Genomic DNA, 60,948 nt, shown 5'->3' with positions numbered 1-60,948 from the left:
TCATTTAGGTCTTTTCTTCCCTCAGTGTTTTGTAGTTCTTAGCAAACAAATGACACTCATCGCTAGATTTATTCCTAAGTTTTGTGAGCATGTTTGTTACTGAAACACCTGGTAAGTTCTGGGAAGTGATGAGACTTTGTAGACCAACATCTTTTCTTTCCAAATGAAATGTGGATGCTGTACAGTGTCTAACTGGGCTGGATGAAGGCATCAGATTTTATTCAACGGGCTCCACACTGCCTCAGCTCAACAGGAATCACTGTAGCGCACAGCCTCCTGCTGAAGAACGCACCACACAGACAGCTGGAGTTCCAGTGGGCTTTATTGAGATACATTAACAAAAGCCAAGATTTTATCAACCATCTTTTCTGAACTTTATAACCTCAGCAGACTCTGGTCCACATGTGCACCTACAACATAACACCCCCCAACAAAAAGGAAGCCCCACTGGAACATTTGCCAATTAACAGAAGCCAATTGTCCCTTCCCCCAAATGTTTGCAAAATTTTGAGTCCCCACTGTTCATTTCTCAGTGGGACTGGCCCCTTGTGGCTAGGGACCATGAAATTAGACCCCATTTTCACTGAACAAAAATTTTCAGGTTTTAGTTTTGTTTCAAAAGGGAACAGTGACTTGGTTTCCTCCAGGCACCCCTGCCCCACAACCACTGGTTAAAACCCAGTAGCCTGTATCTTCATAACCCACCCTCCCCTCCCCTGCCCAGCATTGTCTACAGAGAATTTAAATACACTTCCGGTTGGAATCTGTCAGCTGTGGAGGGGCAGAGTCCATGCCAGGCTGGCTCCCTCTGACCTCATGAACTGCTATAGCCTTTGGACCCTTAACTCTTTACCCCAAGATGAGTTTTTAGGTCAGGAGTAGACTTTCTTTGGGAGCTTTAAAAACTATCTTTAAGGATATACAGTAGAACCACAAGCTCAATCAAGTTCACCAAAAAGTTGACTAACATCAACTCCCACTAGGCCTATAATTTTGTTTGACAAAGATATTTTGCCAGAAAATGATTTCACAATAACATTTTTTAAGATACATACAACGCTGAACAAAGTGACAAATTAAAATAACATGGCTTAATTCCCAAGAATTTACTTCATCTTTGTGTTACTCATCCATAAGGTCAGAGAGTGGCTAAAGGCAACTTCTGACGAGGCTAAGAGCTTCAAAGTGTTTCTAAATCCTCAGTGCAGACACCCTCCCTTTGGGGCAGTCACCTCCCTCCCACCCCTATAAAAAAAAAGAAAAAAAAATTAAGCCAAGTAATCAGAATGAGATGTTTGATTCCAACAGTTTACACTCCAGGCTTTGTGCCGAGTCGTCTGGTTCTAACCCAACCCAAGCATGATGGTATCAAACACAAAGCACACGGCAGAGGAAAGATGCTCCCATCTCATTCTGAAAACAAATACTGATAACCGCCCGCCCCCACCCCCCACCTTTGGGGCCCCCCGTATTATGGTGCGGGGCAAACTGGACAATTTAGAGACATATTTAGATTTCTCTCTCCTTTACTTCTTCCCATGGAAGATAATTTTGGAATTTAGTCCAATCCTAAAGGAAAAACAGGCCCAGAGGCAGCAAGGTGTGCAACGGTCCAGAACCATCACACAACCACATAACCACAGGCTAAACAATGGGCTGACGTTATTTAAGTATTAAAAAGAGGGAATAGTTTTCATCCAAATGAACCACTGGAAAAAATATCACCATGACTTAAAATAAACACCCTATACCGGAAGAACACGAAAACAACTTCCAATAGTAACAAATGCTCCTTATTGCGAAGGGGATTTAAAAAGAAAAAGAGACTAGGATTTGACCTAGTCTTAGAGCAGCGGTCGCCAACCTTTCGGACCTCACGGACCACTGGTTGGTGACCGCTGCCTTAGAGCATCTTTCCGTTTTACAATTCCTATTCAAGAGTCAAGCACCAAAACTGGACAGCTGCCCGCACAAGGCTGTGTCCAATCCTGGTGTCCCAGACAGTTTAAGTGCCACTCCTCATCCGAGGCTGTACTTCAGGAATACTTTCAATTAAACGTCTGTGCTTTAAGAGGGACCCACAGGCATGTGGCACCAAGCAGACAGTCTGAGGATGGCGGAGAGGACTGTGCTGTTTATAGTCACCCGCACTCTAGCGAGATATAAAACTGCATTTATAAGCTTTCTTGCTTTTCTTCTAGAATGATCCCTCTTATCTTGCCAGAGATGGGGAGGAAAGAGGGCTGCATCAGTACACAGAGACTATATATATATATATATATATATATATATATTTTTTGGTCAAAAGTTGATGCCTTTTAAACTCCCTCCCTCCACCCCTCCCTGGAAAAAAAGTTACTCCCTTAACTAGGGCTTGTACTTAGTTGCCAACAATGGCTGGTAGAAGAACCTATGTGGCGTGGATACCAAATAAATGAGCTTATTTTGGGGGGTTTGTACTGTGCAGCTCTTGCTAGTTTCTAAGGAGTTAGGGCTATGTCTGATCAGGAGGCATCTGCAGGATTTTGATCTTCAAGGAATTCTGGGTGAGTCACAAATCATTTTTGTTTAGAACTAGACAGAGTCAAAAAAGAAACTTTGAGTAACTGATTTCTTTATCCAGATGAGTTAAGCATGAAAACATAGGCAGGACTTGTACTATTTTAGGGCTCTGAAAAACAATGGAATATGGAAATCAAATAAAAAAATTTTTATTTTGCCTTTTTTTTTTTTAAACCCTAGATGCCTCCTGATTGACCTAGTACACTGGGTTAAAAGGGAATTAAAAACGTTTTTTAAAAAAAGTTCACTGGTTTTGATTCATCTCACTCCTTTTGCCTGGAGATCAGGCCAAACATCAAGCATGTTGGGAGGGGCACAATTTAATGCAACACTATTGACTGTAAAGCATTTGCCAGCAATTTACAATGCAAACATGACAATTCTCGTCACAAAGCTAAAGCATGGCAAGCAGCAGCTCTCAGGGTTGCCCGTTCCTGCAAGTTTACGTATCAAAGTGGGCAGAGGGCACACACTTACACAGTATAGGAAGTGACCCACAAAAATGAAGCCCCAGAACTGCTAGCCTCACCGAAGCTGGTACTGGCTAATATTGTGAAACGCAAAGTCACGCTTATACACATACTGCTCAATGCTGCCACTCAAGGGAGGTTCCACACTGCATGTAATTAATCTTTGTCCCCTTTTGCAGAGCTTAAAAAGTTTCTCAAACTTTAAAAAAGGGGAAAAAAGCACAGTAAGAGAGAGCCTTTCAAAAATAACCCCAGGAATGCCAGGTTTTTGAAGTTTCCTTGCTCCCTCTGGCAGGCCTCCCTCCTCTACAGATACTAGAGACAGTGTGGCAGCAAACAGTGAAGACTTCTGGGGCCCTTTCCCAGCACAGGGTCCCCACAGGAGTCCGCTTGCTACAGTAAGAGGTTAAAGTACTTTCTAGAATTTAGTGTTGCGGAAAACTGAGCCCCTCTCATCTTAGCTGCTCCCATAATCACTCTAATCCCCTTAATCCCAGCAACCTTCATCAAAAACAAACAAAATATATATATATATATGTATGTGTGTGTGTGTGTGTGTATATATATATATATATATATATATATATATATATATATATGAACGCAGAAAAAAACATATTTACAAAGTTTATACAAGTGTACACACCCAGTTTTCTATGGGACGCGCTTTGCCAGAGGAAAGAGGGTCAAGGCTGACAGGCTACACCTCGAGTGCCATAGCTGCGAATGGAGACGCACATGAACCAGTCTCTAGTGTTCCGTACAGAGCACAAAGGCTTGTCGTATGGCTCCTGCAATGACAGAGACGCTCTTTCCTTTGGGAGCAATGATGTTGCATTGACTCAGCCCAGAAGAAATTTTTACTTGGGATTGTGTGGTTGTTTCTTAAATACATGTATTTACAGTGCGGATGAACTGCAGTTGCATATCAACTCCTCCACTTAAAGAAAAAAAATGGTGTTTAACATTACTAATAGGTTTCATCTTTCAGCCCTGGGCTTGAGTACTGGGTAGAAAGGGAAGAGAGAGACTTCAACGTGAAACCAAAATGAAATAAAAAGTTTTAAAAAGAAATAAAAGGAAAGAATTACTATTGTTGATTCCTTGGGCTGTGTCTAGAAGATGATATTCTGAATGGTCTCATAGCATAAGGCACTTCGCACAAATAAGTAATAAGCTCTTCAGGCTTAAAAAACGGATGAGTCATCAGGGAGAAGTTGAAATGCACAAGAGTCAGCTGTTGGAGAATTCGGAAATAATAGACAAGCTTGTGTGTTCATCAAAATTCTTCTCTTTTTAGGGTTTCTCCCTTCTCTTCTTTCTCCTCCTTCCTTGTCCCCCCTTTTCCCCAGAAAACATTTTTAAAAATCCAGCAGTTAGTGCAACTAATGTTCAGTCAGCACACAGTGCAAACAAGTGGAACAAAAAAGGTAAATTCCTTCTTTTCAGCTTTTTTCTTTTCACCAGTTAAAAAAGAAAAAAATGTCTGAGTTCTTTTAAATCTTCATAGTTCCAAAATAAAAGATGAAAAACCCACAAGAGAAGAGCATCCCCCCCAAAATGATGTGTCACAGATCCAAGCAAGCCTTCTTTAGTTTGTCAAAGCCTAAAGAAAGAAGAAACCTAAAATTAACCTTTGTGAGAGCAGTATGAACTAGGGTATACAGGTTTTTACATCCCCATCCCAAATACTCTCTCTGTAACAGCGTCTACCCAACTCCTGCCTACTGTAGAGTCCATGCAGGATTAAGGAATGTCTGCCAGGCATTCTAGAGGCAGAATGAGAGTCTGATAATTTTGGCCTCAGCCAGCAGTCATTCATAATACTTAAAGGAACTACCTTACACAAACGTAATAAATAGCTTGCCAATATACTAACAAACATTGGCTAGTTTTATGTTTAAGAATTATTTGACATTTAAAATTTTTAAAAAATGAAAGTAATTTGAAAAATTTAAAAACAACAGGTAAAATGTTCACTGCTAATGTGGAACTCATCATCTCTCAAGTTAAATCATATTCTCCTCAGAAAAATTCCACAAGTCTGCTTTCCTTCATGTTGAGCCTTGCTTTGGGCATTTCTACCGGAGCCCAATAGTCACCACAAGATTAAATGAGAGGGTGCAGAAAACCAGAGTGGGCATTTAAAATGAGATAATTGCCCGTGGGTGTGACTCAGTGGTTGAATGTCAAACTAGGAACCAAGAGGTCATGGTTAAATTCCTGGTCAGGGCACATGCCCAGGTTGCGGGCTCGATCCCCAGTGGGGGTGCGTGTAGGAGGCAGCCAATCGATGATGTTTCTCTCTAGTTGAAGTTTCTCTCTCTCTACCCCCTCCTCTCCCTTCCTCTCTTTCCAAAATCAGTAAAACAGATTTTAAAATATATAAAATTTTAAAAAGACATAGTTATCCTCATTACACATTTGGCAATAAGGTATTGTAGGTAATGTAACCTGACTTACTGAGGCACCCATTTGAAATGAAGAGTGAATTCCAACAGAGATGACTGAACGATAAAGGAAAAGAGAACAGAAAATATTTTCACACCCGAAATTGCTGAAAAATATTCTCTTTGCTTTCATTATTTTTGAAGTCTGAATCTGTCTTGATACTGCTCATGGTATCACACTACTTAAAAAGACTGCATTCAAGAACAACACTTAAGGATTTTCTAATGAGACAGAACACAATTTCACCCAAGAGACAGCTGTTTTACTGTCATTTATGCTAAGTGTTTCACCGCCCTACATTGCTGTTACGTATGCTAGGGCATCTAATTGCCCCCACGAAAGAGGATCTTGATTGCTTTCCTTCCTTTAAATATTATGCTCACTTAGCTATTCTGTAGGTACACACATGCTTGTTATGGTTTATCATCTTCTACAGGCTCGCTGTGGTATTCCGCCACATATAGGCTCTTGTCAATGTTGCTTGGGATAGGTTTAATTTCTGTTCCCAGCTGCTCCTCAATACTTTTCAGGTTGAAGCGATCATCATATGTGATCAAGTTGATAGCTAAGCCAAGATGACCAAAGCGACCTAACAAAAAAAAAATTATTTTAATTAATTAAGAAATGAGTTAAATATTAGAATGCATGTGTAAGACTGTAAGCATCAAAATCATAAAGAGTTAATGTTTTTGTCAAGTGCCACTCTGGGTATAGGAAACTACTTTTCTACTCTCCTCATATTCACATTACTTCCCAAAGGTAGTACTCTATTTTACCTTTTTCAAAGGACAAACTAGATATTTGTGTCAAAAGTTGCCAAAATACCCATACTAAACAGTGGTTACAGATTGTACCAGAAAAGAAAAGTGAAGTTCTCCTTTGTTAATTTTACCTTAAATTATGCATATAGTAGTTAACTTTTTAAACTTTTCTTAATAAGTGTTCTAGAAGAACTAGAAATTAGTCTTAAACACTGAACAACTATATTAGTTTTAGTTCCCATTGCTACATCACTATTTCACACAAAACCCCACACAATTTAGTGACTAAACTTCTCAAAAAACAAAACAAAAAAACAACAAAAACGTCCACAAAGAGCATCTCCTGTCTTTCCTCACCTGATCTTCCAATGCGATGGAGATAGGTCTCTGCCAGCTTTGGGAAGTCAAAGTTTATTACCACATTCACAGCTTGTATATCAATACCTCGGGTAAACAAATCTTAAAAAACAATAACAAAAAAACCTCCATTATAACTTTCAATATTTAAGCAATTTTAAGCATTTAAACATGTGTCTTGGTACTGTAATACTATTTAACAAATATTTCTAGTATATCTTAAATGTATTCATTTCACTTAGTAATTCAAATGCATTTTCAAATTACTAGCATTACCTTTCATGCACATTATCACAAATAACTTTCTGGTCACAAGTTATCTTTGCCCAGTTCTACAAGAAAATTTTAGAAAATGGTCTAAGGTAATTGCAAATACAGGAAGAGACCAAGATAATCGGTAAACTCATAAAACAAATCTCAGGAATAACCAGTATTTTTATTTTCTTTAGCCTGTTTTTTGCTGAATTATTTATAATGTCTGAGGTAAGCTAATCCCAGTGACTATGCTAATTTAGGCTTTGAAAACTATAAAGAGAAACAACAACAGGCTAATAACTAGGTTTGCCTTCTTCTACCAGCTCCGCACTCCAACATAATAATCCATGATGGTCATAATAATATTTCAAAAATATTACTTTGAATCTGTAACTCCTTGCTTTAAATGACATTCGAGGTCCTCCTCTCTATGTTTTGGTCTTAACACATTGCGTACCGCATAGAAGTCTCTAAGACATACGCCAGGGACCGCACGTTTTTGGGCAAACTGCATGTTATTTAAATCATCATAATGCACTTTAGGTGTTGTTTTTCAATAATTGTAACATTTTTATTTACAAAAACAACTAAACAATTAAACAATTAAAGTTCCTAGTCCTTTTTTAACGTATGGTACTGTGTAAAACATTTTCCTCTATGAAGAGGGACCAAACAAAATTTACGTAAGTATCTAGATTCGCTCCTTTTCCATGGGCGGGAAACACGAGAACACTCGTGAGCGGTCCCTAACAGATGGCGCGCGAAACACGAGAAAGCTCCTGAGCGGTACGGAATGTGTTAACATACTTTTCTAACACATCTCAAAACTTCCTCTCTACCAAACTCATCCACTTACCCTTCCTTGAACATATCTCTCAGCCCTCTATACTTTTGACACCAGTCCCCTAACTTAAACTTATCTAGCTTATAAAGCCCATTAAAATTCCATCTATTCCATCTATTCTGACATAACCTCAGCTAGTTACTTCCCTCCCCTATGAAAATTTAGGATTACTTGCTACAGTTGACCCTTGAACAACATGAGGGTCAGGGGCACCTACCCCCGCAGTCGAAAATGTGTAACGACTCCCCCTAAATTTAACTATTAACATAAGCCTTCTATACAGGAAGCCTTACCAATAACATAGTCGACTAACACATATTTTATGCTATACTAGAGCCCTGGCTGCCATGGCCCTCATGGCCCAGGCTGCCTCGTGGCGCACCCCACCCACTGGTTGTTCCAGAAGGTTGGTCCACCATCTGGTCTAATTAGCATATTAGCTCTTTATTATATAGAATCTTTTATATATCGTGTTCTTGCAATAAAGAATTTTTCTTATCTTAAGAACACTTTCTTTAGCTTTAAAGAAAATTTCAATAACACATTTACTATACTTACTGAAAAATAACCCATGTATAAGTGGATCCATGCAGTTCAAATCCGTGCTGTTTGACCACTTTCTAAAATTCACATTTGCAAATTACCTTTAGTTCCTTACAGATCTAGTCCAAGGCCTATCTTTGTAAATAAAGGTGCTTTTTTGTTTTGTTAATCCTCACCCAAGGGTATTTTTCCATTGACTTTTTTAGATAGAGTAGAAGAGAGGGGGAGACGGCCGGGGGGGGGGGGGGGGGGCGGGGGAGAAACATTGATGTGTATGAGAAAGAGAAAGAAAAGAAGGACAAACATTGATGTGAGAGAGACATATTGATTGATTGCCTCTTGATGGGCTGGGGGTTGAACCTACAACCCAGGCACACACCCGACTGGGAATCAAACCTGTGACCCTTTGGTGCACAAGCCAAGCCTCTAACCACTGAACCCACCGGCCAGGGCTCTAAGTCTTACTGCCATGTAGCCATGCCCATTTGTTTATATACTAAGGGTGCTTCAGAGTTAGAATGGCAGAGCTGAATATCTTGTAACAAGACAACAAGGTGTGCAAAGTCTAAAATATTTACTAGCCACCACTTTACAGATAAAGTGTGCAGGCCCTGCTTTAGACTTTTGTTGTTGTTAATCCTTACGCAAGGATATTTTTTCAAAAAAATATTTTTATTGATTTCAGAGAGAAAGGGAGAGGGATAGAAACATCAATGATGAGAGAGAATCACTGATTAGCTGCCTCCTGCACAGCTCCTACTGGGGTTGAGCCCGCAACCTGGGCAATGTGCCCTTGACCAGAATCGAACCCGGGACCCTCCAGTCCATAGGCCGAAACTCTCTCCACTGAGCCAAACCAGCTAGGGCTCCATTAATTTTTCTTAGAGAGAGTGAAAGGGAGGAGGAAAGACAGAGAGCTAGAAACATCAACGTGAGAGACACATTGATTGGCTGCCTCCTGCACACACCCCAACAAGAACTGAATCTGCGACCCTTCGGTCCTCAGGCTGGAGCTCTAACCACTGAGCAACTGGCTAGGGCTAGACTCTTAATGTTATTCACCTTTTAATCACTCATTAAACCATTGCTCCTTGAAGAAAGGGGTGGTACTTTGCAGGTATTTGTATGTTTATACATGTTATTCAGTATTAATGACATCACTGTTCTGAAAAATCAGAAAGAAGGCACTGGTACTTCAAAAACCTGAGGGCAACTTGGCAAGTAATGATTAAATATAAAATCCATTGCCCTGGCTGACTTTGGTCAGTGGTTAGAGCATCATCAAAGGATCTCGGGTTTGATGCCCAGTCAAGGGGCACATGTGGGAGGCAGTCAATCGATGTGCCCCCTTCTCTTCCCCTCCTTCCCTCCTTCTATAGAAATCAATGACAAAAATATTCTCGGTATTTTTTAAAAAAGCATTAATCACAATAATTTATATCAGTGTATAAGTACAAAGAACATTTGGGGGGGGGGGGGCTTCTCCCCCTGGCTGGGTAGCTCAGTTGGCTAGAGTGATGTCCCAATACACATGCAAGAAGCAACCAATGAATGCATAAGTGGAGCAACAAATCAATGCCCCCCTAAAATCAATAAGTAAAATTAAGAAAAAAATATTCTCATTCAAACAGGGAAATGCTTAATAGCAAATGACAAATGTGAATGTAAATGTATAATTCACAGCTATATTAAACTGTTCTTCAGATGTAAGGCAGAGAAACAAGATAAACTGGAAGGTATGCAAGGTATTTGATAGTCCTTTTTATTCATGTAAATTAAATACTCTGCTAAAAAATTTCAAAGTTTATTTCTACAGTAGCATTTTTAAAAACACAAATCTTGAAATATTCTAAATCTTGATTTGAATGCACATGTAAATACTCAAATAATATACATATTATTTGTCTATGTGTTTACCTCAATAATTTTTAAAAATTCTAGGCTTTCTCTCTACCCAGAAGATATTAATCTTATACCAATATTAAGATTATATTCCTAACGTAAAGATGGGAGGAGCTTTAGCCAGTTTGGCTCAGTGGATAAAGTGTCAGCCTGCGAACAGAAGGTCCTGGGTTTGATTCCTGTCAAGGGCACATGCCTGGGTTGCAGGCTCCATCCCCAGTGGGGGGCGTTCAGGAGGCAGCTGATCCATGATTCTCTCTTATCATTGATGTTTCTATCTCTCCCTCCCTCTTTGAAATCAATAAAAATATATTTAAAAAATGAACGAACAAAAAGAACGGGAGGATACTGAATCCATCTGCTTTATCTAGTTGACTGTCTGCCTGCCTCCCCAGTGGTTTTCTTCATGCAGTGAAAATATAACAAAATTCAGAATAGTCTGCTTCTGACAAAAAATCAAAAGGCCACAATAAGCAATTTCTAAAACACAGATGGTTTCACAATATAATTCATTTTGTGTATGCTAAAACTATTCAGAAAACACACAAATTCTAAAATTAGTTTAGAAGGTAGGTAAGACATGAGTGCCAAAATCAGTCTTCCACAGCTTCAGATATGGAACCTGATTTCAGGAGTTAACCACAGCCCATTCTCTACTTCAGGAGTTCTAGAAGTGGTACTAGGGTGAGCTAGGCTATGTCACAGGCTCCTGTTGCGTAACATAGAACAAAACAGCAGAACAGAAATAGGAAAAAAGCAATGGATAAAGAGAATAAAAAGTACTTACCAGTGCAAACAAGATTGCGGCATAAGCCATTTCGGAAATCATGAAAGACACGATTTCGATGTTCCTAGGAACAGAGCAATGCATTTGATTTGACCAAAACTCATGCACACAGCCCCAAATCCCCACTATTTCTCCTGCACAAAATTTGTTTACACAAATGAGAGGTGAACCAATTCAATATACATATATTTATAATGTTAAAAAAACACCATAAATTGGTTTCCCATAGGAATTAATAAGCAACTAATACATCTCTATATGTTGTATTTATTTTAAGTCAAAGGTATTTATATTTTTTGCTGAAGTGGATTTCAAGTAACAATTTTCACCTTGTTTTTGTATATATATACCCTTTAAAAATGTTTCCAACAGACAATGCCAAGTTTGGCTTGACCAAACATCTGTTTTACCCTTTTAGTAATTATATACAAAAGCTAAAATAACTACTTTCCAATTAAAAAACAAAAATGGAATATACACAATGATTCTAGGAAGTGATAAATCTAGCATCTGGCAAACTGGCTTATTTTTTGAGCACAAAATTCTCCCATTTTAAAATATTCTCATCAGTTTAATATATTCATTTCTTGTGATAATTTCTAACTGCGAGGCGCCTACATGGTGGTGGTATCTGATCCATGACATTAAGCTTCTTTGAAAACCAAATGTGAGTTAAGTAATTTAAGTTCTTAACCTTGACAAGTCTACAGAAACTGCTTTTCATGAAATTTCATTAGGCACACACACACAAAAATGTCATTATAGCTTTTAATTTATTATGTGCTAAATAAAAAGTTCAGAAATGTAGAGATTCCATCCTTTTCTTAAGCAAATAGTAAAAAAAAAAAAAGTACTTGGGTTGAGGAGGTTCATAGATACATTAAACATGTAAAATCCTCAGCAATAATGGAAATTGTTGTGTCTGTACTGTCCAAAACCATAGGTGATTGTGACATTTAATGAGGCACTTGAATGTGGTTAGTGTGACTGAAACATTTAAATTTGATTTGATTTTAACTCATTTAAATTGCCACATGTGGCTAGAGGCTATTATATTAAATAGTGTAAAACTAGAGATAACCTGGGAAAGAAAGGAATAAAGTCTGACATCTGTATCACGCTTGACTGTTGACAGGTATTCGTACATTATCTCAATCCTCCTTATGAGATAAGAGTATGTATTATTACCCCTATTTCATAGTAGAAAACTGGGCCTTCAGGAGGATAAAATGAAGAGTCCTTCATCTACTAAGGAATCATTTCTTCTTAAACTCAGGACATTTGGAGGAGCATTAAAACAAAATCCAAGAAATACTTAGAAAAAGATGTTTTAAAAATCTGTGCAACTTCTAGTTTGACACTCACCTGCCTCATTTTAGCATGGATATAGAAGCAAGAATAACCCAGTTGAGAAATCTTCTTGGCTAGCAATTCAACTCGCTGAGAGGAGTTACAGAAAATGATCGACTGGTTTATCTGAAGCTGAGCACAGGGGATGAGGGAGAGACATGAGTGGGAAAACACCTTTACTTACTTTGCATACCTTGAAAATATTGACTGGCAAACAAATGTTAAAACCATGGTCTATGACAGAGAGTCTTATGACACAAAAGATGCAAAACTTTAAAAATTGTAAATACTATTCATTTACTTAATATTTGCAGATACTTTATAAGTTTATTGTAGTACGGTATATTTCATAAGGGCACACAATTGCCAGCAAGAATAAAACAAAACAGTTGCTGCAAATACTGAATTAGTGGATGAAGAACCATTGCTCCTAGGATAAATACAGGGTAGTTCCTGTGAACATCTGGTCACAAGTTTTTCTGTGTGTTTTTTAAAACTGGTATTAGATAGAGGAAGGGGGAGAGAGAAACATCAACTGGCTGCCTCCTGCACATGCCCCAACAAGAGATTGAACCTGAAACCTGGGTACGTGCCCTGACCTGGAATCGAACCTGCCACCTTCTGGTGTACAGCACGACACTCCACTGAGCCACACTGGCCAGGGTTGGCCATGAGTTTTTCATCAATGAATCAATAGACAGTCTTGTTTTTGTGTTACTGTTTAAAGCAGGGGTCCTCAAACTACGGCCCACATGCAAATACAAATATTGTATTTGTTCCCGTTTTGTTTTTTTACTTCAAAATAAGATATGTGCAGTGTGCATAGGAATTTGTTCATAGTTTTTTTTAAAAAAAATATTTTATTGATTTTTTACAGAGAGAAAGGGAGAGGGATAGAGAGTTAGAAACATCGAGGAGAGAGAAACATCGATGAGCTGCCTCCTGCACACCCCCTACTGGGTATATGCCCGCAACCAAGGTACATGCCCTTGACCGGAATCGAACCTGGGACCCTTCAGTCTGCAGGCCAACGCTCTATCCGCTGAGCCAAACCGGTTAGGGCTCATAGTTATTTTTTTTAACTATAGTGCAGCCCTCCAAAGGTCTGAGGGACAGTGAATTGGCCCCGTTTAAAAAGTTTGAGGACCCCCGGTTTAAAGACACTTTATTTATTCATGGTCAACAGCACCATAACTAATGCCTGTGCAAGCAAAGTTTATCTAATACACATTTCCTCTGAGAGGCACTTCAGTCTTCTTGTACTTTGGTGCACCAGACAGCACTTTAACACTATACTTTTAAACAATGAAATCAACAGAAAAGTCGCAAAAAATGCAAAAAAGATGTGGCATTAAATAGGCCATGAATATGACCTTAGTTGGGAATATGCACAATGACTCAAAATTTTCCTCGCGTTATGCATGTCCATAAATGACCTCAAATGCATGCAAGTACTGATTGTGGTTATAAATTTTGGCAAGTAAAAATTTGAGAATACAGTATCCGCAAACAAGGACTGACTATAATTACTGCAAACATGAGAATCAACTTTAATTAAGGTCAAACTATTTTAGAATTAAAAGTACCTAAGACTTGTCAATTATACCCTATCAACTTCAGACCAGCTGAAACTATTTTTCAGGAAAAGCTAAGAACTTTTTTTTTTTTTTTAAACATTTAAAGTGATGGGGAAACTGATACAACTGTGTTTCATTGGAATTGAGTAATGGACAATGTTCAGGAGCCTATTCCTCACCCTGGAGAAAAGTGTGTTGAGGCAGTGCACTTTTTGGCGCTCGGTTACATATGCGTAGTACTGGGTTACTCCCTTCAAAGTTAACTCCTCCATCAGGTTAATCTCATAGGGTTTCTGCAAATGGGAATTCTGAAAACAAACAAACAAACAATAAATAAATAAAACAGAAGAAGTCTTATTCTTAAGTGAAAGCAGAGTGTATCTCTTAAGCTCAAAATATATCCTATACATCTGTCTGAAAAAACTTTTGCTTTAAGGGTGTAGCTCTCTTGAAAACAAAAATATACAATCTTTCCTGGAAGAAATAAATTACAATTAAAATGTGAGATTTAACAGTCAGATATGTAACTAAGTTACTATTTTGTACTTTGTGTACAGGATTATGCTGTAATAAATTTATATAGCATCAATGGCTGTGTCAGCAGCCTGACACCAAAAAGTGAACAATGAAGGATTTAATCAAATTACTATTTAAAAATTCAGTTAATTTATGCACAACAAACCTTAATCAGCTGAAAAAAAAAAAGCCAAAAACTTAAAAATAATCAGCCTAAATTGTAGCCTGATAATAAGATATAATTATGAATAAAGATATGCGCCTGAGAAACAGGATGGCATTGCTTCCAAGCACATCTGTCTCACACTCACCATGAACTTCTGTACACTAAGAGGGAAAGTAGCGGAATACAATAAAATCTGTCTGTTTTTAGGTAGCGTGAGAATAATATCCTCCATTATTTGCACAAAATCCTGTGACAGCAACTTATCTGCCTGCAGTACAAGAGAAGACAATTTTAAAAACAATTAAATAACGTCAAGGTCTTTGGTAACTATGGCATCATCCACCAAGAGCATTCATGGAATGTTCCTGGTGGTAAACATGAAGTTCTCTACACCACAACATAACCCGACAGCACCAAGATATGCCCAGTGACTCAGAAGGGGGAAAAGTCTATAATACCCATCTACAGGGTGAAATGGTGGCAGGAATCCTAGCAGATTCCATAACAGAATTTTAATATGATTTCCTTTGAAGAGGCAATATGGTATACTGGTTAAAAGTACAAGCTGCAGAGTCAAATTACTTGGATTGAAATCTTGTTTTCTTCAATTTACTACACGGGGAGGTTGCTTAACCAATCAGTTCTTCACATTCTACAATTTTTAAATTAGGATGTGTACTCACTACAGTAACTTCACAGAATACCTATCTTACAAGGTTGTTGCAAAAATTAAATTAAAAACAAAAAAACATGTAAAGCACCTAGTGTTAATACAGAGTGAAAAATAAATGTTCCCTCTCATTCCTCAAAAAAAACAAAAAAAGCTGATCTGAATTAGACCACAATCGACCTGATCTATCTATCTAGCTAAAACGCAGACCAAATAGGAAAGTAATTTTATTTCAAAATATTAACAGTGATATACTGTATGTATAAAACACTACTGGAACCCAAGGACACAGAACCGAGTAAGTTCTTAAAGCAGCCGTGGGCAAACTACGGCCCGTTTGAAATGAATAAAACTAAAAAAAAAAGACCGTACCCTTTTATGTAATGATGTTTACTTTGAATTTATATTAGTTCACACAAACACTCCATCCATGCTTTTGTTCCGGCCCTCCGGTCCAGTTTAAGAACCCATTGTGGCCCTAGAGTCAAAAAGTTTGCCCACCCCTGTCTTAAAGGCACTTACTACCTAGTGAGATAACACATGTAACAGAGACTAAAAAACCAAATACCAAATATTATACGCTAAATGAGGGGGTTAAAGCCATTACATGCCTTTTAAGATGTATCACTAAATGGAAAGAGACTTAGCATGAACTTGGTTTGAGGTAACTCAGCAACTTCTCACCTTGAAAAATAAAAATAAAATCCAAACTATCTGGCATCCCTAAGAAAGGCACAAGGCTGAACTATTCCTATAAATAACTATCATCTACTGCCTTTAAAGGGCAAAACATGTTTTATAAGCATATTAGTTTCAACTGACAAACGTCATGTGTTTATTAGAAGATCATAAGGAAAACACAAAGAACCTTTGCTTCATTCACTGACAATTCTAAATAAAGCTCAGAATAATACAGAATAGCATCTTTGCAAATGAAGAGACATTACCTCATCCAATACTATCATCTGGACATGATCAACTTTTGCTACTCCTTTCTTGATAAGATCCAGGATTCTCCCAGGAGTAGCTATTACCACGTGCACTACACAAGATTAGAAAACATATTCTCATTAATTTTAGCTTGGGCAAAAAGGATGTAGTAAAGGCTTGCATACATATATAAACCTTTAAAAATATATATCTATTAGAGGCCTGATGCATGAAATTTGTGCATGGGTAGGGTCCCACGGCCTGGCTGGCAATCAGGGCTGATCTGTGGGGCAACCAAGCAGAGCAATAGGGAGTGTGGGGGGGATGGTGGGGGGTGCCCCCCTGGCACCAGCCTTGGCTGGCCTGGGGCCTACAGGCTGGGGGCAGCTCCTGCATTGAGCGTCTGCCCCCTGGTGGTCAGTGTGCGTCATAGTGACCAGTTGTTCTGCGTTTGGTCAATTTGCATTGTTGGAGAGTTAGGAATTCAGTAGTCCCTCCTTATCCAGTTTCACTTTCCATAGTCAAATGCAGTCTGGAAATATTAAATGGAAATTCCCAAAATAAACAATTCATAGGCTTTACATTTCAAGCCATTCTGAAAAATGTGACGAAAACTTGCACCTTTCCACTCAGACCTGCCCAGGATGTAAAGCATCCTTTTGTCTAGTACAGCGGTTCTCAAACTGTGGGTCGAGACCCCTTTGGCGGTCGAACGGCCCTTTCACAGGGGTTGCCTAAGAACATCCTGCATATCAGATATTTACATTACGATTCATAACAGTAGCAACATTACAGTTATGAAATAGCAACAAAAATAATTTTATGGTTGGGTCACAACATGAGGAACTGTATTTAAAGGGCCAGAAGGTTGAGAACCACTGGTCTAATATATCTGCTAACCACCTATGAAGTCACTTAGGAGCTATCTAGGTTGTCAGATAGTTGTACCTCAGTGCTTGTGTTCAAGTAACATTTATTTTACTTAATTAAATGGCCTCAAGTGAAGAGCGGTGATGCTAGCAATTTGGGGGTGTCAAAGAGAAGTCAGAACATGCTTCCTTTAAGTGAAAATGTGGAAGTTCTCTACATAAGAAAAAAACTGTATGCTGAGTTTGTTAAGGTGTATGATGAGAATCAATCTTCTACCCATGAAACTGTGAAGAAAAAGAAATTTGTGCTAGCTAGTTTTGCTGTCATACCTCAAACTGGGAAACTTAGGACCACTGTACATATAAGTGCTTAGTTAAGATGGAAAAGGCATTAAGTTTATGAGTAGTAGATGTGAACAGAGAAGGGCCAAATTCACATAACTTTTATTACAGTATATTGCTGTAATTGTTCCATTTTATTATGTTACTGTTGTTAATATCTTACCTAATTTATAATGTGTACGTATGTATGTATGTGTGTGTGTGTGTGTGTGTGTGTGTGTGTAGGGTTTGGCACTATCCTAAGTATCAGGCATTCATAGGGGGAGGGGAGGTGTTACAACATATCCCTTGCAGGTAAGGGGGGACTACTGTAGTACAAAGAAACAAAGATTTGTATTTTAGGACATGGATTTCTATTTCATCTTAGGTTGACTAAGATATACTTATTTGTTTCACCTCTACATGGGATAGGCTAACGCAGTGGTCGGCAAACCGCGGCTCGCGAGCCACACGCGGCTCTTTGGCCCCTTGAGTGTGGCTCTTCCACAAAATACCATGTGCGGGCCGCGCACGTACAGTGCGCTTGACACTTCATGGCCCATGCGCAGAAGTCAGTTTTCAGCCTGGGCAAGTCTATTTTGAAGAAGTGGTTGTAACTATAGGTTTAACTAAGACTTAAAACTTTAAGTAAAGTTTATTAAGTTAATTTTAGGGAATGTTGTGGGGTGAAAGAAGATGTAGTGTTGAGGACTGAGAAAGGTATGTTGAGATGGTTGGGACATATAGAGAGGATGAACGAAAGGAGATAGATGAAACAAGTATACAAGATGAGTGTGGATGGGAGAGTTGGAAGGGGTCGAACTCAGCGAATGTACCTCAATCAGATTGAGGACGTTTTTAGCAAAGGCCAGCTTAGGAGTACCCTAATTAAGTTAATAACAATGTACCTACCTATATAGTTAATAAAGGGCATATTTCCTTCTTAGGAAATCCCTAATGAATAATAAAAGGCATAGCAGGCTTCTAATATAGGGGACTGCCTTTCAACTAGAACAATGGTCTTGAGGAAATTGTTACAAGGATCAAATGATATAATCACATAAAATAACTGTGTAGTATGAAGACTATAGTAATTGATCTAATGAAAACCATATTAAAATCTAATATTCTCTGTATAATTTTATAAGATTTCATTCTTGTTTTATCTTTTTTTTCACACAGTAATGTATCATGGAGAACCTTCATAAAAATTAATACCGATCAGCTTCATTCTTTAATGGCTGTGTGGATTCCATTCAGACTATCCTCTAATGTTCAGGCTGTTCCAATTTTTCAGTACTACAAAACCACAATGTAGTGAGCAGCCTTGCATTTGCCCAATTCTTTCTTTAAAGATTCTTGGCCCTAACTGGTTTGGCTCAGTGGACAGAGCGTCGACCTGCGGACTGAAGGGTCCCAGGTTCGATTCTGGTCAGGGGCATGTACCTTGGTTGTGGGCACAACCCCAGTGGGGAGTGTGCAGGAGGCAGCTGATCGATGTATCTCTCTCATCGATGCTTCTAAGTCTCTATCCCTCTCCCTTCCTCTCTGTAAAAAAAAAGATTCTTGAAAATATACATAATTTTGAAATATACCAACTTGCCCACCATAGAGATTGCATTAATTTATACTCCTATATTGTAAGGCAGACTATTTAGCCACAAACTCATGTTATTGGTTACTAATGTGTTTTTGGTCTTGCCAATCAGAAAGGCACAATATCAATTTGCTGTTTTTATTTACATTTTTCATTTTAATTACTGTCAACCTGTCTTTTTTCTTGGATGAAGCTGTCATTTCCTTTATTCATTTTTCTACCGCAATGTTTTCATTCCTTATTAATTCTTGCTTAAATTGATTTTTAAGACACAGAAGAGGGGAGGGAGGGAGGGAAGGAGGAGAGAAGCGCGCGTGCACACATCGATTTCCTGCATTCAGGGATCAAACCCACAACCTAGGTATGTGCCCTAACCGGGAATCAAACCCGCAATCCTTTGGTGCACGATACAACACTCCAACCAACTGAACCACCTGGCCAGGGCCCTTATTAATTTTTAAAAACAATTTTTCATAAGTTATTGAAAGGAAATGCCTGTGTATGAAATTACACTTAGAGAGCTAGGCGACTTTGTATGAGTTATTTCCTACCTGTATCATCAAGCCTCATTATGTCATCACGTAAATTGGTTCCTCCTGTGGTTGCCATCACTTTGGCCCCTCCCATGTGTTTGCTGACCTGGATGCAAATTTGACTGACCTGTAGAGCAAGTTCTCTTGTAGGAACAATCACCATTGCTGAAAAATAACAAGCAACAGAGGAAATAGGAAAAAATAACATATTTTAAGAGTTTAAGAAGCTACAGAAATACTGCTCCTTGCAATCTAGATACTCAGACATATTAAAAAATTAAATCATAATAGGCCTAACCAATTCTAAAAAGTCAAATGAACAAATCTTTAAAAAAACTAAAACAAAAAACCCCTTAGTGATCCAGATATAGACGTTTCCTAAACAATGTTGCTATAAGTCTTGTTCTATTCTCGATTACAAACTTTTAAAGGGTTCTCTATAAATTGGCACCTGCTTAAAGTTTACTAATTTAATATTTCAGTAAGAGACTCACTAGTCTAAACACCCAAATAGGAAACTCTTGCCCCAGGTTCATTTATATCACATGAAAGTAGGTAAATGAAAGATGGGAGAAATTATAATTATAGGTCACAACAGCTGAAAATTAAAACAAAACTGCTTTAAAAGTGAAAACTTAACTCTCTTAGCTTACTCTGTTACAAGCACGGAAGTGTTTCTTCCCTACTGCCTCAGCTTTTAAAATTCCAAAAACGCATGGCTTTAAAGAGAAGGGATTCATGTTTCTATAGGAACCTTGCAGACACACAGCTGCCACAGAAACAATTCAGTTCCGTAGGTTTTTTTCTATTTGTTTATTTTTGTTCATTAGATTCCACATATAAGTAAAATCACAGTTTCATAGTTTTTAAGTAATAACATCCAACAATTTAACTTCTCATGATCTTAGTGTTCCTATCTAGAAGGCAATAGCTTACTTTGCCTATATCAATGGAATATTGTTGAAACTGCATAATATAAAAAAATATTTTGAAAACTATTTAAAGAGTTGTGGGGGGGGGGAAAAGGATAAATACTAATTCCAGATTATGTAAATTCTAACTTAAAAAAATTACCTTCTACATAGCTCCAAGATTTAAACTGTCATTTTTAGTTTAAACAAACAACTAACCTTGTATATTGTCCTTCTTCAGGTCTAGCCGTTCAAGTAAGGGAATGAGGTAGGCACCACTCTTGCCCGTTCCATTTTTTGCTCTAGCTAAGATATCCCTACCAGATAAAGCGATGGGAATGCTCTCCTCCTAAAAGAGACAAGACAATACAAATTACTTGTGAATAAAAACAGCACAGCCTGGCCGGCATGGCTCAGTGTTTGAGTGTCAACCTATGAACCAGGTGGTCACAGTTCGATTCCCAGTCAGGGCACATGCCTGGGTTGCAGGCTTGATTCCCAATGGGGGGTGTGCAGGAGGCAGCCAGTCAATGAAATGATTCTCTCATCATTGATGTTTCTCTCTCTCTCTCCCTCTCCCTTCCTCTCTGAAATCAATAAAAATATATATTTAAAAACAAACCCAAAACAGCACATAAGCAAATTCTTCTCTAAAATACATTGAAGGTATATCTCTTTGGTATTGCTTTAAAGTGTCCTTTATGTTTGCATTTTACAAGAATAAGTAAGTAGAGACCACGTAAATGAGCAAGACCAGTCAGCATCACCATCATTATCAACCAATACTTATTTACTAAAACTGCTCATAGAATATATATTAAATTGCATTCCAATGTAATAAAAACTGTACATGTAAATGTGTATGGCCAAGGAAGCTGAGCATCAACAACAAAGAGAACAAAGAAAGGAGGAACTTGAGCTGACACACACAGAGAGAGAAAAAGCAGAAGACAGTTCACAATTAAAAAACTGGAGAAAAAAATGACCAAAAAATACAAAGCAAACACTATATATGATATTTTAAGACTAATAAGCCAATTTTACAATGAAAACTTGTATCTTGGACAACTTACCCTTGCAAAAAGCAGGAATAGGCTAGAAAAGTCTAACCTCAGGTCCTATTTCATATTTAATAATTAGATCCATAAACCTCCAATATCTGTCTTACAGCTACTCCTCTGTCCTGAAATGTGCTCAAATGGAGAGTCAATTCCAATCCAGTTACCTCAATCCATGGTCACTTGACTGAGAGGGACTCTTATTTTCATATTTAAATTACTGTTATGTGTGTTTTGCAGAAGACAACATTTCCTATTAAATCAGGACAAATTTCCCAGACAATAGCAAAGGAGTCTCAACATTACTAAAAATTAAATACACATATATCTACAGGGAAACTAAAAAGGCAGAACAAGTATAAACAGGGAGGAAGCTGAACATTCCTATTTCTCAAATTAAAGAAATTAGTTTTAATTTTTAAAACTAAAAAGTTAGGTCCAGCCAGTGTGGCTCAGTGGTTGAGTGTCGATCCATGGACTAGGAGGACATGGTTCGATTCCCTGAGGGGGCACATGCCTGGGTTTCGGCAGCTCAGTCCCAAGTGTGGGGCATGCGGGAGGCAGCCAATCAATGATTCTCTCATCATTGATGTTTCTCTCTCTCTCTCTCTCTCTCTCTCTCTCTCTCTCTCTCTCTCTCTCTCTCTCCCCCTTCTCCCTTCCTCTCTGAAATCAATAAAAAATAGACTTAAAAAAGATAAAAACCCAACTAAAAAGTTAGGAAAATAAATTAGGAGAATCATAATCATTATAATAATTAGTTCTTTCTATGCCTAAGCTTATGACCAAAAGAAATCTCTCCAGCACTTTAAAAAAATGTTTAAATATATTTTTATTATAGAAATATCTAAGTCATAAGCATAATGACTTCTATTTCCCACCATGACACTTATTCTACCCAGAACCCAATCACAGGGGTCAGATGGGTTCCGTATGGTCAGAATAACTAGCACAGACACCAGAACTGTGAAAATGGTCTGGTGACAATACTGTTAAATTGTTCCTATAACTAGCAGTAAATAGTCTGCTTATTGTGGTAAAGCAGGTCAAGGAAGAAAATGACTGGAGATCAAACCCGCAACCTTGGTGTATCAGGACAACACTTTAACCCACTGAGCAACTAGGCCAGGGCCTCTTCTATGGTTTTTAAACAGGCCACCTGCACACCATACCCCCCCCCCCCCCAAAAAAAGGGAGGGGGAATGGATAGGGCTAAATGGTCTCCAAGGGTCTTCCAATGATTTTCTGAGCCAGGTCCTTTAAAACTATAAACATTTTTAATGAAGTCAAGCAGGGTAGAATTAATTGGGGGTATCCTAATTCACATTTTGGGTATATCATTTGATTTAGATTGAGGCCACTAACTTCTAAATTCCTCTATTTTCTTTGACAGGGCTCATGCTCTACAGGAACTGTTTAAGGGTAAGACTTTGTAACAAAGTCAGCAAGCTAGTCTGTAGTTAGGATGCACTGGTATTTTGCCTGTATGATGGCCATGATGATTAGTCTGGTAATTCAGCACATCCACACTGTCTCTTACCACTGTTTCCTAGGAAGACCAGGTAATATGAAGCAAGAAAACTCAGATTCAGGCAGCTCTGAAACCAAGAGGAAATAATGTGAAGCTGCCAGAAGAGAAGGAGAAAAGGAAGCTAAAAATTCTTGAAACACTGTGTGCTAGGCACTCTGCTAGGTAGATACCTTACAATATTTATGTCCTTTTAAGTTTGGTACTTTTTGTTTTACAATTTATAAAATGGATCCTCAGAGATTAATTGTTTTGCCCAAGGTCATGAAGCAAGAAATGCTAGAACCAGGACTTGAACTTAAGTCTACAAATAACAACATGTAAGTGAGGATGTGGAGAATTCAAAACCCTCACACACTGCTAGTGGGAATGTATAGCCACTTTGGAAGTCTGACAACTTCTCAACAGGTTATACAGCATTAGCATATGAACCCACAATTCCACTCCCAGAAATATAACCCCCAAAGTGAAAACATCTCCACACAAAACTTGTACATTCATGTTCATAGCAGCACCTATATAATAAAAGCCCAGCAACTATTACGGCAGAACGACTAAAACGACCGGTCGCTATGATGCACCATCTGCAAGGGCCACCACCAGTGCTGCAGCCGAGCCCGAGGGCCCCGGGGCTGGTTGCACAGCCGCCGCCAAGGCGCCGGTAAAGAAGAACGCGAAGGTGGCCAGTGTGAGCGTGCAGCTTAAGATGAAGGCTCTGTGGGACAAATTCAATCAGCTGGGCACCAAGATGATCGTCACCAAGGCTGGCAGGTCAGGGCACCCCTCTCCCCGCTGCAACCCTCCCCATGTGGCACCAGTCTTGGGTAGTAGTGGGCTTTGGCCCGATTCACACGAGCAAGACAGAGAAGTGGGGTGGGGGGTGCAGCCGGGCAACCTGTGAGTCCAGCTCCTTCGCTCTCCGAGTCCCGGCTCTAGCGAAAGCCGCCTGGCGTGGGCCGGAAGGTATTGCTCAGGAGGCCAGGAAGGTGGGTGAGAGAAGCCTGTGGACCTGCCGCCTGACCAGCAGCCCAGGACCGGGCACTGCCAGAAATGGGCCGGCTCAGGGCACACCAAGCTTGGGGGGAAGGCAGCTGCCTGTAAGGGACCTTGCCACCAGCCGGCTCCCCATGAATCCCACCTCAAAGGAAGCTTGGTCTGTGGTTCCTTAGTTCAGTCTATCCTGGCTAAAGAGGAGCAGTTGGGCACATTTTAGGGGAGAATTAAGACTCTAAAACAGTATCTTCTGTTCCGTGGAGATGGCTACCCAGTTGTGTTAGGCCTAAACTCCGGGTGATTGTGGGGCCTGGCTCTGCCACTGGGGCCTGCATTTTCCAAATGGCCTGTATTTGTTGTAAGGGCCCCAAAAGAAGAAGGAGAACAAGTTTTTCGAAGCAATGGATTTGACCAACAGACGAAGGCGAGTGCCAGGCTGTGTCTAATGTACACACAGAGACACTAGCTGAGTCTGCCTGGCCAGAGGGAGCTCAGGGCCTGTTTGCAGAGCCTTCTGGTGGTTTCTGTTTCCTTGCTGAGGCTGTCCTCCCTGGGAAGCCTGGGGTCCATGCTCAGCTCCAGCTCAGTGGGTCTTCTCCAGGCCCCTCCCCCTGGCCGCCCTGCCCCCAATCGGCCCCCCACCCCAATGGGGGGCAGTGCCAGCCAGCCTGGCCCAATTGGGGCGGGCCAGCAGGACCCCACCTGTGTAGGAATTCACGTACCAGGCCTCTAGTTATTCATAATAGCTAACAGTGCAAACAACCCTACCAACTGATGAGTGGATAAACCAAATGTGGTATAGCCATACAATGGAACATTACTCAACAGAAAGGAATAAAGTTTTGATATATGTCACAACGTGAATGACCCATAAGGAAGTATGATATGCCAAAAGAGCTAGCCACAGGAGACCATATATTGTATAATTCTATTTATAGGAAATGTCTAGAATTTGTAAATCATGCTATTGAGACAGAAAGTAGATTAGTGGCTGCTTAGAGCTAAGAGAAAATGAGGAGAGACTGTTAAAGGACTTTCTGAGTGGTTCTCAACCTTCCTAATGCTGCGACCCTTTAATACGGTTCCTCATGTTGTGGTGACCCCCAACCATAAAATTACTTTCATTGCTACTTCATAACTGTAATTTTGCTACTGTTATGAATCGTAATGTAAATATCTGATATGCAGGATGTATCTTCATTGTTCGCGACCCACAGGTTGAGAACCGCTGGTTAGGGTGATGAAAATGTTCTAAAACTGATTGTAGTATTGCTTGCACAACTGTGAATACACTAAAAACCATTGAATTGTATGATATTTGAGTTATATTTAATTTAGCCCAACAATCCCACAACCTTAGGTCTGATGATGGCAGAATCATGCCACCTTAGTTCGCCAAGTCCATGATCCTCTGTAAGGTCTAGGAACTGATCCAATCTCTCTCTCTCTCTATAAAAGCCTAAGCGACCATTACGACCTAACGACCAGTCAACCAGTCACTATGATGCACACTGACCACCAAGAGGCAGACACTCAACGCAGGAACTGCCTGCCCCCTGGTGGTCAGTGTGCTCCCACAGCCAACCTCCCATTGGTCCCTCCCCACAGCCCCCCGGCCGTACACCAAGCCGAGTGAGAGAGAGACATATATAGACATATGTATCTATATATAAATATATATAGATATGTAGATATATAGAGATATAAAGATATAGATATTGGATGTATTTTTGTTACGTTAGTATCCATTTCCCTTTCTTAGTAGAACCCTAGCTTCCTTCTGAGATATTATATCTCCCCTACCCAATATATCCATAGTCTAGCCAACCTCCTTAGTCATATGGTAGACACTGGCATTGCTGTGTTTTCCACAAATTCTCAGGCAAAATAATAGTGAAGAAAAAGACAATGTGAATGGTAGTCTCAGGTATCTAATACTTTGGCTAAGTGGCTGGAGAATTAATTGCCTATATGCTATACTAGGGGTGGGCAAACTTTTTGACTCGAGGGCCACAATGGGTTCTTAAACTGGACCGGAGGGCTAGAACAAAAGCATGGATGGAGTGTTTGTGTGAACTAATATAAATTCAAAGTAAACATCATTACATAAAAGGGTACGGTCTTTTTTTTTTTTTTTAGTTTTATTCATTTCAAACGGGCCATAGTTTGCCCACGGCTGTGCTATACCAACACTGAGAATGCAAATAACAAAATCAATTTTAAAATTTAATACAAAGGTGGGAAACAGAACCCAGCAAGGGTCTGCTAAATGAACCAATAAATAAAACTGTTATATGGAACAATAACCCATAATATTTCTTCTGCATTTATCACATACTAGGCACTGTATTAAGCATACTAACATTCATCATCTCACTGAATTTTCACAATAGCCCTATGGTATATGCTATATCAATTTTATAGGTTAGCAAACCAGGGCTTAGGAAGATATCTCAAACAATCAACTAAAAAAGCAGTAGCGTTGGGATTCAACCTGGGCAGCCTGCTTGCAAATCTAGTGTTCTTAGCCAGTTCTCTAAGCAGTTTAGACCAAGTTCGCCTGCCAACATATGTTAACCATAATTTCAAAGCTTTCTACATGGCTTTTTGAGGGCCTGTTTCCTGCATGCACCTTGCTAAGTACCAGAGATACAAAGTTGAATGACTAGACCCTACAGAAGAGTTCTCAGAACACTTTTTTATCCGTACAGATAAAATACATTCACATGAACTACAGTAGGTCCTCAGGTTACATCGGAGATCTGTGCCTACGGTGCGCCGTAATGGGAAATGCTATTTTCGCCATAAGTCGGAACCCACCTACATAAGCACCTATGTCACTCACATGGAGCACAGACACAGCAGTAATGAAGTGAAACAGTAAAAAAAAATTTAAAAGAAATAACAATTCCTGACCTTTACTTATGGTAAATAAATAATAAAAAACATAAAATACATATGTCGAAATGACGGAACTTTTTTTTTTATATAAATAAATGGGAGATGGCGATGTAACCACGAGATGATGTATGCCGAGTCTGTCTGTACATTACAGAAAAGTAGTTTACATATTTTTAATATCCACATTCACACTGCCTATCTAATTATGTATAACCTTATCTTGATACTTTCTCTAGCCATAATAAACTTCTTTTGGTTTGTCCACTAAGGCACACTTTCACCCCTAGACAATCACTAGCCTAGTGTTCTGTGCTTAGAACATGGATCAATTCTTCTTCCAGGTTGGTTCCATCTTCCTCAAATGGCTACATATTTGTGCAATTTCAAGTAGAAAGTAGTATTACACTAAATTATCTGTACAATTAGCTTCACAGACTGTGAAGGCAGGAACGCTCTCTGCCTTTTCAACACAACATCCTGCACCTAACACTTTCTAGGTCACTCAATGTTTGCTTAATGAAAAAGTGCTCAATGATGTCATAGGGGATTGTCCTTAAAGGCTAGATGCAACACTTTTAAGTTACATAAAGAGAACAGTCGTTTATCAAATCTGCATATGTACACTGCATGTTTATGTCTACATATATCCATGTACATGCATGCATACATACTGTATATTCCCTTGCTCTTTCCACTGAAAGGGCCAAGGAGCAAAGAGTGCACCTAGTGTTCAGATGTTGGCCTCTAACCCTATTCCCCACTAATTGGAACGGGGGCTGGGGAAAAATGGCTGATTCCAAGGCTGGGGCAGGGTAGGTACAGATAAGCTTCATGATATGCCAAAAACGAAGTGCTCAAGAAAAATGGAGGGAGGAACGGGTGAAGAGGTGGAGCATAAAGGATTTTTTAGGACAGCGAAACAACTCTGTATGATACCATAATGGTGGATATATGTCATTATACATTTGTTCAAACTCATAGAATGTACAACACCAAGAGTGAATCTTAAGGTAAACTGCAGACTTTGGATGATACATGTCAATGTAAGTCATCAGTTGTAACAAATGTATCACAACGTATAACTCTTGCAGAGAATACTGATAATGGGGGGGGGGGGGTTGCTATGCATAAGTGGGGACAGGAGTATATGGGAAATCTCTATCTTCCAGTTCAATTGCTATGAGCTGAAAACTGCTCTAAAAATAGTCTATCCATGGCGGGGGTGGGATGGGCTGGGGGGGTAGATGGGGCGAAAAGGGGACATATGCAATACTTTCAATACTAAAGACTAAAAAAAAGAAAGAAACCTGATAAAAATAAAATTTAAAAAATAAAAATTATCTGAAAAAGAAAAGGGGGCATGTTACAAAACAACCTCGAAGGAGCTCATACTACCCAAATCTGGGAATTTGAGCACAAAAATATCATTGGGGGAAAAAAAGAATTCATGATTCCATAATGATTTTATACACACACACACACACACACACACACACGCACACACACACACACTAGAGGCCCGATGCACGAAATTCGTGCAAGAGCTCGGCCCTCACAGCTCCAGCTACCTTGGCCCATCGCGGTCCCGCCCACTGGTCGTTCCGGCGTCCGGTCTAATTAGCATATTAGCTCTTTATTATATATGATATGCATAAGGAGGAGATAGGGAAGGCTCTTTAAAAAGCCAAAGGAGTCCTAGAGTTGGAAACTCATTATAATCCAACAAAGATAGGATCAATGGATGCTAAGACTAGGAGAAACTTTGATGAAGAGTAGGATCTCTGCATGATCTTAAAGTGATCTCTACAGATGCTTATTAATTCCAAGATAGGAAAAAAGCTGCAATTATACAGTAGAAAAATCAGAGGCCACTTTGACAGGGTAGTCAAAATTAAAATCATCAATGAGAAATAGACAGGCATTGTGCACACCTCCACGTGATACCCTGAGAAGGCCACAGCATGATTTCTATAGTATTTTGGCTAAGAATGTATTAACTTTAATCACACAGAAACATGAGACAAACCCAGAATGAGGAATGTTCTGTTTTAAAAAGGGTACTATATTTTTTAATATATCTATATCATAAAAGACTAAAACAGACTAGGGAAATGCTGAAAGGAGGTTAGAGAGATATAACTATATGCAATACTCAATCCTAAGATGGATTCTATACCAAGGAGGAAAAAAAATGCTAAAAAGGACATTTTCGTGTCAATTAAAAATTAGATAGAAATATTGTATTAATGCTGACTTGACTGCAGATAACTATATTGTGGTTATACTAGAGGCCCAGTGCATGGCCAGGGGCTGGCGGGGAGCTTGGCTGTGGGAATGCACTGACCACCAGGGGGCAGCTCCTGCATTGAGTATCTGCCTCTGGGTGGTCAATGAGAGTCATAGTGATTGGTTGACTGGTCGTTTGGTTGTAATGGTCGCTTAGGCTTTTATATATATAGATATAACATAGTATTTCTACTCTTAGGAAACACTGAAATATTTAGAGGTGATGGCCATGATTTTGTAACTTACTCTTAAAAGGTTTGGGGGGGGAAAAGGTTCGGAAAACGAGTGCATATATGTGTGGGTGTGTACACACAAGAGAAATATTCATTTTATCATCCCCATAGATAATAAGTATGTAATTCTTCACTCATAACATTATACACGTGATAAAAAGGGGAAACATACCTGAATAGGAGATGGCTTTTCCCAGCCCATTTCAAAAATTCCCATCAGTAACTCCCGCTTTAAACAGTAATCTTCAAACTCATTTCCTTTTGTGGAGGTTACATCCTAGTCAAGCAAACAAAACAGTAATAAAAGAATAAAGCACAACTGTGTTCGTTAGTTAGCATGCTTAAGAAAGTTTGTCTGAGAAACTAATTCTTTATCTCTCCCATTTAAGATATAAATATATGCAGATTAGCAGATTAGCTCTGTCCTGATCTGTACTTCAACTATTCCTGAAGAATAATCACTCTCTAACAGACACAAGTCATTTAAAAACTGTGTTTGGAGGAAAGGCCACTCTGTGGTCATATTCTTCTAAGGAACAGCTGGAATACTGTAAGAATCATGCTGTGAAATTAAAATCGAATATGAAATCAAACCCTAGTTAACCACTCACTGCCTACAATAGCCTAGTCAAAATCAGGGCTTCTCAAGCTCAGCAATGTTGACTTTTGGGCCAGAAAATTCACTGCTGTGAGGGGCTGTCTTGTAGCCTTTCCCCAGCTGTGATAACCAGAAATGTTTGTAGCTATTGCTAAATATCCCTTGGTTGAAAATACTGGGCTAAGAGAATTAACCATTTGCAACTTCCATTTTCTCATCCATAAAATGGAGATAACACCTGGCCTCAATCTTACTGAACAAAAGAGAATATGCCTTGAAAACTATCCTATATAATAAAAGCGTCATATGCAAATTGTCCCCTCGACTGGGAGTATGACTGCATGCTATGACATGCACTGACCACCAGGGGGTGGTGTGGAACATGGCAGGCATTGGCAACACGACGCTGGCAGCGGGCAGCAGTGGAGGCGCTGCCAGCCCTGATGGGCCTCCGACAAGAGCAGGACCGTGGCAGGATGGTGGAGCAGATTAGCGGGTGGCGCCAGGCCAGGCAGGGGTGAGTGGGCCCCGAATGCCCCACAGACAGTGACTAGCGGTGGTGGAGGGCCCGATGACTTAGGGGAAGGGGGCATACAGGAGCCTGGGTGCTGCCCAAAGCCCAGAGGTCAGCTGGGACCTGCCCTTCCACGCCAGATGCTTGCATTTCGATCGCCGGCCAGGCCTAGGGACTGCACCCATGCACAAATTTCATGCACTGGGCTTCTAGTTATTCCATAAATTAGAAAAGTATACATACATATAAATATTAATATGTAGATACACATTTTAATATAATTCCTCCAAATAGTGAAAATTCTTGGCAATTCATCACATTGTCTACATCAGTGATGGCGAACCTATGACACACGTGTCAGAGGTGACACACGAACTCATTTTTTTGGTTGATTTTTCTTTGTTAAATGGCATTTAAATATATAAAATAAATATCAAAAATATAAGTCTTTGTTTTACTATGGTTGCAAATATCAAAAAATTTCTCTATGTGACACGGCATGAGAGTTAAGTTAGGGTTTTTCAAAATGCTGACACGCCGAGCTCAAAAGGTTCACCATCACTGGTCTACACAATTTCAACCATTTCAACTTAAGAGTGAACACATAGTATCCATTATTATTAACTAACTAGAGGCCTGGTGATGAATTCGTGCACGGGTGGGGTCTGGCCCGATTGGGCCAGAGGGAGGGGACGCAGGAGGTTGGCCAGCTGGCCTGTCCCCTGGTCAAACTCCCAGTCGAGGGGACAATTTGCATATTCGCCTTTTATTATATAGAAATTATTTCACTTTTGGAGTTTCCACACCATCTTAAGTTAAATTTTACAACCAACTTACCGAAGTTTTGATTCTTAGATCCTTTGGAGGGAGTTTTAAAGTCTTTTTCCAGTCATCACCAGGTCTAGAGAGAATGTAGTAAAATTGAAGTATCAGAATTCATAGCATCATATTCTAATACAAAGATAATTCATCTCAATTATAATTAAGTTATAAAAAGCACAGTAAGTTTAATACATTGCCATTTACTTAAGAATATAGTTAACAGCTCTGGCCCGTGTGGCCCAACTGGTTGGAGAGCATCATCTCACACACCAAAAGGTGGTGGGTTCAATTTCTGGTTGGGTGCCTGTGGGAGGCAACAGATCAATGTCTCTCTTGCATCAATATTTCTCCCCTACCGCCCCCTCTAGAATCAATAAAAAAAATCTAATATGTATATATAAAGAATATAGTTTAACAGAGATAAACATATCATGTATGTGTTTTAAGCTAGTTACCAATATTAAAAAATTAGAAGATTTTGTGTAAAAGTCCAGATTCTGGCTTTTCCTGTAAAACTGGAAGCTTTAGCAACATTGGTTCCAAATTTCTGCACGGTGATAGTTCGACAGAGCTTGGTAACTGAGTTAAAAATCAAGCAGCTGACCCTTTAAAGAGGGCAAGTATCTTCTCATCTGGCACAGGCATCTGAGTTGGTAACTTCTGGATACTAGTTAAACCAAGGACTCCAGCCCAGTTGGCATGGCTCAGTGGTTGAGCATCCACCTATGAACCAGGAGGTCATGGTTTGATTCCCAGTCAGGGCACATGCCTCGGTGCGGGCTCAATTCCTAGCGTGGGTCGTGCAGGAGGCAGCCGATCAATGATTTTCTCTCACCATTAATGTTTCTTTCTCTCTCTCCCTCTTCCTCTATGAATTAAAACAAAATACACATAAAAAAACCACACCAGACTCCAAAGTTTCACCCCTGACCCCACCACTTATTTTTTGACTGTGCAGCAGTTACTTTTCCAAGTTTCCATTGTCATATATACAACGGGTTAAGAATTATACAAGGCCCTGACCGGTTTGGCTCGCTGGATAGAGCATCGGCCTGCAGACTGAAGGGTCCCAGGTTTGATTCCGGTCAAGGGCATGTGCCTGGGTTGTGGGCTCGATCCCCAGTGGGGGCTTGCACGAGGCAGCCGATCAATGATTCTCTCTCATCATTGATGTTTCTATCTCTCTCTCCCTCTTCCTACCTCTCTGAAATCAGTAAAAACACATTTTTTTAAAAAAGAATTAGATAATTTACATAAAGCAATCAGCACAGTGTTGGGCTCGGTCCCCGGTGGGGGAGGCCTGCGGGGGGGACGGCCAATTGGTGATTCTCTCTGACACTCATGTTTCTGTCTCTCCTTCCTCTGAAATCAATAAAAATATAAAAACAAAAAACTCCTTTAAAAAAAAAAGAAAAAAGAAAAAAAAGAACTCAATATTATCTGTTAATGAACATCTCTCTTAATCTTTTTTACCAGCTATGCTTTAAACCAATGGTTGCCAACCTTTCAAACCTCGTGGACCACCGGTTGGCGACCGCTGCTCCAAAGGTTTCCTTAAACCAGTGGTTGGTGACTGCTGCTTTAAAGTATGAAAACAGTTAAAACACAAGGAAAATATAATTTTTTATTTTTTTTATTTTTTATTTTTTTTTTAATATATTTTATTGATTTTCTACAGAGAAGAAGGGAGAGGGATAGAAAGTCAGAAACATCGATGAGAGAGATCGATCAGCTGCCTCCTGCACTCCCCCCAGTGGGGACGTGCCCGCAACCACGGTACATGCCCTTGACCGGAATCGAACCCGGGACCCTTGAGTCCGCAGGCCGACGCTCTATCCACTGAGCCAAACCGGTTCGGCGGAAAATATAATTTTTTAAATCTCTTTTAGGTCAGGCAAAAACCTCTACTATAATATCCAAAGCATCTAATAGAAAAAAAAATTGGCAATAAGGCAAACAGTACTTTTCAACAGCGTTGTCTTTAAAATAAATAAGTTTTGCCCTGGCTGGTTTCGCTCAGTGGATAGAACGTCGGACTGTGGACTGAAGGTTCCTGGGTTCGATTCCGGTCAAGGGCACATGCCCGGGTTGCAGGCTTGATCCCCAGTAGAGGGTGTGCAAGAGGCAGCCAATCAATGAGTCTCTGTCATCACTGATGCTTCTATCTCTCTCTCCCTCTCCCCTCCTCTCTGAAATAAATAAAAATAAGAAAATATATTTTTTAAAAATAAGTTTTGCCCTGGCTGGTGTGGTTCAGTGGTCAGAGCTTCACTCCAGGGGTCACTTGTTTGATTTCTGGTCAAGGGCACATACTGGATTAGGGGTTCACTCGCCATCTCTGGTAGGGGCGTGTGCTAGAGGCAACCAATCGACTGATGTTTCTCTTTCTCTCTCCCTCTCTCCCTCTCACCCTCCCTCCTTTCCACTCTCTAATAGCAATGGGGGGAAAACATATGTAATAATACGTTTTCATTATAGCCACTCATAATCAGAGCCTCCAAAACATTTCGAGTCTTGATTTAGAAAGATGAACCCTTATTTTACTTAAAGCTAGGCCCCACATAATCAAAGACACTCTAACAAAGGCAACTATTTGCTACCACTTCCAAGGGTATGAAAGCCTTCTACCTCAACCTACACCACAGCAGTTTCTAAGCAAAAACCGTCACCTGAACATCCTAGCAGGCCAGCCTACCACACTGTCAAATTCAACAGTGAATAAAAGCACAGAGGGTACAATGCAAAATCTGTCCACAAGGAATTTATAAACCAAACTACTTAAAATAAGAAAATAGTGATAGCACTAAGTATTAGAAGAGTTCTGAACAGCTGATGGGATCTAGAAGCCTTCATGGAAGAGATGACACTTGAACTATGATTTAAAGAAGCCAAAGAATTGAAAAGAAACCATTAACCCTAGGAAAAGCAAAAGTAAAGTCCACTGTTGTCACTAATTAGAATTTAAGTAGAAAACACTCCCATAATAAAATAACATAGATTTACGTTTCTGTTTTTAAGGAATAAAAATAGCCTAAATTTTGCTAGCCTATTCATAGTTTATCAAGACAAACTACAATTCAGAAAATATTCTAATTAAAGCATTCACCTTAAAAATAATAGAATATGCATTAATGACAATTCTCCCAGTGACCAAATCAATTCTATTGGAAATTCTTATAGGTCCCTAGTGAACCACATAGCAGGGACCATCTATATGATATGCTGGTATCTTACAGAAGCTATTTTTCTTTAGGGAGTGAGTCTTAAGCATGAAAGAATCTGGATTATAACACAAAATACTTTAGTTCAGTGAACCCGTTTCATCATCTTAGAAGATTTCTAGAAGTTAAATCAACTATATGGCTAGATTCTTAACAAAGCCAAACCTCAAATGGGTCAAGTTTAAATGTTAATTTTCTATTAACTGAATCTTCAGAGCGATATTTACCATTCAAATAATGTATAGTGAACACTTAAAAAATGGCAGCCTACAATCTTCCAGATTTCAAAGAAAACACATTCTGTAGTCAGATGAGGCTCTTAAATTTTTAGTCAACTAGGGGAATTGGGGCTATTCAGAGATGTGTTTCCCAGAGTTCAAAATCCTGAGATTCTATGATATTTGACTGCGTGTTATTTTGTGTGTGTGTGTGTGTGTGTGTGTGTGTGTGTGTGTAACAGGAGAAAGCTTATAAAACAAAAAATTTTAAGCAAAGTCGCATGAACTGAAAAAAAAAGTTATGGGTAAATTTTTATGAGTACATTTGGAAGTAAGAAGGCTGGGCAAGTCCTTAAATTTGAAACTTGAAATTGACTTTAAATGTCATTTAAACTAGGATATACAGTTATACTATGGAAAAATCATACTGACAAAAATAAGATGAATCTGAGCTAATTATGAAAACTATCAATGTTTAAAATAGAACCTATACAAAATTAATATATATCATCTGTACCTATATTCATTACTTAATAAACCCCCATTAGTTATGACAGAAATACATTATTCTATTGCAAATACCTACTGGCCATAAAACAAAGTCATCTGTCCTCTGCAATCAAAACGGTTAAAGTATACATAGAGTAGTCCTTAACAAAGTAATAGAAAGAAATCTCCTTGGTCCCCCCACGTACGTTTATTTGTTCTCACACTTACTTAATAGTGGTGGTCATACTCTGTGCTTGCTGCTGAGTGCCATTATTGATTGTGTTGGTGTTTTTCAGTTGGTTCATCTGTTGCTGTGTTGGTGTGCCCCCTCCTCCGGGGCCACCACTGGGCTTCACAGGGCCCCTCAGCTGACCATTTTGACTGGATAGACCCATTATAACAGGGTTCTCTGTTCTGGCCGTGCTCATGCTGTATTAAATGTACAGATGTCTCTTCCAAACTTCAAAACTTTTGAAAGTCAGTAGAGAAACTGTAATACAGTTTATTAGGCTCTCCAAAATGAAGAGATAAATATAAGTCTTGCTCAATATTGAGTCCTTTATTGCAATGCAGGCAAGCACCTGTAAGTCTCTGAATAGTAAGCAGCAGTAACTTGCTCTCATGCACCGAATCAACTTTTTATATTTTTAAAGGCTCTCTAACGAGGTTTGGTTATATATCTGAATTCACTCACTTCAATCTGAAACAAAGAAAAAGTTAAGTTAGCAAACACAGGAAGGTTATAAAAAACTGTTTCCCCTAACACTTTTTTAAAAATTAAGAATACAACTGCACTTAGATCGCATCATTAGCCAGGCTAATAGAGACACAAAAAGATGAACTGCACACAAAACCAAACCCACAATGAAATCAATCTCAAACATTTTAAATTGTCAGTTCAAAGCAACCCAAAGAATACTAGTATAAAGATACTGTAATTAAATTTGCAATAGTTCGCAAATGACAATCTCTTCCCTTCAGTTTCCTCCCTGAATGTTCTAAAAGTCAATGATTCATTCCACTTAATTGCATCACAACTCCAATAAGTATCTCACAACTTAACTATAGTAAATCTACATATGTACAAAGCAAGACAAATTTCTTCTATTTCTGACAGCAACTGAGAATCCTCCAAGAGCTTTATAAGCTTTTGACTTAACTTTATGCTTTTAGAAATATAAAACCCATTTGTAACCTTATGAATTTCAAGTGTAGAAATTAAACTTTGTGAAGAAAAATGCATTTTCCTTAAGTTCTTATCCTTTAAAACAGTAGCTGAAGCGGAATATAGACATGTCTACATGTCAAAATCTTTTGCTTGAAAACAGCCAAGAATTTGAATACTAAAAAACTGTTAGCCGGGCTGGTGTGGCTCAGTTGTTGAGCGCGGCATCAGAACCAGAAGGTCATGATTCAATCAATTCGTGTCCCAGGCACATGCTAGCGCTGGGGCTGATCCCCAGTAGAGGGCTTGCAGGAACAGCCTTTTGATTTTCATTATTGATGCTTCTCTCCCTTTCCCTTCCTTTCTGAAATCTATAAAAAATATATAAAGTGGTTAACTTCCTCCATTTTTAATTATTCCCAAAACCGAATGCATATTTTAAAATGGAGTGAATAAAAACTCTACAAAGGCCAGACAGAAAGTAAATGCCTACTCTGTTGGGTTTGTTCCTTTTTACCTCCTTTACATTCCTTACCCAAAATACACAAGCTTATTAATTAGTGTTGTTTTTGTCATATACCACGGCTTCTCAAACAACATTTTTCTAAAATACTTATGCCTTAAAAAAAGAAAGAAAAGTTGCTCACAAGCAAATCCTGATGATCACAAACACAAAGAGGTATTATTTCAAAGTCTCCCAGAATCTGATTCACTTCTTAGGCAGATGGTGGTTAACAGTTACCTAGTTTCTGTTCCAGGCAGTGAATGGTATCCTACATTGACAGGTTGCTATTATGATCAACAATATCAGTAGTTCGCACTGAAAACGTGTCTGCGAAGTACTGAGAGGATGAAGAGGGCAACTTCCAAAGACTAAGTGTGATCATTACCACCCATCATGGATGTGAAAGATTTCAGATCCAAGTGTGCGAACTGCGTCCCCTTAAATAAAACTGAAACTTGCACTGAGCACCGTCTCAGAAACGGAAATGTTCCTCCTACCCCTTCCCAGCTTCGATTTGCAACATTTTCAAAAGTTCGAAGGAAACGTGGACTGGCCGGGAGGAGCCCACGCCGAGCTGATTACAGCACTTCCCGGCTGTGGCTGGCAATTGACAGTTTTCTCCCCAAACACGCCCGTCGTCCCCGACGCAGGCTCCCCGAGGCGGCCTGCGAGCCGCACCGACGGGTTTCTCCGTGAAGAGGGGAAAGGGGGGTCAGCAAGCAGGAAGGAAAGACACGAGCCAAGGATGTGAGCCCCGTCTTTGTAAGAGAATAATTCAATTATTTCTTGCTCTCCCCGTCCCCCTCCCCGAAACACCCACAGCCCAAGTCAGCGCCCTGTGAACATAAACACAAAAGGTTGGGGCCCCGCAATCCTATCTGCGCAACAAGCGCAGGGACCGAACCAGCTCCGTGGGTAGGAAACAATATGGAGTTGCCTGAGGCCCCAAAGAGAAACCTTAGCCAAAAGCCCCGCTTCCTCCACGACTCGGGGGCGCCAGCACCCCCCTCTCGCTACGACCCACAAGGCCCGAGTCCAGTCCAGCAGCTGCCGGTCCCTTCCCCGCCGAGCCCTCGGCACTGCACCCCCGCCGCCCCCGGAGGCTGCCTCGTACCCGGTCACCTCCACCGCGGCCCGGGGTCCTGCCGCCCCACGACCCTCGTTCCCCCGCTCCTGGAAAGCGCCTCCGAACCCGTGGCCCGCTCCTTCCACGGACCCCGCCGCACGACATCCGTACCCGACTCCTCTCAGGCGCCCGACCCACAGCTGCCGCCTGCCTTCCTCCCCTGGGCCCGTCCAGGCCTCAGGCCGCCGCCTCTGGGCGCCCCACGCCGGCGACGGCCTCCCCGCAGCCCCGACTGCGCCGCCGACCTTGCCCCCGCCCTTCACCCAACTCCCCGGCTCGGCCCGAGTCCTACCGCCGAGGCCGCTCCGCTCGCACCCTCGGCCCTTTATTGTTGACTCGAAGCTCCCAAAATGGCGGCGCTCCTTCCACCTCGGCTCCAGCGCCCGCCCCGCCCGCCGCGCCGCCGCCGGCCCCGCCCCGCGCCGCCGCCGGCCCGCCCGCGCCGCCCGCCCCGCGCCGCCCGCGCCGCCCCGCCCCGCGCCGCCCCGCCCGGCCAGCCCTCAGGCCCCGCCCCGCGCCGCCCCGCCCGGCCAGCCCTCAGGCCCCGCCCCGCGCCGCCGCAGGCCCCGCCCCGCCCGGCCCGGCCAGCCCCCAGGCTCCGCCCCGCGCCGCCCCGCCCGGCCAGCCCTCAGGCCCCGCCCCGCGCCGCCCCGCCCGGCCAGCCCTCAGGCCCCGCCCCGCGCCGCCCCGCCCGGCCAGCCCCCAGGCTCCGCCCCGCGTCCCCGGTCCCGCCCCCTGGCCGGGCCCAGCGCCGTTGCCGCGTCCCAGGTCTGCGGCTCTAGTTCCGCCGCTGCCCACACTGCGGCCGCCGCCGAAGTCTCCAGTGGCCGCTTCGCTCCGGCGCCCGGCCTGCCCCGCCGCCCCCCGCCTCACTCCTGTGGCCCCCGCATGGCGGTGGCTCCTCCACGCAAGATGGCGAGCGCTCGGGCGCCGCTGCCCCGTCGCCCCGGCCTCCCGGCTCCCCGGCAGGGGTCGGCGGGGCAGCGACTCCCTGCGGAGAACGCGGGGCCGTGCTCACCCCGTCGGCCGCGGACGCCGGGCTTGGAGAGGGGGTGCGGCTGCTCCCCGAGAGGAGGGAGGGCTGCCTTTCCCACCGGGGGGCTGCGGCCCGCAAGTGTTCTCCCTGCCTTCGCCCCAGCGGCCCCGAGGTGGTGACCGAGGAGGACCTGCACCTCCTGCCCCCGGAGGCTCTGAGAGGGGCCTCCCGGGCCACGGCTCGGGCCGCGTCGTCCGGGGGCGCCTCGGAGAAAGGCGCCGGGAAGCTGCGGGAGCCAGTTTTCCTGGAATAAGTTGTGCAGGGAAAGGGGTTCCGGCCTGACCCTCACCAGAAGGGTTTTATGTGTTTGTCCCCAGAAGTACTTTTCATATCTCAATGTCCCCGCTAACCCTTAACAGAAATAGCAAGAAAGCTAGGTTGTTCCAGACAAAACAGAAATTGAGGCTGGAAAGCTAGGTCAGGGGCAGAAAAGCCTGGCTCGCCCCGCTGCGACCGAACGCCCAGGACAGCGGCCAGGCCAGGTGACACATCTGCAGCGCCCAGCGGGGAAGTGAAACCACCGCCGCTGCAGGAATCCGCCCGATGGGCAGCGATGGTCTGACCGCCAGCTTCCCTCCTTTCGGCTGCTGCTTCCAACTCATCAAAGTCAAATGGGTTCCCCAAATCAGTCACACAAGGTGCCCTCTAACAGTCCGCCTCCAGCTTCCCTATGCCAACAACACCCTCCAATCTGTTCTCTTCGTTGGTCTTTATATGCACACAACCAATAGAAATGTGATAGAGAAGTGTGAAAAGGCTGTTCTTGAGATTAAAAAGAAGATTCCCCTTACACTTTTTAAAATGCTTCATTTGTAGCATGTCATCTCCCACCCAGATTTTAAAACACTCATGTGAGGAAATAACCCTACACCTTGTGCCCATCCTGGAGAGAGGTGGCTTAATAAATGGTTACTTAATAAAATGTAACAATGTGCCGAAACCGGTTTGGCTCAGTGGATGGAGCGTCGGCCTGCAGACTGAAGGGTCCCAGGTTCGATTCCGGTCAAGGGCATGTGCCTGGCTTGCGGGCACATCCCCAGTGGGAGGTGTGCAGGAGGCAGCTGATGGATGCTTCTCTTTCATGGATGGTTCTAGCTCTCTATCTCTCTCCCTTCCTCTCTGTAGAAAATTAATAAAATATATATTTTTTTAAAAAAGGATAGTGTTCTTAGTTGACACTTTAAAAAAAAAAAAAAGTAACAATGTGAGACCTTTGTTTGCCTCACTGTCTTTCCAAGTAGCATGAATGTTAAGAGGAAACGAGCCTAAAGATTTGAAACTGTGGGGTTTCTCCCTATACAGCAGCGGTTCTCAACCTGTGGGTCGCGACCCCTTTGGGGGTCGAATGACCCTTTCACAGGGTCGCCTAAGACCATCAGAAAACACATATATAATTACATATTGTTTTTGTGATTAATCACTATGCTTTAATTATGTTCAATTTGTAACAATGAAAATACATCCTGCATATCAGATATTTACATGATGATTCATAATAGTAGCAAAATTACAGTTACGAAGTAGCAACGAAAATAATTTTATGGTTGGGGGTCACCACAACATGAGGAACTGTATTAAAGGGTCGCTGCATTAGGAAGGTTGAGACCACTGCTATACAGCCAAAAAATGAGGCCAGGCGAAGGAAAGGGGTTTGCTTCATAAATAAACTTACCTTCCATAGGGGCTTGGCTGAAGTCCTGACAAAACAAAAGTGAGGAAGCAGCCAGAAGTAAAATATGAAATAGCTGCCCATTTTTACCTGGGAATCCTGTTACGGCTAAAACTTTAAAAGAGTCTGTATAATGTCTTGTAAGATAGTCAGATATCCTTATAACTTTATTAGAGGCCTGGTGCACAAAAATTCTTGCACTTGGGGAGGGGGTGAGGTGTCCCTCAGCCTGGCCTGCACCCTCTCACAGTCTGAGAGCCCTTGGGGGATGTCCACCTGCCAGCTTAGGTCTGCTCCCAGGGGAATCAGGCCTAAGCTGGCAGTCAGACATCCCTCTGGCAGCCAGGGAGCCCTTAGGGGATGTCCAAATGCTGCAGAGTCAGGAGAGGCTCCCACCACCTCAGCTGTGCTCGAAGCTGTCAGCCTGGCTTGTGGCTGAGTAGAGCTCCCCCTGTGAAAGTGCATTGACCACCAAGGGCAGCTCCTGCTTGAGCATCTGCCCCCTGGTGGTCAGTGTGTGTCACAGTGACCAGTTGTTCCCTGTTGTTCTGCTGTTAGGGTCAATTTGCATATTACCTTTTATTATATAGGATGTCAGCCCTTTTCAGTTTCCTGATGAGAAGCATAGACAGTATAGAATTAAGCTATGCACTCCTTGGGTTAGCAGGGTTCAATTTGAGTAGTTGATATGTCTGATCCAACTACCATATCTCAATACTTTTCCCCCCTCCCTAGTTCAAACAGATTAACAAGAATCATAGAAAATATGACATTTTAGGAATATAGATGAATTATTTGATAATGCATTATTTTTATAGTGAAATGTATGTTTTAAAAACACTATGTAAATCCAATCCTTTGGCCTTTTAGTTAATATTGAATATAATTGTTTGGGTGGTCTGTGGTAAATACGGTTTTGGAGGGTGTGCTATACCCAGTGAGTCACCTATTTATTGTAACAAAGTGCTTCCCAAGATGTATTAGCCGTGTTCATTTGGTTTGTAGTCACTCTCACTTTCCTCCTACCCTACGTTTTGAATTTTGAACTATAAAACTGTTAGCTAAAGTATTAGGCCTGGATTGTTGGCTGGCTCTAGAGAATCTATCTGTAGAAAAGATATTTTAAAAAAGAGAATCTGTCTGTAGAAAAGATTCAAAAATAAAATTGAGGTTTTCAGTGTCTTTATTTATAACACAATAGGATTTCTTTCTTTCTTTTTTTTTTCTTAAAGAATGAGATGCAACTAAAAAATGCTACTTGGAATTCAATCACAAGAATGGGTCCTCCTAGCAAGCATTATTTGCCAGTCTCACATCCTATTTACCTAAAAATAACCAGAAAAAAATCACATTAATTTTAAATCACTTGATTTCATTTTAACTTCAATTTAAAATATTTAGAATCTAGAATTCCAAGTAATTTGAAGTTGGATATCTTTATAGCTATGATACTATTTTTTAAAAATATATTTTTATTGATTTCAGGGAGGAAAGGAGAGAGAGAGAGAGAGAGAGAGAGAGAGAGAGAGAGAGAGAGAGAGAAACATCAATGATGAGAGAGAGAATCATTGACCGCTGCCTTCAGCTCACCCCCTACTGGGGATCGAGACTGCAGCCCCCACATGTGCACTTGACCAGAATTGAATCTGGGACTCTTCAGTCAGCAGGCTGACACTCTATCCACTAAGCCAAACCGGCGCAGTGGTTCCCAACCTTCTGGCCCTTTAAGTACAGTTCCTCATGTTGTGACCCAACCGTAAAATTATTTTCATTGCTACTTCATAACTGTAATGTTGCTACTGTTATGAATCATAATGTAAATATCTGATATGCAGGATGGTCTTAGGTGACCCCTGTGAAAGGGTCATTCGACTGCTAAAGGGGTCGCGATCCACAGGTTGAGAACCACTGGGCTAGGGCTATGATACTCTTAAAACTCAAATGTTTTTTGTTTGTTTTTTCACATTCTAGGTCACAACGTACATAACATTTATTTCATACATTTTCCTCCTCTTCAATTTAAAAAAAAAAATATATATATATATATATATATATATATTATTGATTTCAGAGAGGAAGGGAGAGGGAAAGAGAGATAGAAACATCAATGATGAGAGAGAATCATTGATTGGCTGCCTCCTGCATGCCCCCTACTGGGACCAAGCCCACAACCCAGGCATGTGCCCTTGACCAGAATTGAACCCGGGACCCTTCAGTCCACAGGTTGACACTCTATCCACTGAGCCAAACCAGCTAGGGCCTCAAATGTTTTTAACATGCTAAAATGGATTTCACACTTTTAACTTTCTATAAAACTTTTTAAGGAAACATAATAGCTTTTATTTTCAAACTCAATAAGCAAATATGTTCATTACTTAAGAAAAAAGATTTGCCCATACCATCTATAATAATAAAAGTGTAATATGCTAATTAGACTGGACAGCCGAACAACCTTTCAGATGTCCTTCCCGACAACCTTCCTGATGAAGCTGGGGCTGCGAGGGCTGGGCCCCTTGCATGAATTTCATGCATCGGGCCTCTAGTCCTATATAATAAAAGCCTAATATGCAAATCAACTGAATGGCAGAATGACTGGTTGCTATGATGCACCCTGACCAACCAGGGGGCAGACACTCAACGCAGGAGCTGCCCCCAGCCCACAGGCTCCAGGCCAGCCAAGGTGGGTGCCAGCAGGCCTCTAGTATCCTCAATAAAATGATTTACACCTGGCTGGCTGTAGAGGTTAACATTTTCCCTCTTTCATGACTTGCATTACAATATTCTGATTTCCAAAAGAAGTTTCAGCAGGTAAAGCTCTTTCCCAAATATACTTTAGCAACATCTGGTAGTCACTAAGATTAAAGGCTAATAAGCCCAAGGAGCCAAATACCATTTTTTCTTTGGGCTTCATAGGTAAAAAATTGCCTCTTCAATTTACACACCTGAAGAAGATGAAGCAGCACCAGCCTACTGTAGGCTGAGCAAAGGTATCCTCAGAGAGGTACAAGTACTGCACTGAAGCTAAAAGCAGATGTTTTTAATCATGGAGAGACCACACCAGGCATATTTTGTTGGAATAAATGTTCCATTTCTGCCTGGCGGGTGTGGTTCAGTTGTTGCACATCAACCTATGAGCCAGGAGGTCTCTGTTTCATTCCTGGTCAGAGTATATGCCAGGTTGCTGGCTTAATCCCCAGTAGGGGGTGTGCAGGAGGCAACTGATCAATGATTCTCTCTCATCATTGATATTTCTATCTCTCTCCCTCTCCCTTCCTCCCTTCCTCTCTGAAATCAATAAAAATATATATTTAAATGTTCCACTTCTATAGTAAACAAGTTGAAAAGTAGGAAAGCAATAGTACAAACAGGGAGAGTTAAAATGGGTTAAACACATATTCCCCAAACTACCAGGTTTAATTTGCAGAATTGATATTCCTTTTGACAGATAACATTCCCAAGGCACCACAACCAGCTGGCTCAGCTCACCAGGTGTCTTTTGGCCTCATAAGGTTCCAGCATTGTCTTCTCATCAGCACCCAGAAATTCTAGCTATTCATTTTTCCTCTTCAGTTTTTAAAAAAATATATATTTTATCCATTTTTTACAGAGAGGAAGGGAGAGGGATAGAGAGCTAGAAACATCGATGAGAGAGAAACATCTATCAGCTGCCTCCTGTACACCCTCTACTGGGGATGTGCCCGCAACCCAGGTACATGCCCTTGACTGGAATCGAACCTGGGACCCTTCAGTTCTCAAGCCGATGCTCTCTATCCACTGAGTCAAACTGGCTAGGGCTTTCCTCTTCAGTTTTACTAAAATTACTGCTCACCAGCAATTTTAACTTATTAATTTAAAAATAATGTGTGACCCTAGCTGGTTTGGCTCAGTGGCTAGAACGTCGGCCTGCTGACTGCAGGGTCCCAGGTTGAATTCCAGTCAAGGGGACATGCCGGGGTTGCAGGCTTGATTCCCAGTAGGGGGTGTGCAGAAGGCAGCTGATCAATGACTCTCACTCATCATTGATGTTTCTTTTTCTCCCTCTCCCTTCCTCTCTGGAATCAATAAAAATTTACTTAAAACAAAAAGAAAAGAAAAAAATCTAAATGCATAGCATTAAAAGAATAAATAAATAAAATAATGTGTGTGCCCAAGTCAGTTTGGCTCAGTGGCTAGAGCGCTGACCTGCAGACCAAAGGGTCCTGAGTTCCATTCCAGTCAAGGCCACATACCTCGGTTGCAGGCTCCTTTTCGGCCCAGGCCCTGGTCAGTGTGCGTGCAGGAGGCAACCAATCGATGTCTCTCACATCAATGTTTCTCTCTGTCTTTCCCTCTCTCTTCCACTCTCTCTAAAAATCAATGGAAAAATATCCTGGGTGAGGATTTTAAAATAAATTTAAAAAAGAATTTGTGGCTGGGAAGACACTGATATCTGGAAAGTAATTTTTTAGGCATAAATTTACTTTAGTTGGCTTAGATCAAGAAAGAACTGCTGCGGTCCCCACCTATGGGGCGTTGATCGCCTTGAGTTGGTTCGGGGCGGTTGCTGACGGTCACATTGATGGGGCCCAGGACACGCTTGTGGAATTGTCGTGGTTCAGTGTGTGTACCACGCCTCATTTGGCCCAGGACTTTGCAACTAGATTATATTTCTGAATAACCTTCTCTACAGGGATAGCAACAATTGTGAAAAAGTGCCTCGTTCTGGTCTCCAGCTGCGGTCAATTTGTAGAACCTTTTATTGGTCCTTGAAAATAGAACTGTAATCTTAGGTATGAGCCCTGGGAAGGCAGTTTATAGCTAAAAAGTAGGCAATCTCTTCAGTCCTGAGCACCATGGTTGGATTACCAGAACAAGACAGTGAGCAAAGGGGAAAAAGTTCAGTGCAGAGTCTTCCTTAGTGACTTTCCTAACTCTTCATCTGCTTGATGAATTTTATATTTTTTTAAAATATGTTTTTATTAATATTTTTAGAGAGAGTAAGAGAGAATCATCGATGAGAGAATAATGTCAACATCTATTGGGTGCCTCCTGCACGCCCCCTACTGGGGAGGGAGCCCAGAGCCTGGGCTTATGCCCTGACTGGGAATTGAACAACTGACTTCGTGGTTCCTGGGTCACTCAACCACAGAGCCACGTCAGCTGGGCTGCTTGATGAATTTTTACGATTAGTCTTTATCATGTCAACTACCCCCAGTAAACCTTTAGTGTCTCCTATTTTCTTTTTACCACATGGAGTTTACACTGCATAGACAGGTTGGAACTGCCAATGTGCCTAGCGGCTAGGCCCTAGCCGATCTGACTGCCCTCCTCTCATCCAATGTACTGTTACTCTGGCCTCCTGCACAGGACCCATTCCCTCAGCTTCCTTGTTTCCCTTGGAAAGCCTCTCATTTCCTTTCCTCTGGGCCTATCTATAGTCCATTCAAAACCCAGCAGATTCCCACAAGCTCCTATCCTCCCACCTCCCCCTACTTGTTCTTGGCCAACCGTGACAGGTGCAAAGGCCAATATTCAAAATGTCAGAGTATGAAGTAAGGAAAGGTTGATTGATTGAAGATGTGTCCAATTGAGACAAATTCATCTTCCTAGGGTCCAGGATTCAGGCTTCTTTTATGTCAAGGTAAAGGAGAATGGGAGGGGTAAAAGGTGCCTGACAATTGCAGACATCCGGGCACCAACTGGGATCAAAGGAAGAGTGTGAAATCTCTAAATCTCTTTGTTCCCTATCATTGTCCCCTGCTGATCTAAGTCCTGCAAATCTTTGATAAACAGTCATTTATTTTGTACATATTTCCCCACCTCTTCCAAGAGGTACCTTCTGGCAAGGAGCTGTTCTTCCAAAAACTTATGCCTCAAGCAGAACTCCTCTAGTAATTAGCATGAAGGCCATGGGAAATGCAGGTTAGAATTAAGATAGAATCACAACAGAAAGCAAATAAAGGAAAAATTAACATTGAGGCAGAGAGTGAGCATTTAGCTGCGCCACAACCAGAGTTCAGGTTCCAGTTAGATCTGGGTTCAAACCCTAGTTCTGCCACTTGTTAACACCATAAACTGGGAAGCTTTCTTCATTCTGAGCTGCGGTCCCTGTACTTATAAAGTAGGAATAATAGGGCCTAACGCAGCTGTAAGCATAATGAGAATTTGTATAAATCACTTATGTTAGTGGTTGGTAGATAGCGCTAAGACTTTTTTTACTTGGTGTTGCTTTTATTATCTTATCGACTTTCATCTGAACCTCTTCTTATTATATCAGATTAGAGCAGTGGTTCTCAACCTTCCTAATGCCACGACCCTTTAATACAGTTCCTCATGTTGTGGTGACCCTCAACCATAAAATTATTTTCGTTGCTAGTTCATAACTGTAATTTTGTTACTATTATGAATCGTAATGTAAATATCTGATATGCAGGATGTATTTTCATTGTTACAAATGGAACATAATTAAAGCATAGTGATGAATCACAAAAACAATATGTAATTATATATGTGTTTTCCGATGGTCTTAGGTGACCCCTGTGAAAGGGTCGTTCGACCCCCAAAGGGGTCGCGACCCACAGGTTGAGAACCGCTGGATTACAGCCTGTGGGTGGCAAATTCAGTTCCTTATCCTCAGCCTCTATGTCTCTTACTTCTTCAGCTCAGCGCCTCATCAACCTCAGGGAACAGGGGCAGGCGGATTTCACAGCTCCCGCTCAGAAGTGCTGGTGCTGGAGAGCCGTGTAACCAGCCTGATCGGCTGAACAACAGACCCTTGCCCCCAGCTGAGCCCTGTCATGGCAGTGCAAGCCTTTCACTGCTGGTTCTCAATCAAGGCTGCTCGTTAGCACCAACACAGGCACTTTAGAAACACTGGTGCCTGGGCACCATCCCAGAGGAATTAAATTAGCATCCTTGTGAAACCATACGGAACCAGGGAGTCCAGCTGCCTGCCACTAGTTGAGCCAATTCAGCAGAGACAGGGTTGAATCATAAATGAGCGTTTATTCCAATCCTGCTGAGCATGGGAGAGGAGCAGGTCATCCACGAAAATCTGCCCTGCCCCCCATAAGCCAGCTGCTTGTATTGGGTAGAAGGAGAAAGGTTACATAAGAAAGTAGGCAGAGGGAATAAAAATGAGTGTGCAGAATGTGTGTTACAGGCATGGGGAAGTAGGCAATGCGAGCTGGAGCTGGGACTCCATTGTTTGGGCAACTTCATTGTTAATCATTCCATGATAATAGGCAGGCAGTTCTCAAATGAGGATGGACTGAATGCCAAGATTGATTCCCAGGTTCAAGGTTGACTCCAGGCCTGGGGGATGGTGGGGGGTGGGAGCGGGCATACAACTAACTCCTGGCCAGGTTAGAATGTGCTTTCTTTAATCAGAACAAAACAATATTCTATTTCTGCCTCCAACATTTGGGGCTGGGGGTCCAGCATCATTTTTGTTTTAAGGCTTCCAAGAAGATCCTCATGTGCAGCCAAGTGTGGGGAGCCGCTATAGGGTTAAGCCTCGGACTGACCTGTTGGCAAAGTCACAAACAAGTCCCAGCTTAGGGGGCACAGTCCTCTTAAGCATAATTAGGCTTGACCTTATGACGCTCCCTAGATCTTACCTGGGAAGCTAATGGGCTGAGGGAAGTGCAACAAGAACAAAAACAAGTGAAACTCACAAGAACAGTGTAAACAAGTGAAACTCACAAGAACAGTGTAACCTTGGTAACCACTACCTTGTTTACCTCTGACTATAAAATAAAGGCTCAGCTTTCCTCCGGATCTTTCTCTGTGGCCTCAGCCAGGCACAGGAGGATCCACGGAGACTAGAGAGAGCTAGAGAGTTCTGAACCTGTCTCCGTGTAAAACATTCTTCGCTGACTCCGTCCACACCTTTGGGAACCCCTGGGCCCCGGGGGCTGGACCCCGGCAGCCAAGGATGAGAACCACTGTTCTTAAAGGACACTTACTTCCTACAGCAGCATTCCAAATCTTTTCTTCTTAAGTCCACATCAGATCAAAGCCATACATAGAAGCCTTATTAACTCTCCTCCTCCCCCAGACAGACTTCTGTTTGTTCCTGTCTTAGAGAATGACATCACACTTTAGCTGTAAGGCTATCCTGGTCCTTACATACTTCTCTTTTTAAATAAAATATTCAATCAGCTACTCCCTTTCCCTTACATTTTTATTTTTAAAAAAATATGTTTTTATTGATTTCAGAGAGGAAGAGAGAGAGAGAGAGAGAGAAACATCAGTGATGGGAGAGAATTATCAATCGGCTGCTTCCTGCACACCCCCCAACTGGGGATTGAACCCGAAACCTGGGCATGTGCCCTGACCTGGAATAAAACCCTGACTTCCTAGTTCGTGGGTCAGTGCTTAACCACTGAGCCATACCTGTGGGCTCCCTTCCATTTTTAAAGTCTTCGTCTCTGCTAGTTCTTCCCCTTAATCTAGATTCATGCTCAAGTTTCTATCCCTTCTAAACAGCAAACAGAAATAATCTGCTCTCTCCCTGCTGGTGAGATTCCTGGACCTCCTACGTCTTCCCCTCTCTATACTAGCACCAGCATACTTTTTCCCGTTGTGATGGGACAGCCAATAGGTTCGCACTGCCTGTCACTACTTGAGCCACTTCAGCAGGGGCAGGGTTGAATCACATATGAGTGTTTATTCTGATCCTGCCGGCAGCGTGGGAGAGCAGCAGGTCACCCACAGAAATCTGCTCTGTACCCCACCATAAGCCACTGCTTGTGGTCGAAGGACAAAGATTACAGGGAGAAGTAGGCAGAGGGTATGCCAAATGGGCAGATTACAGGTCTGGAGCTTTGCAAAGACTGGGGGGTCTTCAAAGGGCCTAGTGATATGCAAAGGGCTGGGGTCCTCAAAGGGCTGGTAGCTCTGGTTTCTGCAACAAGGTTGTTAATCTTTCCAAGGTTGTTTATAATGATAACTAGTGGCCTGGTGCATGAATTCATGCACATTGAAAGGAAATTAATTAGAAGAAATATATTAATATTGCTATTCACCCTTTCTCTATAATAGAAGTGTCAACCAAATTTACGATCGACAATGACAGATCAAAATACATGCGTGTGATTGGCGCCAGTGAGAGCTTTATATGTATTGTGCATGCGTGAGTCAACTTAGCCATATATCTATCTATCTATCTATCTATCTATTTATCTATCTATCTATACACACACTAGAGGCCCGGGGCATGAATTCGTGCATAAGTGGGGTCCTGCTGGCCCGCCCAATTGGGCCCCCCTATCGCAATTGGGGGTGGAGCCAGCTGTGGGGAGAGGCTGCAGGCAGTTGGCTGGCTGGCCCCACCCCCTGGTCAAACTGCCGGTCGAGGGGACAATTTGCATATTAGCCTTTTATTATATAGGATATATATATAAACAAACTTGCTTAATTAGACCTGTTTTCTGATTTAGCTAACTTTTTTCCAGCCCAGTGAAACACCCCAACTTCTCTTTCAGGTAATTGTCAGCAACAAAGCAGATTATTATTGTAGATCACGCAGGGAGAACAAAGGGTAAAATATTTAACTGCAGCAGTGTTTGACTATATTCTGTGCAGTGAGAAAACCTGAAGTCATTTTCAAGGTCCACCATTTCTTCTTTTCAGTTGGGTCACGTTTCTAAGCTTTCTAAATCTCCAACTAATGGAAAGAAAATGGGATTTCACCAAGTCTCCTATCTACCTACTCCAGGACTTCTGTGAGGATCAAATGAGATGAGGCACAGAAAAATGTTTCACAGACATTTGGTTACAGTGTAAAATGTTTCTACCTGGCTATACAGCAAGTAGTGTTCCTGGGCTGAAGAAACTCCAAGGAGGCTAGTCACTAGGGAGAGGAAGCTGGGCGTTGCTATGTGACATCATTATCCAGACGGACATTTAGCATATTAGCCTTTTATATATAGACTAGAGGCCCAGTGCATGAAATTCATGCACTGGGCGGGGTGGGGGGTCCCTCTGCCCAGCCTGCACCCTCTCCAATCTGGAACCCCTCGGGGATGTCCAACTGTGGGATCGGACCTAAACTGGCAGTTGAACATCCCTCTGACAATTGGAGACCACTGGCTCTTACCACTCACCTGCCTGCCTGCCTGGTCACCCCTAACTCTCACCCCATGCTGGCCTGGTTGCCCCTAACTGCTCTCCCCTGCCGGTCTGGTTGCCACTAACCGCCTCTGTCTTGGCCCCGCCACTGTGGCTTTGTCTGGAAGGATGTCTGGAAGATGTCCAGTCTAATTAGCATATTACCCTCTTATTAGTATAGATAGGCAGCTCCCTAATAGGGAGGATGGGCTGTACTTCCAGGTGAGCTCCCTGGAAATATTTTAAAATATATTAAAAAAAAAAACCAAAAAAACAATTATAGTTGGTCCCCAATATTCTATTTCTGCCCCTACCACAGTCACATCACTGTCCTACTCAAGAGTCTTTAATGGTTCTTTTTTTTTTATAGGACCAACTTTTATTTAAGAACAAACTTTTTTTTTTTAATCTATTTTTTATTGATTTTTTACAGAGAGGAAGGGAGAGGGATAGAGAGTTAGAAACATCGATCAGCTGCCTCCTGCACAGCTCCCACTGGGGATGTGTCCGCAACCCAGGTACATGCCCTTAACTGGAATCGAACCTGGGACCCTTGAGTCCGCAGGCCGATGCTCTATCCACTGAGCCAAACCGGTTAGGGCAAGAACAAACTTTTAAAAGTAAAAATGAATAAAACCATGTGAGATGAAGATATAAAGACAGAAATTCAATGTAGAAAAAAAGGTCTTGCTGGGAAACAGTCGAGGAGAAACGCTAGAGACAGTTCACAGACCCACAGGACGCTCACCTTGTAAACAGGAGTAAGCTGCCACCGATGTCCCCCCACGCCATCAGGGTTTCATTTTGCTCAGCCTGAGATCTCACTCAACTTCAAACTGCCTGTGATCCACCTGGTCTGGAAAAGCTTCTGTTCAGTGTACCCTTCCTTTCCTCGATTGTGGATGGCTAGTTCTTCACCAAACCCTCTTCCTCCTCGAAGCTCTCCCAGTCCAATTTGGGCTTCTCTAGGGTGCATCTTCTGCTTCTTGGCTCCAATTTTCCCCAAAAGGCTACTCATTCCATTTGATCTTTTTAATCCTGACCCAGCAGGGATGATGCCAGAATTGAAGGGACATTGGTTTTTCTTTCTCATTTTGCTCGAAGAAGGATTTGGCCTATTTAGATGTAATAATCCACTTCCTTAGTCACCCTGACTTCTTCACCAGTAAAATCAAACACTTGGGTGATTTTAACTTTTTCTTTAGGTTTCTCTAGCTCTTCTGCTTTGACCAACAGTTCATTTGAAGTAGTCTCTTCAGTCTCTTCTCTCTTTTTTTAACTTGTAGACTCAAGGGCACTTTTGATTTTGGTGCCACATCATTGAGGAAGCTGGCCCACAGTCATCCTCCTTCTTTTTCCTTGCATCCTCGGACCTGGTGCCTTCTTGCTCTGCAGCTGTGTCTTCCTCCTCATTGCTGCTTCCTCCAGATTCCCCACTGACATCCTCCTCTTCCTCTTCTTCTAATGAGAGGCCACCTTGTCTTCTCTTCCTGGCAGGAATGCTCTGAGCCTTTCCCCACTTTGGTTTTCTGTGTTTGCTCTGTCTGTGTCAGCATTTGTCTTGCTGAACAGGGTGGACTACAGGGGGTGGGGCAAGACCATAACCTTAGATGGCATTCAAGATCGAATTATTATTATTCAAAATAAAAGGCAAGTAAATGGGAGGCACTCACATCCTATATGTCTTTGTTTAAAAGTATTCTGGATCATTTCTAATTTTTGAACCACCATGATCCGAGTCTTTTTTGCTGTTTGTCTTAAGTTTTCTTTTGCATCTGATATAACAATTACATAGTAGGAACAAAAGTACAAGGAAGAATCTGAGGGGGCACAAGTATCTACTATTATCCAGAAGTTCTAATTTTTCTTCTGGGAAGTTAATTTCATCTATTCCTATACTTAGACAATATTTATCTAAAATACTCATTTAGATTAAATCTATATATAATTCTACCAGGGGGATTATTACAGAGGTGTTCTTGCAGAGGTTTGTCCAAGGTAGGTCCTTTATAATAGATACTAGAGACCCTAGCAATGCCATCCGGAAGCTGAAAATTTACCTCATGTAATACACAAACACATACACATAAAGACCAAACACATAAAGACCTTAACATAATTCGAACTACTACTTTTTGCAGAGAAAACACAAGAATTTTTTCCTCGAAAATAAATTTCCATACCTCATGCATTCTATTATCACAACCATGTAATTTCTCCCAACTTAATTTGAACTTTTAACTTTTAGAAGCCTCAATTGCCAATAATAACCAAAATAAAATAAAGTAAGTGACCAGTAGTCCTTAGATTGACGTTTATGACCACATTTTAAACACACTCTCACTTTCAAGAAACACACCTTCAAGCACCAGACATTCTACCAAAAGCTTAAATTCATATGACAGACTTTCAGCAAAAGACAAAAGCAGGCGGATTTAAAGACTTACTTAGCGATCAATGTTTCAGTATTTCATGTTATTTCAAAATATCCAGAAATTCAATAGCCTAATTGAAATGTACTGGTTTAGAAAAGAGCGGTTGGAATAGGCTGACAGTGACTTGTTTGGGTGGCTCTCTTCCAAATGGTTGCATTTTAAAACGGCCCGACCAGCGTTCCAGGCGTTTGCATCTGAGAGGTCCTGGGGCGTTGGTTTTGGAAAGCCAATGGCAGCATTTTGAGCGGAACAGGGGAGGTTTCAAGGGATGTAAATGGTTCAGTGGGCTCTGATATTCTGAGCCACACACCTCTGGCCCTGCAGAGACTGCAGAGTAAAACAAGTACAGTACTTCATTTCCTCAAGGATTGGCAAATGTTGGCAAAAGGACTAACTCACCCGTTTTGAATGGTTCTTTCTATTTGAGTAGTTTTCCCTGTGGCTCTGTAGCAATTAGAGATCTAGTTTACAGGTAGCATGTAGCTGATGCCATTTCTGACTCATAAGGGCTTGCATGTATGGAAAAGACATTGATCTCAGAGGCCTCATTCTCCATTCACATTCCTGGGACTGGGAAAGCAAGGCCAGCTGCAGGGTAGCACTGCACTTAAGGGTGCCGGTAAGTGGCCACACCTCTCCATTGTCCACTTTATAGTGGGCATCACTGATTTAAAAAATCTCTCTCAGGTGAATTGGGACCGAATTGACCAGTAAAATATATTGCCCCTTAACGTGCCCTCAGTGAAAGGGGACAGGTTCTGATTTTAAAACAGCCATTGGTTGCTTAGACACCCTACCATCTGTACAGAAGCCTTACTCCGAGGCAGAGGGAAGCTGACATGGGCAGGGTTAGTAACAGATAAAGTAGCCCCAGTACCTACAAGGCCCTTAGGAACTTCCCCTTTTATGATAATTTCAGTTTCTCCTGAAGAGTCAGTAAGGAGAAGGGAATACCCTCCCTCCCATAGTCCTGGAGCCGCCCTGTGCTCGCTTCTGCTTTCTCTTTGTAAGTCACACTTCAGGTTTTCTTTTTAAACCATCTTTCTTATGGTGACCTGGCTTTTTACAGCAAAAGACTCCTCTACAGTCTCACAGCAGACCTTACTGAGTAACTCTGTCGCTTGCCCTTAGAAACCAGGACAGGCCAGAACAGCCAGGATCACATGTCCTGACAGTTAAGTTTTTGTGAATCCATCAGGGTCCTGGGCAAAGTCGGGAACAGTTGCTGGTTCCTCTCTCGCTGGGACCAGCTTTTCCCAAAGGGAGCTGTTGGAATCCCTCTTCTCATTTTCCTTCAAGTCAGTTGGGGTAGAGGAGCCGGAAGGGGAAGGAAGAAGGAGGGGAATGGGCAAGTCCAAATAGGGAAGCTCAGAAAGGAAGGGGGAGATGGGGTGTTGTCATTTATTAGCTTCAGGCTAGTTCCGAGAAAAAAAAAGAATAGTTCCGAGACAGTCTCTAAAATTTCTTGTTAATTTCCATCTTTTTTTGGAAGAATTTTTTTTTCTATGCTTCTCCTTCGAAGCTTCTAATTTCCAAATCAAGATATGCTTCCCATATAGTCGTTCAGTTTAATTTCAGAGCCAGCATTTTCTAATTTCTGCATGCAAAATATTAATGTAGGTACCCAAAGAAAACTGCATTTTGGCCATTTCTAAGTTGATATTTTCTAGTTAAAACTTGCCATTTCTGTAAAGCACTTGCAAGTAAAGGCTTCCTATCGGGAGTATTAAATGAGGCCTGGGGTTTGGGAGCTTCTGACCTTAGAGGCACAATTTCCCGAGTTAATTTTTTATTTATTTATGGATATCTGTAGTCTGAGCAAATTTTCTGGACATGTTATGTAGTGGGTCAAGTGTGGCCTCAGTTTCTCTCCCCGCTATCTAAAACCACAGGAAAGATTCGGGGCCCGGGCAGACCAAGCCTTATGGGGGCCCCCTGGACAAGCCAGTTACTGAATTACTGTTGAGTTGGGACTTCCCTATGGGGCTCCTGCACTTCTGACACCTCCACAAAGATTCTTAGTCGCCTCAGAACACCCCAGAATCGGACTGGGGGGAGGATGAATGAATTCATCCTTTATCTTCGGGGCTGAATGAATTCAGCTCATTTATATGGCATAGGTTTTTTTTTTTACTCAGACTCTCAGAAAGCAATTCCAATTGAAAAGCCAAAATCAAACCCAGCCACCCATTTTTTCCTCCACTCCTGCCTTAGCCTGGGTTCTGTCAACCCTTAACCTTAGTTCCACCTCAAGGATTTTAAAACAGCTCAAATAAAGTCAGGCCCTCGACCAAAGCAAGGGAAGGTCCTGGATCCAGGAGACAACTCACCCACGTTCACCCAATGGGCGGGGCACCGGCGGGCTCCATGGGCCCTTTGCTGGATCCTAGCACCAGGTCCGGTCCGCTGGATGGTCCTGGGTGAGCTTCTTTGGAATTCTGCCGACTACGCTGAGTAATGTTAATGTAAAAAACCAGTCAAACCTTAAAGAATTTTTGTGAGTTTATTTGAGCCAAACTGCCCGACAATTGCTGGGAAGCAGAATCTCAATGGATTGGGACCATGCTCCAGAGAATGGTGGTTTTTTACTTATTTTTATACCTTGCAATCAAAGGAGGAGACGTAGGTGGGTCTCATGAAATCCATTGGTGATAGATTAGGGAGGCGGGAGAAAGCACAGGGCGGGGGGATTGGATAAAAGTAAGAGGATAGACACATACTTCTTTTACTTAGGTGGGTGCAGGGTAGTTACATCAGCAATGACAATGGAGGAATTTATGGCCTCTGGCCTGATTCCAGGCGCATTTGGTTGTGCCCCAGGGGTGGGGTTGGGGGTTGGGGGAGGGGTTACAAGTTACCCTGACATCTCATAGGTATGTTATCTTAGAAGATGCAAAAAGGCAATAGGCTCAGTGAAGGGAAAGGTTGACCTTGTCAGGAAAGATACCCACCTAGGAGGTGACTACCCACCATCACTGCTTTTAGTTAAAGTTTAATTTCAGACCGTCCTTGTGGTGACTTTAGGTCTCTGAGTTTGCAAGCCCGCCATGCGGCCTCCCCTGAGCTGGTCAGGTCAGCACGTGGCCCCTTTCGTCCACATTACCAACAGAATAAAGTGAAAGTCCTCTCATCTCTCTTCAGGAAAAGTAGCAGCCCCGGGAACTCCCTCACTCCAAAACCCGGGAGTAGGAGGCTGGGCCTGCTGGCCTTCCGATCATTGCTGCGATAAGACTGTTCTCGTGATTTAAAATTTTTAAAAAATATTTATTGATTTTAGAGAGAAAGGGAGGGAAGGAGGGAGTATGGAGGGGAGGAGGGAGAGAGAAACATCACTTTATTGCTCCGCTTATCTGTGCATTCATTGGTTGGTTCTTGTATGCGCCCTGACCAGGGATCAGACCTGCAACCTTGGCCTACGGGGACGACGCTCTGACCAACTGAGTGGCCCACACAGGACACGATTTTATTTTTGTCTTTGAATTTGATCCTTCTCACCATTCAGTTTCAGCTTAAATGTTAGCTCCTCTGGGATGCCTTCCCACTGACCACGCTTTTATTTTTATATATCTTATTGATTTCAGAGAGGAAGGGAGAGGGGAGAGAGATAGAAACATCAATGATGAGAACCATTGGTCAGCTGCCTCCCGCATGCCCCCAGCTGAGGATCGAGCCCGGTGCCCTTTGACCAGAATCGAACCTGGGATGCTTCAGTCCCCAGGCTGGCACTCTATCCACTGAGCCAAACCGGCCCAGGCTGACCACGTTTTTAAAGTAGGCCCTTCCCCACTCGCTCTGCACCCACGAAGCCACCTAATTATCTTGTTCACACATTTATCACCTCTACTCTCCCAACAGCAAGCCCAGCTCAAATCCACTTCTAACACTGGATTTGTTAACACCCCAACGGCTCCTCTGTGCTCCCCACCTTCCAGCTCTTTCACTGCTAAGATGCTACAACCTGGCTGGTTCCGAAGAGTCTGGGGTTATGCCCGGTTTTTCCACAGTAACAGTGCTTCTATTTATTCTCTAAAGTTTCCCACTTTGGACAATAAATTCTCTGACCCCTGTGTGGATAGCCCTGGATCACAGCCATTCGTACACATGTCTTCTTTCTAAGCTCACTGAGGACAGGAACAAAGTCATGTTCATATTTCTTTCACCAATAACACCTAACAAGGTATTTTGTATAAAACATAGCAGAAGCTTTTTGTCAAATGGCATTGGATGATACACTAAAGTGAGATCATGTAAAAGTAAAATAAAAATAAAGTGAGATCATGTATCTGAAGAGCCTAGCGTAATATCTAACACATAGTAAGAGTGTGAGGGTTTTTTTTTTTTAAAGTTCAATAAATGTTACTTTCCCTTGCCCCAGATGACTCCAAATGTCATGTCTCCCAAGGTCTTTTTTTTTTTTTTTAAACCCTCACCCGAGGATATTTTTCCATTGATTTTAGAGAGAGTGGAAGAGAGAGGGAAAGACAGAGAGAAACATCAATGTGAGAGAGACACATCGTTTGGTTGCTGCCTGCATGAGCCCGTGCCAGGAGGAGCCTGCAGCCAAGGTATGTGAATTGAACTTGGAACCCTTTGGTCTGCAGGCTGATACTCTATACACTGAACTAAACCAGCTAGGGCTCAAGTTCACTTTTATAGACTGTGCCACACAATTTAGTACCCAAGTACACCCTGGCTGGTTTGCTTTTATTATTTTTTGTTGTTGCTTATTCATTTGTTTGCTTTTGGTTATATGTCTTCTATTTGATTAGAAACTCTTTGAAGGCAAGTATCATGTCTTATCATTCTCCATTCCACATAGCAGAACTGGTTCATATTTTTAGTTGGTTGGTTCATATTTTGAGTTTCAGCTAACATTTAACTGACACTGAATGATGAGAATGATTTTTAGTTGATTGTTACTGAGATGCTCAATACTTACTGTGTGTGTGGTTGCTTTGCAGGAAACAGTGTAATGATGACAATGATAGGAAGTATTGGGTTAGATTCCCAGTCAGTGGCCTGAGGGTCAAACCTTCCCTGTTTGCAGATGCCTGCCTCTATTCTCCCAGCCAGCAAAAATAGGAGCTTCAGGTATCTTCACTCCTCACACTTTCAGTCACTAAAAGTATACAGGTTCAAAGGATCAGGTAATGTTTATGTAAATGTTAGTCTCTGTTGGAAGTATGGGAAGAATGAGAACTATTCAATGTTGAGATCTAACTTTGGAATAATAAGATTTGGGCTTGAATTCCTATGCTATTTAACCTCTCCAACCCTGTTTTCTCATCTGTGAAATCAGGATGATACATCTGCCTCTCGGGTGATTATAAGAATAATGAATGAGAAATATATGTAAAATCCTTAGCATAGGGCCTAACTCATTGCATGCCTTAATAAAGAATAGCTATTACATATATATACTAGAGGCCTAGTGCATGGATTCGTGCACCAGTGGGGTCCCTCAGCCTGGGCTGCGAGGCTCGGGCCAAAACCGGCTCTCTGACATCCCCCAAGGGATCCCAGATTGTGAGAAGGCGCAGGCCAGGCCGAGGGTCCCCACTAGTGTATGAATCCATGCACCAGGTCTCTAGAATTCATATAAGATCTTTGGTTAATCTCTTCCCGCCCTCCTCCCTCTTCCCTTCCCTTTGAGATTCATCAGTCTGTTCCATGTTTCCATGCCTCTGGTTTCTGGTCCTGCATTGAGCATCTGCCCCCTGGTGGTCAGTGTGCATCGTAGCTACTGGTCGAACAGTTGAACGGTTGAACAGTCAGCCGGTTACTTAGCTTTTATATATACCTATATATATAAAAGCCCAGCAACCAAACGGCAGAATGACAGAATGCCCAGTCAACCAGTTGCTATGATGCGCACTGACCATCAGGGGGCAGACGCTCAATGTAGGAGCTGCCCCCTGGTGGTCAGTGCACTCCCACAGTAGAAGCAGCCGCTTAGAGGGTGGGTCCACAGCCACTCGGCTGACTGGGATAAGTGGCTGCTCTCGCAGCAGGCCGATCCCTGCAGGCCACACCCCCCCACCAGTGCACGAATCCATGCACCAGGCCTCTAGTAGATATACAGAGGAAGGGAGAGGAAGAAAGAGAAACACCAATGATGAGAGAGAATCATTGATCAGCTGGTGAGAAACACACTCCTCAGTCTAAAATTTTTTTTAAAATGGGCATGGAGCCCTAGCTGGTTTGGCTCAGTGGATAGAGCATTGACCTATGGACTGAAGGGTCCTGAGTTTGATTCTGACCAAGGGCACATGCCTGGGTTGCGGGCTCAACCCCAGTAGGGAGTGTGCAGGAGGCAGCCAACCAATGATTTTCTCTCATCATTGATGTTTCTATCTCTCTCTCCCTCTCCCTTACTCTCTGAAATCAATAAAAAATATTTTTTAAAAAATGGGCATGGAGACACTAAGTACAGCAAAAGCGAGGCGTTTACTATTGGTCTTGCGAGATTGGGTGTCTGGTGGGCAGGCATGCCCAAAGAGGTTACCACCAGCACTGTATTCCCTGGTGGGCAGGTGCCTCCCCAGTTCTGCATTGGCTGAGTACTATTGTTAGAAATGCCCTCAACAATGTTGCAGGAATGAGACACTCAAAACCGGATCGGCAAGGCAACTGTCCTTCTGCGCAGAAGGGTGCTCCCGCCAGCTGGAAATCATGGGCAAAAGCACACCCAATGGGAAGTCCACTCGGGTTTTATTTCCTGACTTGGGTCTGCCCTGCCCCTCACTCTGAACTCTGACTTGATTGGTCAGGGCTCAGAGCCCGGGTTCCCATTATTGCATGATTGGCTAATTCAGAGGAAGGGGAGGGGTAAGATGGAGCCTAAGAGAGCAGCCCACTGAGAGCCTGAAGGTCATATCAAAATGGCGGGATCTATGATGGCGGCGAGCTCCTTTCTTTGACAGAAAAGATCGCTGGTTCACTCTCACAACTCCCCCCCTTTTTTATTTGACTCTTCAAATTCTGCTAGCAGTCTTTGACTTTCATGTTCTGCAGTATCTAGGAAAAGGTGATTATTCTGCTGATATGTTACTGGGGTCTGTTTGGTTAATGCAGTGTCAATTAACCTTTGGATAAGGCCTCTCATACATGGAATAATGCAAAATCCTATTACTGTCATAACACTAACACAATAATTAAAGATGTGAATATAGATGTCATCACTCCCTTCTATTTCCTGAACCATTGTTCTAGTAGACCTGAGAAAGGTTTCTCAGTTCCAGAATTCTCAGCTAACTCTTTAGCCAAAGTTGCCAATCCCTGTAAGGCCTTAGTGATGGTCCCCTCCGGAGCTGTGTTGTTAGGGATAAGTGCACAGCTTGGCCTCCTATCATCACACACACCCTCCCCCTCTCTCCTGAGCTAGCCGGCTCTCCCAGGCCATTCTGCTGGTGCATCTAACTGCTCAGCTATCCCCTTGACAGCACCCCTGGTGTAAAGACAAACCTCTGCTGATTGTAATAAATATAGCTTATCCAATCTACATTTTTGTTAATGGTTGACCACCAAAAATATATGGACTCAAATCCTGCTATTTGATTCCTAGCTTTAAACTCATCAGGGCCTCCCTTGGGGACCCCAATGGAATCAGTGTATATATGTGGCTCAAATGAACCCCTGGGGGCGGTAGGATGTCTCTCCTGACTCTATGTATGGTCCCCTTAGGGCA

General features: G+C 42.1%; 1 protein-coding gene and 1 pseudogene across 3 annotated transcripts; both read right to left on the bottom strand.

The window, feature by feature from the left end:
• Positions 1 to 304: 304 nt before the first annotated feature.
• Positions 305 to 38,434, bottom strand: DDX6 (DEAD-box helicase 6). 3 transcript variants are annotated; one of them, XM_036324093.1, is made up of 14 exons: positions 38,322 to 38,434; positions 35,462 to 35,933; positions 31,321 to 31,384; positions 29,544 to 29,648; positions 20,592 to 20,721; positions 19,480 to 19,626; positions 16,159 to 16,253; positions 14,687 to 14,809; positions 14,039 to 14,167; positions 12,298 to 12,414; positions 10,933 to 10,996; positions 6,602 to 6,703; positions 5,867 to 6,072; positions 305 to 4,638 (listed from the first exon to the last, which is right to left on the bottom strand). In XM_036324093.1, exons 2-13 carry the CDS (start codon positions 35,659 to 35,661, stop codon positions 5,897 to 5,899), a joined length of 1,452 nt encoding a protein of 483 aa, XP_036179986.1. In that variant the 5' UTR covers positions 35,662 to 35,933; positions 38,322 to 38,434; the 3' UTR covers positions 305 to 4,638; positions 5,867 to 5,896. The 3 variants fall into 3 exon arrangements, with proteins under 3 accessions (XP_036179986.1, XP_036179987.1, XP_036179988.1); XM_036324094.1 differs by having other exon boundaries at positions 5,890 to 6,072; XM_036324095.1 differs by lacking the exon at positions 12,298 to 12,414.
• Positions 38,435 to 51,617: 13,183 nt separating this feature from the next.
• LOC118664096 lies at positions 51,618 to 53,014 on the bottom strand (annotated as a pseudogene).
• Positions 53,015 to 60,948: the final 7,934 nt, after the last annotated feature.

This window comes from Myotis myotis, unplaced genomic scaffold, assembly GCF_014108235.1.
Source record: "Myotis myotis isolate mMyoMyo1 unplaced genomic scaffold, mMyoMyo1.p scaffold_m19_p_10, whole genome shotgun sequence".
Lineage (NCBI taxonomy): Eukaryota > Metazoa > Chordata > Mammalia > Chiroptera > Vespertilionidae > Myotis > Myotis myotis.
Note: the sequence above shows the minus strand (reverse complement) of the source record. Positions and strands in the feature narration are given on the sequence as shown.

Coding starts and splice junctions, on each gene's coding strand:
- DDX6 (XM_036324093.1), bottom strand. CDS start 35,661: ATGAGCACGGCCAGAACAGAGAACCCTGTTATAATGGGTCTATCCAGT. Junction 20,722..29,543: donor AAAAGCCATCTCCTATTCAG/GTATGTTTCCCC, acceptor TGTCTCTTTTAG/GAGGAGAGCATTCCCATCGC. Junction 14,810..16,158: donor AGATGATAGTATTGGATGAG/GTAATGTCTCTT, acceptor CTTGTACTGCAG/GCAGATAAGTTGCTGTCACA.